General features: G+C 35.9%; 1 protein-coding gene across 1 annotated transcript; it reads right to left on the bottom strand.

Moving 5' to 3' along the window:
* Nucleotides 1–31947: 31947 nt before the first annotated feature.
* On the bottom strand, nt 31948–57636 carry LOC105223032 (uncharacterized). Its single transcript, XM_049448416.1, has 4 exons — nt 57472–57636; nt 50096–50222; nt 49442–49785; nt 31948–32247 (listed from the first exon to the last, which is right to left on the bottom strand). Exons 1-4 carry the CDS (start codon nt 57564–57566, stop codon nt 32046–32048), a joined length of 768 nt encoding a protein of 255 aa, XP_049304373.1. The 5' UTR covers nt 57567–57636; the 3' UTR covers nt 31948–32045.
* Nucleotides 57637–72089: the final 14453 nt, after the last annotated feature.

Here is a 72089-nt window from a genome sequence, read left to right as displayed (position 1 = left end):
TACTCCAAGTTTTAAATCCCGTCCAATTAGTTGGTCCGAAAATCACATTCGCTGTGCACCGAAACGGTGAAATGCACATATTGCGACAAATAATTTTCAAAAAATGAGTGTCAAACTTTAGAAGACGATTAGGGTTAACGATGACACCGGGGCTGACATCACTTCATCTATCAACTACCTTAGGGGTTGGATCCCTTAGTTTAAAACGATTGTGGCGATTCTTGTCATTCTCAGGTTTTCAACATGTACAGACGAGACGATTATGTGAGGACAACCTTGGAAATTATTTTGGACAAATCAAAAGGGGCGGTGGCAAAATCATGGGGGTTGCGTTACGCCAACTTGGTAACCGGAAACTGCGAACCGACAACTCCCAACGAAAGGTTTTCTCCTAACATTTCCAATGGAATAATATAAAGTGTGTATAATGACTGTTTAATGCAGGACTTATCGTGGCAAGAGTTCCAAGGACTTCCACGACCTGAACATTCGTTCAATAGGCTAAGATTAGATAGCAATTTCGAGGTAGATGATGTTGACGTAGATTTTTTTAAAGACAATGCATTTGCATATTTTAGTGGCTATTTTTATGTAAAAATATTTAGGACACACACTTGCTTTCAACCCTTACCCTACTTAGGAGTTTCGTTTTCAGTCGAATACCTCTTTGCGCAGGAAACGCATATTGGCAGGTGCAATTTAATTAAGCCGCCTCAGGGATTTTTAGATTACTTAAAAGAAATTGAAATAATTTTTGTTAGTGAATTTGATTGCACTTGTCACAGGATAGGCGTAGGGCAGTTATTTTTCGATAAGATGAAGCATGTCAGCCCTTATAAATGTTGTAGTAAAGCGAGAGTAATGCTAATCTAACATTATATATTAGGATTCGTATATTTTCACCCTTAAATTTTTCAATAGTACACCTCACTTTAAAACAAAAATATTACTTATGTAGGATTTTTAGAAAAAAATAGCTTCAAAATGGGCACATAAATATAATATTTTCGAGATAATTTTAAATCCTAATTTTTCTTCGTCTTCTTGTTTCGTCTTTTTTATTATCTTTTGTTATTTAAAACTCGGTTCTGGGAAACTTTGGCATCGTGTATATGTGTATGCAGTGGACCAATAAAGTTTACATACACCTAGTTCTATTAAATTACGACACGTTTATTTGTTATAAAATGAACACATTTTTAGTTTTTTTTTAACCATTTCAAAAGATGTATATTTAACATTAAATATAGCATATCAAAATATTTTCTTGTTTATACAAAAAAAGAAAATTAATCCATATTATTTTAAGTTATATTAATAAAGTATATATATGTATTAAATAAATATACCTATCTTAAATTTGTGATATTTTGTTATGTTTTTCTGTTTTTTTATACTCTCGCAACAAAGTTGCTAAGGAGAGTATTATGTATAGTTTTGTTCACATAACGGTTGTTTGTAAGTCCTAAAACTAAAAGAGTCAGATATAGGGTTATATATACCAAAGTGATCAGGGTGACGAGTAGAGTTGAAATCCGGTTTCTGTCTGTCCGTCCGTCCGTGAAAGCTATAACTTGAGGTATCATAATGATGGTGAAAACCGGAAACCTATAAAGTGTTATAACTAAGCCATAAATAAAGATATTAAAGTGAAATTTGGCACAAAGGATTGCATTAAGGAGGGACATATTTGGGCGTAATTTCTTTGGAAAAGTAGGCGTGGCCCCGCCCCCTACTATTTTTTGTACATATCTCGGAAACTACTATAGCTATGTCAACCAAACTCTATAGAGTCGTTTCCTTCAGGCATTTCCATATACAGTTCAAAAATGGAAGAAATCGGATAATAACCACGCCCACCTCCCATACAAAGATTATGTTGAAAATCACTAAACGTGCGTTAACCGAATAACAAAAAACGTCAGAAACACTAAATTTTACGGAAGAAATGGCAGAAGGAAGCTGCACCCAGGTTTTTTTTTTTAATTGAAAATCTAATCTAATTAATTTTACAGCAAAATAAAAAAATATGTAAATGACGGATAATGAAATCTCGATTATCACTTTATCATGCGAGAGTATAAAATGTTCGGTGACACCCGAACTTAGCCCTTCCTTACTTGTTATTACATTATTGTGTTACATTATGAATTGTTTTGGTTTTGTGTTCATTTATTATTTTAAATTGTTACATTAGTTATAAGAAATGTATTTATTTATCTACGTACATACATATTATTACTAGCATACAAATTGTTATATTTTTTATGAATTGTTGTGGTTTCTGATGTTTTTATATTCTTTTAATTTGTTAACTACGTATTTATTTTTAATATGTACATATATGATATACATATTTTTTTTTATGTTGTATAGGGGTGATATAGGCCTACTGGGGAACCGAGCACACAAAAATAATATCGGTAACGCGCTATTTGCATACCTCAGTGGTAGTGTGGAAATTGCAAAATGCCCAAAAATTATTTATAAAATGGCCAATCTAATATTTTTCAGCAGTGTCATCATTGGCAAATGTTATAAAAAATGTGACTTTTGACAGCTCTCTCTCGAATCAAAGAGTCTCCTATCATATTATCCATGGCATGGTCGTGGTACTAAGAGAAATATGTACTGCAGGAAATTTAGAATTATTACACGTGTTAACACAAAATTTGACTATAACTTTAAAGCAGTAAATTTCCATGTTTTAGGTCGTAATTAGACGAAAAAAAAATATATGCCATGAAAAAGTTTGCTTTTTTTATTTAAGAAACCGCTTTAACGTTAGAACAATTGAATATAGTTATTATATAGTATTATTACTTTAGCTTTTACAAAAGCAAACTTTATACGAAAAAAAGGTATTTTCTTATCGTTTTTGTTCATAATTAATCAGAAAATCATAAGATCAACTTTAGGACAAAGAACGAAAATTTGTTCGTTAAGTCGTGATATGAATGCTTTATGGAGTTATGGAACAGTGTTAGCAATGAGCACAAAACTAAAATTGGGAACTACACTTTGAGAATCTTTCGTGTATAAAGTATAAAAATTCTGTGTTTTTTTTTAAATGTATTGCCATTAAAAAATTAATTTTGGACCCTAAAGACCTTAACTTTATAAAATTTAAATAACCTAAAACTCCAAATGCTATTAATAACGTCATAATGTATTCAAAATCAAAGACAAAAGCATGCGCGTTGTTATTTCGTCGATGTATCATCATCAGAAGATACAGTAATTGCCGTCCCCAAATAAAAACGGCAAATGACTATCAAAAATTCCTCATGGATATAGATTTTATATGGCGCATATCTAAATAAGTTTTTTTGGACCGGTAAGGTCCAATCAGTTTTTTGAAGGTGAGCTTTAATCTGTCACACAAAACGCTCCATAGAATCTTATGTGCGATGTTGAGGAGGCTTATCTCCCTTTTTGTGGATTGGGCAAAGCACACTTCAACTCCAATCGTTGGTCATGCTTTCGTCCGACCATATTTTACAAAGAAGCTGTTGCATGCTCCTTATCAGTTCTTTGAGTAGCATGGGAGTTACATATTGTATTATTCACAGTATTATTTATGGTCATCACTTTTGTACTTATTCACTACTCATAAGTTACATATTATACTATTCACCCTATTATTCATGGACATTACTTTCGTACTTATTCAGCACATCATATTCTCACACATTCGTTATTCTTATTTCGTTCTTGAAAGCAAGTGGACTTATATTGTAAACGGTATCAACCAAATTTTGTAAATTCTATATTATAAATAAATTAATATTATAAATTTCGTGTTTGATCAATTAATAAAGTTATAACTGGCGCAGTCTTTAAACAAAAGTACCTACTTGAATTTAAAGTAAATTAACTAAATTTAAATTGAAAAAAAAGCCATCGTACAGTTTGCGGCAAAAGTTTATATATGTATATGAGAGTTAAGCTAACTTCTTCTTCTTAATTGGCGTAGACAACGCTTATGCGATTATAGCCGAGTCAACAACAGCGCGCCAGTCGTTTCTTCTTTTCGCTACGTGGCGCCAATTGGATATTCCAAGCGAGGCCAGGTCCTTCTCCACTTGGTCCTTCCAACGGAGTGGAGGTCTTCCTCTTCCTCTGCTTCCCGCGGCGGGTACTGCGTCGAATACTTTCAGAGCTGGAGTGTTTTCGTCCATCCGGACAACATGACCTAGCCAGCGTAGCCGCTGTCTTTTAATTCGCTGAACTATGTCAATGTCGTCGTATATCTCGTACAGCTCATCGTTCCATCGAATGCGATATTTGCCGTGGCCAACGCGCAAAGGACCATAAATCTTTCGCAGAACTTTTCTCTCGAAAACTCGCAACGTCGACTCATCTGTTGTTGACATCGTCCAGGCCTCTGCACCATATAGCAGGACGGGAATTATGAGTGACTTATAGAGTTTGGTTTTTGTTTGTCGAGAGAGGACTTTGCTTCTCAATTGCCTACTTAGTCCGAAGTAGCACCTGTTGGCAAGAGTTATCCTGCGTTGGATTTCTAGGCTGACATTGTTGGTGGTGTTTACGCTGGTTCTAAGATAGACGAAATTATCTACAACTTCAAAGTTATGACTGTCAACAGTGACGTGAGTGCCAAGTCGCGAGTGCGACGACTGTTTGTTTGATGACAGGAGATATTTCGTCTTGCCCTCGTTCACTGCCAGACCCATTTCTTTTGCTTCCTTGTCCAGTCTGGAGAAAGCAGAAGTAACGGCGCGGGTGTTGAGACCGAGGATATCAATATCATCGGCATACGCCAGCAGTTGCACACTCTTATAGAAGATGGTACCTTCTCTGTTGAGTTCTGCAGCTCGAACTATTTTCTCCAGAAGCAGGTTGAAAAAGTCGCACGATAGGGAATCACCTTGTCTGAAACCTCGTTTGGTATCGAACGGCTCGGAGAGGTCCTTCCCGATCCTGACGAAGCTTTTCGTGTTGCTCAACGTCAGTTTACACAGCCGTATTAGTTTTGCAGGGATATCAAATTCAGACATCGCGGCATAAAGGCAGCTCCTTTTCGTGCTAGGTGGTGAGTGTCGATTCTCCTTTCACGGGTCTTTTCCAAGATTTGGCGCATGGTGAATATCTGGTCGGTTGTTAATTTACCAGGTCTGAAGCCACACTGATAAGGTCCAATCAGTTTGTTGACGGTGGGCTTTAATCTTTCACACAATATGCTCGTCAGAACCTTATATGCGATGTTGAGGAGGCTTATCCCACTGTAGTTGGCGCAGATTGTGGGGTCTCCTTTTTTATGGATTGGGCATAGCACACTTAGATTCCAATCGTTGGGCATGCTTTCGTCCGACCATATTTTACAAAGAAGTTGATGCATGCTCCTTATCAGTTCTTCGCCGCCGTGTTTGAATAGCTCGGCCGGCAATCCGTCGGCCCCTGCCGCTTTGTTGTTTTTCAGGCGGGCAATTGCTATTCGAACTTCTTCATGATCGGGCAATGGAACGTCTGCTCCATCGTCATCGATTGGGGAATCGGGTTCGCCTTCTACCGGTGTTGTGCTATCACTGCCATTCAGCAGGTTGGAGAAGTGTTCCCTCCATAATTTAAGTATGCTATGGGCATCGGTAACTAGATCACATTGGGGGGTTCTACAGGAGTATGCTCCGGTCTTGAAACCTTCTGTAAGCCGCCGCATCTTTTCGTAGGATTTTCGTGAATTACCCCTGTCGGCCAGCTTATCGAGCTGTTCGTACTCACGCATTTCGGCCGCTTTCTTCTTCTGTCTGCAAATGCGTCTCGCTTCCCTCTTCAACTCTCGAGGAGGATGGAGTCATGTGTAGAAGTTCACGCAAGTGAGGAAAGTTCTGTGATTGCCATTCACTTGGGAGTGGCCAGAAACGATTCTTTTACATGTGACTCAAGCAGCAGTGAAACACACTTTAAACGAATAGAATTTTATGGAAATAGAACAGTGACGATTGAAGAAAAAAAAGAAGAAGAGATTGAAGAAAGAAACGGTGACAGAGACAGCAGCTAGAGTGAGAAAAAGGTGATTGCGAAAAGAAGAAAACAAAAACAGAAACAACGAACACACAAAATAAAAATTGACATTTCGGCAAAGACGTTGCCAGTGTTAATGAAGGGCAGCGTAAAATATAAGAAACACAATTAATTTAAAAGTAGTGTTATAAAGTTTCGATTAAATATAATTCATTCAAAGAAAAACACACTTTATAAAAAAATAAAATCGTAAAAGTGTATTGAATAAAATTTTGAATATTGGAAAATTCATCAAATCTAAAGTAGTAATTAAAACAGAAAGTGGGTCCTCTCACACAGTTGTATCACGTAAAAAACGAACTTGGAACGTAAAGCAAACGGGAAACATTAAAAATCTGGGTACAGCAGCCAGATTCGGTGTGTATATTTTCAGTGGTGTTGTACAAAGCAAGACAAATAGTTGTGTGCCGGTTTTTGTGTTATTCGCATTTTGAACGTATCAGCAGCAGAGGCAACAGTACAAAACAGCATAGGCACAATAGCGGCAACGGTAGCAGCGCAGCCACAGCAACATTGTGCACAAGTGTATCAACGACGACAACGACGACTGCTGTTCCAGAGATTCAAACGTACACGAACACAATTATTAGCGCAACGACGTTTATTTAGCGAACTGGTTGGAAAAGCAGCAAATATTGGAATTACCAGTGCATCATGGCATTTCAGCTAACTGCGAGCGACATCATCAAAGATGCACTATCAATCGTCATATTTAAAGGCGACAATACATATGCGTTATCATCATTCATAAGAGAAGTGGAGTCAATACAAACTCTAGTGAGAGAGCAACCTACTCTCCAAATGTATATATACCCAGCGGGATAATGGTTCACTGCTTACATTTTTCTTTGAAGAATGCTTCGAAGAAAATTCTATGTACAATTCTTCGATACCAGGTAATGCATAAAAGTAAGCTGTGCGGAATAATGGTTCCCCGCTTACATTTTTCTTTGAAGAATACTTCGAAGAAAATTCTATGTAGAATTCTTCGATACCAGGTAATGCATAAAAGTAAGCTATGCGGCTAAATTCTACTGTGTTCATATTTACAAGTCAAGTAAGTACGTGAAAAACGACAAATACAAATTGATGGAATAAAATTTATAAGTAAATGTTTTCATTATTTCGTCAAATCATCAAGCAAAAAGTTGGTCGTGATCAGGTGTGAGAACTTGACACAGAATTGGAAGGAAACAAGGAAAAATATGTGAGTTTATTTAAAAATACTACACTTTAGTGTCACATTTTAATTCAAAAATCAATTTTTTTTTATTGCAGATGCCTATAATACAGGACCTGCTAGGTCACAATGCAATCGAAAAATCACTGCATAAAATTTATAGCAGTTGAATTTTTGCTGGAATACAATTACTTTGGTATGAAGCGTAAAAATCTTTGAAGGAATTTACGCACCTTAATGCGTTACTATTTGGTAAGTATTTCGTGTTTTTAACATTGAAGGACATAGCTTCAAATTTATAAACATACTCTTTCAACTTTTTTGTAGAATGTGTGAAAGTTGAAGGCTTCACCGAATCGGAGTATATTCACCAAATTCAAAAAGTTATCAAACTCGTTAAACGCAGTTTCTTCAAGTCTCGTTGCTTGAAAAAAAACGGCAAGAGACTCAGCCACAAAATTAGAAGAAAACCATAATGGCTAAATGAGTAGCGACCAACATCTCCGCTTTGGCAGCATCCCGGTTCTTTCCGCTAGTTACCCGTCTGTATATATGTATATTTAACGTTTTTAAAACTGTTTTCAACCTTTGATCATTTTATATATACATACATACATATACATATAATATGTATTTAACGTTTTTAAACTATTTAAATTTGTAATAATTCGGTTCATTTAAACACATTTTGTTATAACAATTTGTAAGTGCATTTCGCATAAAATAAAACCTTTATAACGATTGTATTGAATCTAGTGCATTTTTCTTTTTAACAAAAAGTGTGAGTGGCCTATAAGGTGAGTTTTTGTACACATAATACTTATTTTCATACGAATATGCAATTTTTCCTATTGACCTTGGCATCAAAGAATTCTTCGTGAACTATGGCATCGAAAAATGAAGAAATGGGTCTGGCAGTGAACGAGGGCAAGACGAAATATCTCCTGTCATCAAACAAACAGTCGTCGCACTCGCGACTTGGCACTCACGTCACTGTTGACAGTCATAACTTTGAAGTTGTAGATAATTTCGTCTATCTTAGAACCAGCGTAAACACCACCAACAATGTCAGCCTAGAAATTCAACACAGGATAACTCTTGCCAACAGGTGCTACTTCGGACTAAGTAGGCAATTGAGAAGCAAAGTCCTCTCTCGACAAACAAAAACCAAACTCTATAAGTCACTCATAATTCCCGTCCTGCTATATGGTGCAGAGGCCTGGACGATGTCAACAACAGATGAGTCGACGTTGCGAGTTTTCGAGAGAAGAAGAGGAAGAGGAAGACCTCCACTCCGTTGGAAGGACCAACTTGAGAAGGACTTGGCTTCGCTTGGAATCTCCAATTGGCGCCACGTAGCGAAAAGAAGAAACGACTGGCGCGCGGTTGTTAAGTCGGCTATACTCACGTAACCGGTGTCTACGCCAGTAAAGAAGAAGAAAGGAATGTGAACTCAAAAAGGTTTTGCTAACCAAACATAGAAAACGTAACCGATTCGGAGACCGTTAGTCTACTGATAAATTTTGTAAAATAAAATGAACCATTATTCCGCATAGCTTACTTTTATGCATTACCTTGTATCGAAGAATTCTACATAGAATTTTCTTCAAAGCATTCTTCAAAGAAAAATGTAAGCAGTGAACCATTATCCCGCTGGGTATGAACGTGTAATTCTTAATAAATTACAAGGTTCCGCTCTTCACATTTTACGAACGCTGGGTGGATCGCCAACATGGGAGTGTGTGAAACGAGCGCTAATAAAAAACTTTGGTGTGAAGGGGACATACGACGAACTATTCAAACGTGCACATACAACTATCAATAAGAATATTGTTAGTTATTATATACAGCTTTGTAATATTTGTAGCAAAATCAACGAAAAATTTGTGTAATTATATGTTAATTTCCACGCACTCACCGCTCTGGATTTTATCAAAATGGAGAAAACACAAGAATTCCGCAAGAATTTCACAATCGGTTTTTATTGAAAAAAGAAGGTGTTCCGATATCTTTATCACCACCTTGGAGTTTAGAAGTTTAAGATATGTACATAAGTGTTAAAAAAAGAACTGGATATTCGCAAAAATTGGTAAACGTTGAAAAGAACTGGATATTCGCACAAATTTGTAAACGTTGGAGCTCGGATTGTATCGCACGGCTATATCAGCGGATCGCAAAAAAGGAAGTGAAGACGAACTTGTTTCTCCGCCCCTTTTGCTCCCTTTTGGTTGAGGTGAAAAATGTAGTGATAATGTCGTTATGTGTGATGTGGATTGTAGGTGGTGTAGAGATGAGTGTGGTGAAAGAAGCGTGCTAGTGACGTATGTATATTTGAATGCGGGATTATTGTTGTGGTTAGGTGTTCGGTGTTGGTTATGTGTTGTGTGGGGCAGGAGACGCTCATTTAGCCAATTTGAATTTGACATTGAAAAGCCAATGGAGTATGAACCACAACGTATTGATAAATTTATTTTGTGTATTTTTTTAAATAATATTGATGTAAACCGAGCTTCGGTTATAATTAATTCTAAAGTTACTAATATTAGGGATGGTTTTCAGATATTAGAAGAAAATGATTTGATTCGTACTGAAAGTAAAACTAATTTAAGAAATCCTGATAAGTTTAATACTCATCAGTGTAATCAAAATTTGCAATATCCTAATTCAATGTTTCCTAGCAATTTTGCAACACAAAATCAAGTTTTTATAAACAACCTTCTCAAACATTTAATAATCAAAATTCGAATAGGTATAAACATTTTCGAAGATTTTCCAACTCTCACAACAATAATGTTTTTTTAAACCAACCTTTTCAAACGAGAAATAATGGTAATTTCCTGAATAATAATGCACAAACCCACTCCGCTCAATTTCGTAACAGAAATAATGATGCGAATAACATGTCACCTATGGAAGTAGATCATTTACAAGCAGATGCAGGATCTTGGGCTTCCGACTATGATGACAATTTGAATTTTTTTACAACTGCCTCAAGAAATCATTACTGTTAGTAGAATTAACTATTGACAATGAAAAAATTTTAGCATTGATAGATACGGGTGCAACAACATCGCTACTTGATACAAATAAGTTAGTAAAATATAAAAGAATACAACTTATACAAAATATTTGCCTTAATTCATTGAATAATAGTACTTATATTACAGAAGAAATAATCACAAATCTTCCTTTTGAATTTAATGAAAATGCAACTGTGACCTGGAAACTAGTGGACTTTAAGGGTAAATATTTCAATGCAATTATTGGACAGAATATACTGACTCCAATGCGTAGTGTTTTTGATATGTACAATCGAACCGTTACATTTAATGGTAATAAAATAAAATTTTTTCAACCATTAATGTTTAGTGAAATTCATATCTTAGAAGAAATCAATGTGGATAAGCAAGTCAAGGGACAATTTATTTCGCGGCTCACACAAACAAGAAAAATCAGTTTTAAAAAAAATCCTTAATAAGTATAAAGACCTAATTTACATAGAAGGACAGACTCTAACAAATACTAATATAATAAATCATGAAATTAAAAGTGTATCAGACAGGCCGGTATATTCGAAAATATACCGTTATCCTCAGATACAGAAACAAGAAATATGTAGGCAAATCGATGACATGCTTAAACAAGGTATAATCCGCGAAAGTAATTCACCATACAATAGTCCCTTATGGGTTGTTCCGAAGAAATTAGACAACTCAGGTGAAAAGAAATGGAGGCTTGTTGTCGACTATAGGGCATTAAACAATATTACAATCGACGATAAATTCCCCATACCAAATATTGAAAATATTTTGGATAAATTGGGTTGAGCGCAATATTTTACTACAATTGATTTGGCAAAAGGGTTTCACCAAATTCTTGTTAAACAAGAAGACCGGTCGAAAACTGCCTTTTCCACTCCATATGGACATTTCGAGTTCAACCGAATGCCATTTGGACTAAAAAATGCGCCTGCCACATTTCAAAGATTCATCAACAAACTACTGAAGGATTTTATTAATAAAATATGTGTAGTCTATTTGGACGATATTTTGATATTCTCCACAAGTCTTCAAGAGCACTTCAATGATATAAACCGAGTTCTAACGAAACTTCGTGAGGAAAATTTAAAGATCCAACTAAATAAATGCAAGTTCTTTTCAAAAGAAACTTTGTACTTAGGTCATATATTAACCCCTGAAGGAGTTAGACCAAATCCTAGTAAAATCGATCAAATTTTGAAATTGGGATTGCCAAAATCTGTGAAACAGATTAAGTCGTTTCTTAGTGTTACTGGTTATTACCGAAAATTTATAAAAGATTTTTCAAAAGTAGCTTACCCAATGATTAGATACTTGAAAAAAGGCGTTAAATTAAATGTAAATGACCCAAATTATATTAATTCATTTGAAAAGCTTAAGAGAGTAATAACGGAGTCCCCGGTACTTAAGTACCCAAATTTTGAAAAACAGTTTCAGCTCGTCACAGATGCAAGTTCAGATGCTCTTGGTGCTGTTTACAACAGGATAATCATCCACTATGTTATGCGAGTAGAACGTTAAACGATCACGAAAAAAATTATTCAGCTACTGAACGAGAACTGCTTGCTATTGTTTGGGCCACTAATTATTTTAGGCCATACTTGTATGGTGTCAAATTTGATATTCTATCAGATCATCAGCCCTTAAAATGGCTTTTCATTAAATCGCAGGGGAAAATGAGTCCAAGGTTACATCGTTGGTTAATCAAGTTAAGTGAATTCAACATAAATATTTCCTACATTGAAGGTAAAGACAACTCAGTAGCGGACTTTCTTAGTGGAATTAATGCAGACACTAACGAAATTAACATGATAAATGCATCTACTGGTTCTCTATATAATAATGTATCTGACGATTTAGATACCGTTCACTCACAGTCTGAAGATTTTCACGACCACATTCCAATTTTGGAAACCGTCGTAAATAGATTTAAAACTCAAATTATTTTAACACAACATAAAACTAAGGATATAGAATTAAAACATAAAAATAAAAAGATTTATATTAACCCTTTCGATTTAGAAAATAATTTAGAATCAATTTTAAAAAAACATTTAACAAAAGGAAAAGTTGGAATATATACAGAGTTAGATGACAATCCTTATAATATTTTACAAAATAAGTTAATAGAATTATTTTCAGGATTTAGAAATATCAGATTCGTTTGTTGTTCATATCATGCAAAAGATGTTGAAACAGAAGAAGAAGCTTTTAAACTATTCAATAATTTCCATAAAAATGAAACTGGTCATACCGGTATTGACGAAAATTACTTTGGTCTAAAAAAGATAATTTATATTCCTAATTTGAAATTTTTAATCCAAAAATACATTAATAATTGCTCCACTTGTACCAAATCAATTAAAGCCAAATTCCATTTAACTGAAACTTCAACAGACATAAAACAAATAATACATATGGATGTATACACAAATACAAAATCAAATTTTCTGACATTTATTGATCGTTTTTCAAAATTTGCTGTTGTTTATTATCTTGAAGACAGAACTAATCAAACAATAATAGAAAAACTTAGATTTTATAAATCTCAAAAGGGACATTTTAATAAATTAATTTGCGATAATGAATTCAAAAGTGTAAACATTAAAGATTATTTAAAAACCGAAAATATAAGTCTACATCTAGTGAAGCCTAATAACCACACTGGCAATGCCGATATTGAGAGATTGCATAACACTATTTCTGAAAAAATTCGAGTTTTAATGATTGAACAAAAATCTCTTAGTATAAAAGAAAAAATTAGTAAAGCAATAGAATATTATAAGAATTCCTACCATTTAGTTACAAAAGAAAAACCAATAAACATTGAACAAGGAAATTGTAATAAAAGAAAAATGTATGAAAACATTTTAATAAGAAAAAATAAATGTATAAATAAAATAAATGAAAAGAGAAAATTTTACAAAGAACAAAGGTGTAATGGATACATAAAAAATTTTAAATCTTTAAGACATAAAGAAAAACCGAAATATAAATATTCTAATTTAGAAAATATTCATAGCTCTAATATTAAGAGAAAACTGAAATTCGAAAATTCTCTTAGAATTTAAGATATATCTTCAATTCTAGCGATGGAGAAGTTACATATTGTATTATTCACAGTATTATTTAAGGTCATCACTTTTTGTACTTATTCACTACTCATAAGTTACATATTGTACTATTCACCCTACTATTCATGGGCATTACTTTCGTACTTATTCAGCACATCATATTCTCACACATTCGTTATTCTTATTTCGTTCTTGAAAGCAAGTGGACTTATATTGTAAACGGTATCAACCAAATTTTGTAAATTCTATATTATAAATAAATTAATATTATAAATTGCGTGTTTGATCAATTAATAAAGTTATAACTTGGGCGGCAATTCATCGGCTTTGTTATACTTCAGGCGAGTAATTGCTATTCAGACTTCTTCATGGTCGGGCAGTAGAAGATTTGTTTCATCTTATCGATTGGGGTATCGGGTTCGCCCTCTCCTGATTCTTTGCTTTCACTACCATTCAATATTCCGGAGAAGTGTTCCCTCCATAGTTTTAGTATGCTTTAAGCATCAGTCACTAGATCACCTCTGGGGGTTATACAAGAGTATCCGGTATCCGGTCTAGAAACCTTCTGTTAGTCGCCGCATGTTTTCGTTTCGAGCATTACTCTTATTGGCCGGCTTGTAAAGTACGAAATTCACGTATTCGGTCTCTCTCTTTTTTTGTCCGCAAATGTCTCTCGCTTCCCTCTTCAACTTGCAATCATGCCAAAGATACCTTTTTGAACACCTTGGCGTTAAAGTCGCCAACATGATTTGACATCGTGGAGCAGCTTTCATAGGGTACGTTCCAAACGCTCAAAGAAGGCATCTTTGGTCACATCGTCCTTTTCTTCCATCGGAGCGTGGGCGCATCGGATTGTGGCTAGACGTTCATCGACCGAAGTCTCTCTCCCACTGCGAATCCCAACCGAATCTGCGTTCCTTTATATGGCCGCTGTAGTAAGTGCCACAAGGACCTACTCATATCAGTTCTTGTCCGGTCTATCGCATTTATTGGACGGCGGTGATGTCAGCCTTTTTTTCCCGAGGACATCAACCAGCTGGGCCAAAAATTAAGGGACCAAACGATTAAGATGCATGCCCCTAAATCGTTATCCTTAATGTGTTGGTCATGGTCGCCATCAAAAAAGGGGTTTCTATTCTGAGCCTGTTATTTTGTTTTTATTGGGGGTGTTTTTTACGTGGCGTGTCCTAAACTCAGCGCTCAACCGTGGGGAGGGATAGTGCCTTCTCATTTTAGCTTGCCTTGAAACGGATGTTTTTTGGCTACCCAGGGGATACTTTGTCTATGACCGGAAGGACCGGTGAACTTCTACACATGACTCCATAGAAATAATTATTTTAAATAAAACAATCAAAATTATATTAAAACAAGTAAGAAAGGTAACCGAAAATTTTATACTCTTGCAACTTGCAAGCCAAGGGAAAACCTCACGATGTAAAACGTCAACCAAAGGATCGTAATATAAACAATTTTATACATACATACACCATATATAACTTATACACTGACCTACATACATACATATATATTCGGCATAAGATTTGTTAGAAAAACTAAAATCTTACACAAAATCAGCCGGATGTTTGAAAATTTTGGTAATGGATATATTTCGGTTGGATTTGAACAATTATTTGTCATAAGAAGGCATATACTAAGGGCAAAATCGGTTGGTCGGGTCCCGCGATATGGGATTTCACTAAAAAGTGGGCGGTGCCACGCCCATTGTCCAATTTTTGACCCGTCCCCTATAAAGCTTTGTCGTTTCTGGCATATTCGTTCCGGGTGAATTTGGTTGTTGTAGCTTAAGTAGTTTAAGATATATTCACATTAAACATATTAGGGGGTGGCCACGCCCATATTTTAAAAAATGTTTATCCACAGGTGCCCCTTGTTATTTAAATTCCCTGTGCCAAATTACGGTTTTATATCTTAATTTCGTCCTTAGTTATGGTTAATGGCAATTTGTGGGTCTGGCAGTGGTTCGATTGCGCCCATCTATAGGGTGATTTTTTAAGAGCTTGATAACTTTTTTTGAAAAAAAAAACGCATAAAATTTGCAAAATCTCATCGGTTCTTTATTTGAAACGTTAGATTGGTTCATGACATTTACTTTTTGAAGATAATTTCATTTAAATGTTGACCGCGGCTGCGTCTTAGGTGGTCCATTCGGAAAGTCCAATTTTGGGCAACTTTTTCGAGCATTTCGGCCGGAATAGCCCGAATTTCTTCGGAAATGTTGTCTTCCAAAGCTGGAATAGTTGCTGGCTTATTTCTGTAGACTTTAGACTTGACGTAGCCCCACAAAAAATAGTCTAAAGGCGTTAAATCGCATGATCTTGGTGGCCAACTTACGGGTCCATTTCTTGAGATGAATTGTTGTCCGAAGTTTTCCCTCAAAATGGCCATAGAATCGCGAGCTGTGTGGCATGTAGCGCCATCTTGTTGAAACCACATGTCAACCAAGTTCAGTTCTTCCATTTTTGGCAACAAAAAGTTTGTTAGCATCGAACGATAGCGATCGCCATTCACCGTAACGTTGCGTCCAACAGCATCTTTGAAAAAATACGGTCCAATGATTCCACCAGCGTACAAACCACACCAAACAGTGCATTTTTCGGGATGCATGGGCAGTTCTTGAACGGCTTCTGGTTGCTCTTCACCCCAAATGCGGCAATTTTGCTGATTTACGTAGCCATTCAACCAGAAATGAGCCTCATCGCTGAACAAAACACGCGCGCGAAACACATTTCGAACCGAACACTGATTTTGGTAATAAAATTCAATGATTTGCAAGCGTTGCTCGTTAGTAAGTCTATTCATGATGAAATGTCAAAGCATACTGAGCATCTTTCTCTTTGACACCATGTCTGAAATCCCACGTGATCTGTCAAATACTAATGCATGAAAATCCTAACCTCAAAAAATCACCCGTTACGAACTCGTAATTTTTTTTTGTACTAAGGAACCGGTATATATACCAAGTTTCATGAAGATATCTCAACTTTTACTCAAGTTAAAGCTTTCACGGACAGACAGTCAACTGGATTTCAATTTTTCTCGTCATCCTGATCGTTTATATATACGAGTATATACGCTATATTTATCTCGATTAGTTTTAGGTGATACATACAACCGTTATGTGAACGAAACTACAATACTCTGTAGCAACTGGTTGCAAGAGTATAAAAACAGTTTATAAGGTAAGATATATGAATATATACGTATTCTAATTGCATCCAAAATTTTAATAAGTTTGTGTTTGTCGAAGAATGTTGAAATCTTGTGTTTGCATTTAACAAATACCGATCGGAAAATAATAAATAAAAATTATTTTTGGCCCAGATACGAGTATGTATTATCCACAGACAGCCTTTCTAGTAATACAGCTATCCACTTTTTAGGGATAAATTATAAATTACTCAAAGTGAATTATTTTGTTAAAATTTAAAAGAATTTCTGCATTTTTTATTATCTTACAACATGCTGCTACATAGTTAATAGTTTTGTTTACCTAATATTTGCGACAGACATGTAGTAACAATGTAATAATGTACTACTACAAACGAGTACCAGATATGTCTCACCAAATATTAGCACCTTACTACTTGTATGTGAGCAATATCATCGTTTTTATATTGGTATTTCACTGAACACAGCTATAAATTGGTAAGAAATCTGGGTGAGAGCTTTTATACTAATTCTTTTCAAAATATGTAGACAAAATAGCTGCCAAAAAATTCATAAGAAAATTAAAAATACTTTTACATTTGAGACATAGATAAAAAGTTGACAACAAGGCTTGCAACGTTCAGCGTGGGTATCCTCCTCATCATTTCTATTTTGAAAGTGCTCCAAAAATTAAAAGAAAAGATACGTACATCTTCCCTAAATATTATAGCTAGCTCACCAAGGTGCACACTTTTTCCAATCAAAATTTTTGTTCCCAAAGTAACTATCGATAATTGCGATTTAATACAATTTGTTACTTTATTTAAGAATAATATATTATACTATATATACAAGTATTAAATGAAGTATTCTTTAATTGTCTACAACTCTTTATTCTCCTTTCAATTATAAACTCATTCTCCACACACTTATGACGTTAGTGGTTGAAAAGTTTCCAGCCTACCATAGTAAAACACACTTTTAGATTTTTTAAATTTTGCTTTAAAAATTGCTGTCTCAAAACCGGTTTTTGACCCATAGTATCTTAGCCAAAGTTGGTCCGAATAATCTGTAGAATATTTCCTGCTTTCGCGAATTTTTAGAAAAAAATTAACTCGTTCTAATGTACATAATTTTTACGTGTTTACAACCTGCTGCCAGGGACTATAATAGTTTTGTTCACTTTACGTTTGTACATATAATCTAAAACTAAGCGAAATACATAAAGGGTTACATATACATACTATGTATATAAATGATCAGGTGACTGTCATAAAAATTGAGATATCTTGACGAAACTTGGTGTACGGGTTTCTTAGCACAAAAAAAATACGAGTTCGTAGATGGGCGTAATCGGACCATTGCCACGCCCACAAAATACATTTATTTTTAAGTGGGTGTGGTCTCCGCCTCTATAAGTTGAATGTACGTAACTCCTAACTCAGTAAAGCTACAGCAACGAAATTCACCCACTACAAATATTATAAGAACCCTTACCAACAGCGTGGAAATGGATGAAATCGGAAAATAACACCACTCTTTCCTCATAAAATGGTACTGGTTAAAAATTAAAATCGCAATAAGTAAATACGCCAGAGACATTAAATTTTACCTCCGAGACGGTAAAAGTGGCCTCTATCGGAGCCCGTATGAAAATTGGACAACAGGCGTGGCACCGCCTACTTTTTGAGGAAATCTCATATTTCGGAACTCAACGGACCGATTTCGACTAAATTTAGTACGTGACATTCCTCACATAGTGTGAATATGGGCAAACCACGCCTACTTTTCATATAACACAATTTTAAATTACATTTCCCTCTCTAATACACAAATCAGGAAGCAATTGATATAACCGCCTAAAAATTTTCACAAATAATTCCTTAAAATATGCAAACTTATGACCAAACATTGTCAAAACCAACCAAAACTGTTCAAGCCTCTAGGTACCGCAAGTGTGTTTTCGAATATCCGGCTGATTTTACTCCATATGATTTGTGTTTGTGTGTGAGATACCTCAATGAAATCGATTTAACATTATTTTAGTATGTGGCATGTTAATAGTTAATAGATAAAATCGGGTCGATACTAATCCAACTCCCATTTACTACGTATAATGATTTTCGTTTTCTGACCAATCTTATGTGGAATTGGTCGGTCAGTATAAGAGTTATATATTGTATATGTGTATATAAAATTCCTAAGATTCCGAACCTCGGTTGACATTTTACATCTTAAAGCATTTCCCCGGCATTGGTTCTTGCAAGTTGCAAGAGTACAAATATAAAATGTTTGGTTGCACCCGAACTTATCCCTTTCTTACTTGTTTTTTGGTTTTTAATTTCAACCGAAGATGATAATAATAAGCACCCAGTGTAATTATTTCATTTACAATATATATACATATACTTGTATAACTGAAACCATCCAGGTTAACATATGCATTAATTTATTAATGTAAAGGGTGATTTTTTAAGAGCTTGATAACTTTTTTAAAAAAAAAAACGCATAAAATTTGCAAAATCTCATCGGTTCTTTATTTGAAACGTTAGATTGGTTCATGACATTTACTTTTTGAAGATAATTTCATTTAAATGTTGACCACGGCTGCGTCTTAGGTGGTCCATTCGGAAAGTCCAATTTTGGGCAACTTTTTCGAGCATTTCGGCCGGAATAGCCCGAATTTCTTCGGAAATGTTGTCTTCCAAAGCTGGAATAGTTGCTGGCTTATTTCTGTAGACTTTAGACTTGACGTAGCCCCACAAAAAATAGTCTAAAGGCGTTAAATCGCATGATCTTGGTGGCCAACTTACGGGTCCATTTCTTGAGATGAATTGTTGTCCGAAGTTTTCCCTCAAAATGGCCATAGAATCGCGAGCTGTGTGGCATGTAGCGCCATCTTGTTGAAACCACATGTCAACCAAGTTCAGTTCTTCCATTTTTGGCAACAAAAAGTTTGTTAGCATCGAACGATAGCGATCGCCATTCACCGTAACGTTGCGTCCAACAGCATCTTTGAAAAAATACGGTCCAATGATTCGCTCTTCACCCCAAATGCGGCAATTTTGCTTATTTACGTAGCCATTCAACCAGAAATGAGCCTCATCGCTGAACAAAATTTGTCGATAAAAAAGCGGATTTTCTGCCAACTTTTCTAGGGCCCATTCACTGAAAATTCGACGTTGTGGCAGATCGTTCGGCTTCAGTTCTTGCACGAGCTGTATTTTATACGGTTTTACACCAAGATCTTTGCGTAAAATCTTCCATGTGGTCGAATAACACAAACCCAATTGCTGCGAACGGCGACGAATCGACATTTCACGGTCTTCAGCCACACTCTCAGAAACAGACGCAATATTCTCTTCTGTACGCACTGTACGCATTCGTGTGGTTGGTTTAATGTCCAATAAAGTAAACTGAGTGCGAAACTTGGTCACAATCGCATTAATTGTTTGCTCACTTGGTCGATTATGTAGACCATAAATCGGACGTAAAGCGCGAAACACATTTCGAACCGAACACTGATTTTGGTAATAAAATTCAATGATTTGCAAGCGTTGCTCGTTAGTAAGTCTATTCATGATGAAATGTCAAAGCATACTGAGCATCTTTCTCTTTGACACCATGTCTGAAATCCCACGTGATCTGTCAAATACTAATGCATGAAAATCCTAACCTCAAAAAAATCACCCGTTATATACCATATAGTATGTGCATATTAACAAATTAATACATGTGTTGACGTAGATGGTTTCAGTTATATATGTACGAGTATATACATATATTGTAAATGAAATAATTACACTGGGTGCTTATTATTATCATCTTCGGTTGAACTTAAAAACCAAACACGGTACCGGTACAAGTATATACACGTATTAAATACATATTCTTAGACATCTCTAAGAAAGTCTCTCCAAGTAGGAGGTCTATATTGTAACGGGAAGTTCTTATGCCTTGCAATTATTTATTGCTTTGTTATTATTATCTGGCAGAAATATCAATTCTCGCTTCCAACTTCTTTAACAATTTTTGTAACAAATTTTTTGTTATTATTTTAAGGCAACATTTTTTAATAATCAATTTTATAATTCAATTGTACATATTACAATACATAAAATATGTGTACCAAAACTAGTCCGGTCAATTTAGACATAGAAATACTGATCAAAGAAAGAAAATTCCGGTTAAGCTGAATTTTTGTAGAGACCTTAAGTTTACAATAAAAAATAAAGTGTCAAAAGTCCTCATCGATCCCATGTGTGCTAAAGAATTTATTCGAGGTTAAAGGTCAAAATTTTAGGTTTTTTGGTTTTTTCTCAAAAAACGGTTACAACAAAGTGGAACAAAGTGTAGATCTTAAAATTCTCTATAAAAATAGTCACCATGATTTTTTTTTAAGACCCACTATTTCCCAGATATTGCGCTTGTAAGAATCACCTTCTACATAACGTGCACCCACTCCAAACACCCCCTGTGAGGTAGTGTACTCGGCGCGTTTTTTTAAGGGGGTATACTAGTCTAGAAATGCTATTTAACGGCATTTTTTAAAGTCCAATAAAAAAAAAAAACTAAGAACATTTTTACTATCCAATTTTCTATCAGATATTTATTGATATTTTAAGAATGCAAAAAAAAAAATTGGGGTTAATTTGATTAATTGCGGCGTGGTGGCGTGGCGGGGGTTGAAAATAAGGGGGCGCCCTTCCTGACACGATTCCAACACTTTGGGCGATCCGAAAAAAAAAATAAAAAAAATTTTTAATCAGTACAAATGCCGCTATCGTCTGAACTAGGATAAATAAAAAAAAAAAATTGTCAGTAAATGGCGACTGTTTGAATTTTTTCCCCGTTTTTTGGAAAAGATCAAAATTTTTTAAAAATAGTAAAAGTGAAAATTTTTTAATAATCCTTGTTCCAACCATAGAGAGATACAGTGGGGAGCAAAACCGTCAACATGTTTACTGAATGCGACTAAAGATCCTTATAACTTTTTTTTTACTAGCAGTATCGGCAACATTCATACACCAAAATGAAGATAATAATTCAATTTATTAAAAATAGAAAACAGAACACCTTTTATTTATTCTTGAACGAAAATGTACGATAAATTCCTTTTACAAGTCATTTTGACAGTTTTGCACTTGTACACTTAGACCCAAGTTCTTTACAGGGCTTAGTACTTTGTCCATAGATATAAAGAAGGTCCACACCAAATTTCAAGTTAATCGGTTCATTAGAACTTGAAAAATCATGTCAGAAGTGTTGAAAATAGTAGTTTCGAGAAAAACGCGATTAAAGTTTTACGTTATACGATATTCGCTTAACCGTTGTACGATATTCGCTCACTAAAATGGCTATAACTTTAAAAATAATTTGAGTTTTGAAAAATCCTTTTAGGGAGATATTTTTGAATATCAAAACTATCGAAATATGAAAAAAAATTCGATGTTTTCAAATTTCTAGACTAGAATACCCCCTTAACGTGATTTCCCCGATAGACCTAATCCACGAACCTTTTTGACGTTATTTTCAGGAACAATACTTATTTAAGAGTATTAAACTTATTGATATTGTTTATTGAGTTTAACTGTCGTCATAATTTCTTTTTGTTTCTTTAATCTGACCCATATTCTTCATAATCAACTTCAACAATCATGCTTTCTTCTTCTTTTTCTACCTGTTGCTCAATATTCAGAAATTGTTGAAATGAAGATGAGTCATTGTCTCTTCATCAAAATCACATGAATCTTCCTCTTGTGTATTTAATTGAATATTCGAGCAAGACAGACCTTGGCAATTGGTACAAGTTGAAGAACACTGAAACCAAACCGCAGTCATTATGCTATGACTAATATTTGTGCAGACTAACTTGAAATGATCCAAATTGTGGCGCTTGTTTTTAAGAATTACTTGTTCCAAAAAAAAAAGATAATGATTCGGGAATATCGTTATTTATATCTTCAAACATTCTACCCGGTGGCGTGTACATAGTACAATATTATCAAACACACAGCTTTGGACATCTTCTCGAATAATTTCTGCTGCAGCTTTCAAAGTTTTTAACTGTTTTTCCTTGTCGTTTAAGTTTTTGTTATCAGACCAGGCTTGACTTAAAATGTCTTGATAATTGTCTACAAAATAAATAAATGTTAACTTTACAGGCTTCTCTGTAATAATAATCCTACTTCTATATTTTAGTTTCAATCGTATTTTGATAATCCTGTTTTCTAAAGCTACATTTTGACATATATTCTTCAATTCATCCAACGAAAACTGACAATCATCACTACTTTCAATGAAATTAAAAATTTCCTACATTGCAGAATTTATAACCTCACTTTGAGGACGGCCAATTTTACCGCCATTATTAGGTCTCAGGAAGGATTTGTAACAATTGTCATTGTATTTTGGGTAAGCAGCGACTATATCAAACTCAAAATTAATACGTGCAAAGACAGCTTTTGATACCTCATCAGAACAATCTTTAGCTAATTTTAAAATCGAGTCTTTGAATGTAAGAGTAGAAACTTTATGAATTTTTCGGCGATGCTTAAGCGCTTTCTTCTTCTCTGCTCCGCTCATCCGCTTCATCGCCACAAAATAAGCAGTATTCTTTTAACCCATTCAAGCCCACGGCGAACCGGATGGGTTAGGAGCGCGAAATTTAAGAAAGTTTTTTCAATTGAGATTAAAAACAAGGGAAAATAAAAATTGTGTTCATAGTTTATCTGGCTTCCGCTGTGGAAGGTGTTACATATATGTAACAGTGGGCAGTACCTTATAGTTTCTGACTTCATCCTTTTTCACGTAAAATACAATTTTCATAATTTGTTTTATTAAAATTAATGCTCAGTACTTTATTCTAGCGAAAATCGAGATAACATTGGCACAATAAAGCAATTCAGATTGAAAGAATAATTAACACTTATACTCTTATTACATTGTTGTTCATACTTATATTTTATTATTTTCAAAATAATGATATTTTTCAAAGCATTTTGCGCACAAGCCCACATCACGTTTTTTGCACATAGAAGATGGATGGGATTTACAGTTAAGATCAGCGCAACGACGCCTTTTTTGCCGGGTATTTCGACCGCAAAATGATTTAGTCCATCAAAACGGCTGGAGTATTTCACTTCATCACTGGCTACTCGGCGATAACTCTGAGAAGGCTTTGTAACTCCAAAATTTTTGCAGTATCTGGAGGCAATAGCTCTGCGGAAATCCAATTGGGTTACGCTTTCCCCACCTTTACGATGCAAAAGTCAAGCATTTTGAACCGACACGTCTATAAGCCATGTGAACATCGAGTACCACCATTTCCTTCCACGAGCACCATTCCTATATGCATTGACGTTCCGATCCATTCTATCAGTTCCACCCATGAATTTGTTGTATTGCAAAATGGAATGTGGCAAAGGAACCATTACCCTTTGTCTTTCGGCCCGCGAATATCTTCCGATGGTAGTCAATGGTAATTTGCCATGTATGGTTGAAGCAACACTTACGACTGCACTGTCAACCCATTTGGTCACTTTTATGCCTGTATCTTTCATTATTGCACTTTCCACATGGCCCCGCTCTCGTTTTTTCAATTCCTCTCTTGAATTTGGAGGGCATGATTTTGGAATCATATTTTCTCGAATGGTGCCTGTTCCTTGGTAACCCCGTTCTTTCAGTCCAACTAGCGCCGAGGTAGTAGTGAATAAGTTGTCGAAGTGGAGGGAAAACTCCACTTTATGGTTTCATCGAATTCATCCAACAAGCAAAACAACGGCGTTATGTTTATGCCATATTTATGATATTCTGTTTTCATACGAGGATTTGTTCCCTGATACATTACAAAATTTATTAAATATCCAAGAGGGGTATTCAAACTCCACATTTTGTACCCGAATCTTAATGGTTTGCCTCTTTTGAATTGTTTACAACCATGACGTCCATAATACTCTATCATCGATTCATCGTAGGACAGGTTCCTCTCGGGATGAAAGTGCTTCTGGAAATGCTGTTTCAAGGCATCAGTATATGGTCGTAGCTTCCATATTTTACCATTTATCTGCTGCTTTGCATTATCTATGAAATGTATGCTGCGGAAAATTGTATCAAAACGGTTTCTGCGCATAGCATCGCTAATCATCACATTCAGAAAATCTGTTTCATTTGACCAATACCCTCTTCTTACAGGAAGAAAGGAGTAACCAGTGACTATAAGTATTCCAATGAAAACACGCATTTCTTGTGTTGTTATTTGTGGGTTCACCTGACCACAGTATACGACATAGCTATTGCTTTCCGTACAAAGCATTTCAATCAATTCGTCATCAAAAAATTTTTCAAATTGCTCATGAGGCGATAGGTTAACGCAGTCAAGATAGCTTGGCTCTGGAAAAATTTGTTGGTACCTTGTATTATTATCCTCAACCCACTGAATTATAGGATCTCTTCTTTGTTTAGCTCGTTTTGTTGGTCCTGGCTTCTTTTTCTTTTGCTTTGGCAATTTTTCTGAGCAGCAGTCGGTTTTAAGGTTGGTGGTCGTTTACTCCGTTTTTTGGTTTCAGAGGGTAATAAGTTTTTACAAACAATCTTACTCGGTGTTTTTTCCAAAATCAAACTGGAAGTTGACGACTCAAATGTTGGTAAAGTGGCATCTAAGACATCAACATCCAAATTGTGGGACGAATAGTTCAAGACATCCCTTAGCGCTTCATCCAAGAAATCTTCCTCAGCAGTATTCCGCATGATAACTTGGCAGGATTGCGTTAACTGTGCTTTAGGCAAATTATCTGGTCGTCCACTGCCATCCTCATCGCCAGAATCTTCATCTGTTTCAATATATTTACCTCTCGGAGGTTCAATAACTATTTTTTCAATAATCTCATCCCCATCATCATCTGACATCAATTCTTCAAAGATATTTGTTGCTTTCTCCAATGTCAAACAAGTATATCTGAACATAAATATAAACTTTTATGACACACACATAAAAATAAAGTTATAATATTCTTGTGTAGTTATGCACACGGATATAAAAACACTGAGATAAGTTCCCTGTTGCTAATACCTAACATAACCAGCAAAAAGTACGGGGGATGCCCACTGTTACATATGTATGTGTAACGCTTTCATTATCGGCTCTTCAGGGAGCACTCCTCACAGGAAATATTTTTTCTCACATTTTTATAACTTTCTTTGCATATTTATCATTAACTTTTAATAAACAATATTCTTCTTATCAGACATATAAATATATAATATCTATATTTACCTTCGACGTGATGTCATTTCTCCGCTTTTACCACTTCTAAAAAACTTCACTTCGCGCACAAGTAACTGCGTTGAAATTGAAAAGAGAACTGACTTGATTTTCCAAACGAATCGCTTGCAGTGCTGTATTCTAATAAATGGTAGACTTAAATTCTGATTCGTAGAAGTATGCTGCTCTCAGCTAGCGCTTAAAGTTTGAATGCGGTGCGTTACATATACTTATGTAACAGTGGGCTTGAATGGGTTAAGCAAAAGCCGGACTCACTTACTCGTGTTCTAGTACAAGGTGGACTTACTTTTAAATTACTGGCCTGTTCTTCCTCACGTTGTCTTTTAGCTGCAGAGATTGAAGTTTTCCGGGTGTACGATTTTCTACAATCCACGTGGATTGACTCTTGACTTTTCAAATAATCAGTAAATCACTTCTCGCGGTACTTGCATCCATTAAAGTTAGCATTCCACGACTGACAACAACAGTTTCATCTTCAGTCAAGATTTTATTACAAATAAAGCAAAATTTTGACATTTTTTTGATCAGCACAAACTATAATGGTAAACGCTTGTAATAAATACGTATATTCACTTGAACTGCAGGTTTAACACTAAGAGAAGCAGGTAGGTGAACAACACCACACGCACAACGGGATATCCAGATGTTATTCAAGGCCATACAAGGAGAGAGGATTCTGTTAGAGACTAGTGGTCTTTTGAGAGTATATTTTCTTAGAACAGTGTATATAATATATACATATATAAAAGGGACACAAGTAGGCATTTTTGTTTGCTTCACTACCTGAATATGTATATGTGTGCTCATTATGTAGAAGGTGATTCTTACAAGCGCGATATCTGGGAAATGGTGGGCCTTAGGAAAAAAATCATAGGGACCATTTTTATAGAGAATTTTAAGATCTACACTTTGTTCCACTGTGTTCTGGGGTATTTTTTCGATAAAACTAACCGGTTTTGAGAAAAAACCAAAAAACCTAAAATTTTGACCTTTGACCTCGAATAAGTTCTTTAGCACACAATGAAATTCTAAACATTATTGAATACAATGGAAAAAAATTGCAAATCATGATATATTAGAAATGACCAAAACGACACTTAAAAATCATATCATCCCTATTGGAAAAGCCGGCATAAATATTTTTTTTAAAAGATACCAATCATCCATTTAAGGTTCGCTTTTACATCAAACATTTTAAAATAGAGTCCAAATATTTAAAAATTAATAGTTTTACTTTCCTGTCATGTCCCGTGGAAGTTTCTCTTATTTACCCCCAAAATATCGGGACTATATAATGCTTTCAGTAAACTGCCCTGATGTTGTTCCTTTAAATTTACCCAAATAGGAATGGATCATATGCATCTTTACAGCCGATGATGGGGAAATCATGTCAGTGATACACTTGTCATAATTGCCAGCCTTATATTTTTTCCTCATTGCTAAGTAACTTCTGGAAAATATCACAATATATAATTTTTTTTATTTGAGATATCCTACAAAAATGTCAGCTTTTATTTTCGCCTCTGAAATCATTGGAAAAGAACTTCAAATATTTGAAAGCTTCGAACTTTTGATTAAGAGCCTTTATAAATTGTTTAATAAGGTCCAACTTCAAATGTATTAAAGGGGGGCATTATAATAGTTTTAGGATCCACATTTGCTTATAATTTCACAATGCGCTTTGCCACTTTTTTGGCGGTAGAGAGCAACATTATTCCTCTTATCCCAAAGGCAAAGATAACAAGAGTATTTAGTATACCCATCTTGCATTCCAGCCAAAAATACTGCATCTTTAAGTATTGAATAACTTTCAATTGAATTTCACATATTTAATTGCCGTTAATAGCATTCTAGAGGTATGATAAGCCATTCAGTTGAATTACAAGTACTTAGCCTTTCATTTCTTCTCTTTTATTGGCGTAGAAACCGCTTACGCAGTTATAGGCGAGTAAACTACAGCGCGCCAGTCGTTTCTTCTTTTCGCACGGTGGCGCCAATCGGAGATTCCAAGGGAAACCAGGTCCTTCTCCACCTGGTTTTTCCAACGAAGTGGAGGTCCTCCTCTTCTTCCGCCGGCGGGTACTGCGTCGAAAGGAGAGTTTTCGTCCATTCGGTCGACATGACCTACCCAGCGTAGTCGCTGTCTTTTAATTCGCTGAACTATCGTCGACAGCTTGGAGAAGTCCTTCCTGATCGTGACGGAATTTCGGTGTTGCTCAACGTCAGTTTACACAGCCGTATTAGTTTTGGGGGATACCAAATTCAGACAGGGTGGTATAAAGGTACCTATTTTTCGTGCTGTCAGCTAGCTTTGAAACCTCTTTTCACGGGTTTTTTCCAAGATTCGGTGAGTTGTTGATTTTCTAGGCCTAAAGCAACACTAATAAGGCCCAATCTCTTTGTTGACAGTGGGACTTAATCTTTCACAAATGATGCTCAATAGAACCTCATGCGATGTTGAGAAAACTTATCCACAGTAGTTGGCGCAGGTTGTGGAGTCACCATATCTGTGGATTTGGACCTAAAAAACAGGTGATGCAAGATCCATATCAGTTCTTCACCGCCGTATTTGAATAGCTCGGGCGGCAATCCATCGGCCCACGATTGTTGTTTAGCCTTCCCATCCGGAGACACCCGGGCAACTTGATAAATTTTCTTATGCTGGAATATAGTACCACAGATGACCATTTTTCGGGCCACGGCGAAGTCGATCAGCCTCAATCCAATTGGGTATAATTTATCGCGAAGGCTGAATATATCGACCGTTTAGCCCAAGGCACCTTATTTTCCCACCGCGCTTCTAGAAGGTATTTTTGGTCACATCGTCCTCTCTACGGAGTATGGCCAGCCTTTCGTCCACTGGTGTGAATGTCAGTATACGGTGAAGGAGCCTCTCCCCCACAACGAAGGCCACACCAAATTTGCGCTCCCTTATCGTCTCAGTCCTTGTCTAGTCCATCGCACTTCTTGGACGGCGGTGATTTCACTCCGGTGGATGAACGTCTAGCTACAATCCGAATCAAAGCGAAATTCTTCAACATATTGCTGATTTGCGCCCTATGAGAGCTGCCCCCGCTACGATATCAAAATAACCTATTTCTGATGTTATCCAGTGAATTTGTTCTATTGTTGAATGCTTATTTCTAAAACCGAACTGATGCGATGGGATTAACTGCTTTTCGTCGATTACAGATTTTAATCTTAGATAAATTAATTTTTCAAAAAGTTTTGAGATTTGTGAAATTGGTCCATTTGACGAGACTTCGGCAACTTTCTAAAGGCGTGAAAAAGGTGTCAGGCGAATTGCTGTATTGAAAAGGTAGGTGAGCTTCCGTAAACATTTGTATTGTAACTGCTTTAACACTTCAGCTGTAATTAAGTTGAAGCCAGCTGCTTTCTTAACTTTAAGCTTTTTAAGTTCACTAATGGTGATTGCTGGGATTTTTGCGTGATCCTGTTGAATACTACTGAGGAACGCGATTTCACTATCCTCGTTTGGACGAAAAGTTTCAGCTAGGTGTTTTGTAAATGCATTAGCTTTATCACAATCACTTCTAGCCCATGTATTGGAAGCAACTTTTAGTGATGCAACGTGACTTGTTGAACGTTTCAGATACTTTGTACTTTTCCTGAGTGAGTAATGATCTTTTTTCTCAAGGGATAGTTGAGATAAATATTTATCAATTGACTCATTCTTAACATGAGAGATTTCTCGTTTTAATTCAGCTGTTTCCTCATTGAGGTTTGTTTTGTCGAGTGGTGAGCGGGTTTGTTGTCATTTCCGTCGTAACTTTCTTTTTTTAATTAGGAGGATTTTTTATTACTTTAGGGTAATTTGAACCTATAATTTCCGCTTTTTCTCCGGAGTATTATCCCCAGCTGCTGTTGAATTTCTTTCGTAAATGTATTAACTTCTGACTCAAGTTGTTCAATTGTTTTGATTCTCGGACATTTTATTTTAGTCTGAACTATTTGTTTGAACGAAGTCCAGTCTGTATTTGTGTTGTATAGCTTCAGACTAAGATCTCTTTTAATGACTGCTTCACTTAGTGTTAAATATAATGGGGAGTGATCAGAGCTTAGATCTAACCCACCTTCTATTTCTATGAAATTTCGAGATATCTTCCTGGTTATAAAGAAGTTTATTACATCTGGTATTTTGTTGGCGTCCGTTGGCCAGTAAGTTGGTTTTCCGGCCGATAAAAACTCACACCCGGTTTCTTGAGCTTTATCACAATAAAGAATAAGTCGCGCCATTTAGCTGTCGTTAGGCGCGATCCCTCATAATGTTTAATGCTGTTTTTAACAATAACAGCAGTGCCTCCCCTCGAAAAATTACTAAGGTGGATTGTATGATAGATATCGTAGTTTTTGAAAGCTATGTAGCTCTTTCTCGTAAAATGAGTTTCGGATATTAGACATACATCTATTTTGTTGAAGTTCTTATTGGTGCTTGAATAGTCCATTTGCATTTCATTTCATAACTCGGAGAGCACCATTCATGCCTTAGATTTTGTTTTATTTTTATTTTTTTCGAGGTTATCTAAACGGCTGCTTAGATTGATATTGAATTTTTCTTGTTTATTTAACATCTCAGGAATTTGAGTTAGTAGATCTTCGGTCATCTTTGTGGTTTTTTTTTTCGTTCACCACGTTTGAGTTTGTTTTCAGTACTTCAGAAGAAGTGAGCTTACTCGTCTGTACACGATTCTGCTTGTTGACAGTTTTTTTATTTCCAATAGGTGGATTATTTGATATACTGGGCAAACTATATATACATATATACAGGTTAAAAGCAAAAAAAAGAGTTAACATTGTTTGAGAAAAACCTTGAGTAAAATTGTAGATCGATATATCAAAAACTGTTCGAGTATATACTGGCGGACACGCAGGTAGGCAGGCATGGTTAATTTAATACTCATATTAATCCCCTGGCTTCATCTTTATGGCCTTTAAATACAATATAATACTTGGTATGCAAGTTGGTTTGTACGGTTTTGAGACCATTGAGTTTAAAGAAAGACTGGGAATTATACATACAAAAGATGTTTGTAGCATTTAGCAATGTTAATGCTTACATAAGATGTTTATGTATGTATAATTGCCAGGCCAGTAATCAAGTGGAATTTAAAATTGTGTTATACGGGAAGTAGGCGTTCTTGTAGTCCGATTTAGTCCAGATTCACATTGTGACATAGGAATATGAGAAGCATTCTATGCACCAAATTTAGTCGAAATCAATCTCTCGGGTCCCGAAACCAAAAAGTTGGCTCCCAAAAAGCTTTCTTATAGCATCTAGAAGATAAAATTTAATGTCCCTGGCATTAGTACTTTTTAACAGTACCGCTATATGGAGAGTGAGCGGGGCTATCTTCCAATTCACACTGTCAGTTGGAGTTCATTAAACTCCCACTTCAAAATTTTTTCCCGCAAGTGCTCCTTGCTATTGCAATCCTCTGTACCAAATTACAGTTTTATATCTTAAATTAGTGCTTATTTATAAGTTTTCGGTTAATGGCGATTTGTGGGCGTGGCAGTGGCATCATTTGTGTAAACTCTATATCTATTTTGTTTAGTGTTTGTTGATATGTTTAACCGATAGGTGAACAATACTAACATAATATATTCCGTAGCAAAAGATTGCAGAAGTATAAAAATTAGAAAACAAAACTAAAACAACGACACCATACCACTGATATTAAAATATCATTTCATAATAATCTTTTCGAAAACAAATATTTCGCATTTATAACAAAGAAAAGTAAAAAATCTGTAGTTAGACCTACTCTGTGTTGTTCCGTGAGATTTCGTTTCGCACTGATTTTGAAGGCTAAGTTATCGCAATGAAACCTAGCACAAACAACACTCTCAAGGTGGTCCATCGCTTGTTTGAAACTTGACGAAATCGGAGAATAAGTTTTGAATCCCCAATATACCGAATTTCGAGGCATCTGTGCATATGGTTGATTTTTATTTCCCGAAAATAACGAACAATTTTTGAGATATATTATTGGATACAGAAACCATATTTTTTGTTTGGAAGCATGAGAACTAAGCCATATCAGATTTGTTTCTTAAAACGTTTTGCAGAAACGAAAAGGAATCCGAACCAAGTCCTGTCTTAATTACTTTGTTTTTAAATAAATAATAATGCCGTCATACAAAAGAACATTCTCTTTATTGTATACATCTAAAATGAATTTGAAAATTAAGATTTCTTTCTCGAGTGTCGATGTATAAAATGAAACCAATAAAAGTTAGATGTTTAACCATTGTGATCTCAATAAATTTGAAGAGTGTTTGGTCGGCAGGAATTTCGTTAACAGATTAGCAGCCGTTTTATTGTCCAATGGGCAAGATGTGTATACCTGTTCACAAGGCTTTTCGTTAACTCTCTTTCCCGATTCTAAAGCCTCTTTAATTGCTGTACCATCTAAAAGATAACCAACGAGGGGATTTCTGGAAGATAAAAATTTAATCTTGAAACATATTTACCCAGATATTAAATTAAAAAAAATAATAATAATATTATACATATGTTATTAGGTCTACAACTTTGCTTCCACCGTTTTCCAATAGATGTCTCTAGGGTCAAGCACTGGTCGATAAAATCGTTTTATATCGATCTTGGACATTTATGTCAACATTAACCCAAAAAAATGGATCATAAAGCATTTCGTGTGTTAATTAAGCATTGTTTTTTGAAGGAATAAGGGAAAACACTTTTGGACCGTTTTTATACAATAAAGCCTTAAAAAAAAGCGGAAGCAAAGTTGTAGATCAATATATTTATTTTAAATAAATAAATAATTGTATACGACTACATACTTTTAAAACTCTCGAAATATGTTACAGAAGTGTATAACATTTTTGCTCACATAACCTTGATTGACTACTTATAGAAAACAATAGTCAATACTTTTTTTTTAATTACCCATAAATAGATAAAATCAAGTCTAGTGCCTAGTTTTCATATGCCGAATATGAGAATTTAAAACTTCTGCTTTTATGCCGAATATGGTAAATATATCGGTCAATATATTGTTATAATACATTAGCAAAATTAATCTGACATATAAAATTAACAATATACTACTATAGTTCAACGCCGAAATAGTGTAAAACTGGTCGAGTACTGGTATCCACTTACGAGATCATCCCTCCCCAAGATGTCAGAATCGGCCTTGGCGACTTATACACCAGGGTGAGCAATGAAATAATCTTTAAAACAACGGTCGGTAAATTCAGCTTCCACCATGAAACATCCCCAAATGGGGATGGTTGATCGCCTTCGCCTGGGCCCAAAATATAAGCAGTTATCTGTAATACTAGATTCCAGCATAGGAAAATTCATACAAGGAAGGTTTGACGGCAAAAATCTGCAATCACAACAGCCTAACGTTTCTCTACCCGACTAGCACTCCTGCTTTCTGACTACTTACATACAGCTGCAAACGAAACCACTGAATTTCGGAAAAAGCAAAAGAACCTGGTACGATGATGACCGCCGTGTCGCAGTGAGGAGTAAACAGACTGCCTACCTCGCAACAAACGCGATGGGATAGATAACGAGAGCTGAGGAGGGAAGCCAGCCGCATTTGCAGACAAAACAAGAGAGAGGCGGAAATGCGTGAGCATGAACAGCATTAGAAGTTGGACGATAGGGGTGTTGCTCGAAAATTCTTCGAGAAGATGCGGCGACTGACAGAAGATTTCAAGACTGGAGCATATTGTTTTAGAACCCTCAGGGATGATTTAGTGACTGATGTCCAGAGCATACTAACACTATTGACGGAAAACTTCTCCAGCCTTCTAAATTGCAGTGAAAGCATGAACCGAGGAGATGGCACACCCGATTCCCCAATCGATGACGATGGAGCAGAGGTTCAGTTGCGTAAGCATGCAGAAGTTCGAATAGCAATTAACCGCCTGAAGAACAAAAAAGAGGAGGAGGCCGATGAATTGACGGTCAAGCTATTTAAACACGGCGGCGAGGAACTGATAAGGTTCTATTCAGCATATTATGTGAAAAATTAAAGCCCACCGTGTTTGGGCCTTATAAGTGTGGCTTAAGACCTGGAAAATCAACAAATGACCAGCCATGGTATGCCAAATCTTTTAAAAGACTCATGAATAGCCCCATATGCCAAATCTTTTAAAAGTCTCATGAATAGAGGATCGACACCCATCACCACTTCATTGATTTCAAAGCTGCTTTCGAAATCCGCCTTTGTTCGGCTAAGTCTGAATCTGGTATCCCCACAAAACTAATACGGCTGTGTAAACTGACTTTGAGCAACACCAATAGCTCTGTCAGGATCGGGAAGGTCGATACAAACCGAAGTTTCCGACAAAACAACTACCTATCATGCGCCTTCTTCAACCTTCTTTTGGAGAAAATAATTCGAGCTACTGAACTTAATCGAGCAGGTACAAATTGATATAAGACTGTACAACTCCTGGCGAACGCCGATTATATTGATATCATTGGCCTCAGCATTCGCGCCGTTAGTTCCGCTTTCTCCAGATTGGATAAGAAAATGGGTCTGGTAGTGAACAAGACGAATTATCATCAAAGAAACTGTCGTCGCACTCAGGACCCTCACTGATGACAGTGATAACTTCGAAATCGTAGATAATTTCGTCTATCGTGGAACCAGTATTATCACCAACAACAATGTCATCCTTGAAATCCAACATAGAACAACTCTTGCCAACAGGTGCTACTGTGGACTGAGTAGGCAATTGTCGAGTATAGTCCCATGCCGACGAACAAATACCAAACTCTATAAGTCAATCATTATTCCCGTCTTGCTATCTGTTGCAGAAGCATAGACGATGACAAGATTTAATGAGTCAACGTTACGAGTTGTCGAGAGAAAGGTTTATGGTCCTTTGCGCATAGGCAAAGGCGGATATCGCATTCGATGGAACAATGAGCTGTATTAGTTATACGACGACATTGAGATACATAGTTCAGTGAATTAAGAGACAGCGACTAAGCTTGTTGTCCGAATGGATGAAAACGCTCCAGCTTTGAAAATATTCGATGCAGTAATTGCCGGGGGAATTAGAGAAAGACCTCCACTCTGTTTGAAAGACCAGGTGGAGAACCAATAGGCGTCTAACTGCTTTAAGGAATAACCGTTGACGGTTTGTTGTAAACTCGGTTACAACCGAGTCTACGCTGAAAGAAGAAGAAGCCTGCAAATTAGAAGACAAAACATAAAAATGATGCAGTGGATCGTAGCAGGACTGAACATTTTCAAAAAGCTGACAATAGTACCAAACGTGTCGATAAAACTTACTAATGACAAATATTTTTGGGACATCCTCCTTCTAAAATTGGTGAAACCGGAAGATAAATACGTCCACTCCCAGTATAACGGTTTTGTTAAAAACTACTAAAAACGGGATATCTCACTAAGTAAATGTAAAAAACTTTAAATATTACAGCTAAGAAGGCACTTAAGGGTGTAAAGAGAATCATTGTAAAATTAGACGGTGGACATAGTGCCACCTACCCTTAGGAGAAATCCCTTATCATAGCAACCGCCTTATCAGTTTCAACCAAATTAGGTGCGTAAAAAATATTTCATTATGTAAAATGTGTCATTATGTCACTGTGCAAAAATAAGCTAAATTGGTTGTAGTCCACGCCTACTATCTATATTATTGTTTCACTTTACATTACATAATAATGACTCTGTATAAAATAACGCTATCAAAAAAGTTTGTGTTCTCTTTTTGGCTGTGCTGCCGTTGACATATAATCCTATGTTCAGACCGAAAATTTCAAAGATTAGATTACACTTAAGCATTTCATAATCCAACAGTGTTCTCACTGCCATTAGAAAGATGAAAAAACAGCTGTTATTGTCATTCAAGAATTCACATCGCTTAATATTTATCAAAAGAAAAGATTGTCATATAGCATTTTGAAATAAAAGCCGTCTTTTTTTTTAATATTTTCCATATAATAGAAAGAATGGATGCATTTTTTCATTTGTTTGGTCGATTTTCGGGTGAAATTAGATTCATTGCTTTAAAAAGAAATTTGTTTGTTTACATGTTTTTCCCTTTGCAGTGTCTAAATCAGCTGTGACAATGTAACAGATTTCCAGTACAGACTAGTATTTTTCCAGTGCTGACAAGTAGATTGCGCAAAATCAGAGTCGCACGGACAGATTTAGCGTGGAAATGATTTGAAACTGTCATTTTTGTATGGCGAAATCTTGATAAATTTTTAAGATTAGTGGGATAATCCATTCAACGGCCGAAATCGTGTGATTAAGTGTCGGTCTGAACATACTAGTATAAGGATAAATTAATTGAATTTACAGTTGAAAAAACGCGGACGTTACTTTGCAAATATGCCAAAGGGAACAATGATAAAAATGCAAAAATTTAATGACTACAATAACTACAAGCGCGATGGAGCGTTGTAATTTGATTCCCTTACGAGTCACACTTAAAACAGTCGTATACGGTATGCACTACATTTCGTCGCTGTTCTGTGTAAGTTAAAAATACATACATATATCGGATAAATGTATGTATATCGTTTGCGGCGGATTTGTGGTTGCGATTTTTTCCACTTTTAATTGACTTTTGACTTTACGTGTTTCAAAACTGAACTCTGTTACTATTACATTTTTAACGCAAATTAAATTCAAGAATTGTTTCTAAAAAAAAAACATTGAGGTGGAAATAACCTTTGATATTATTCGTATTATTTTAGTAATGAAATTTTTTGATTAATTTCAAGTGCATTGCGTGACAATAAATTTTTTGAAAATGTTTTTCCATGGTCAATTTTATGTAGTTAGTTCAACCGACAATATCAGCATCAACGAAATAGGAGGTGATTGATTCGCACGCAGTTCATTTGTTTTTTCTTTACAAAAATTGACATGTCAACGTTCATTTTATTTTTGTGAGATAGAAGTTTAGTAATTTAGAAGTAGGTAAATTTCAAAGCATCGTTAGCGACAGTGAAATTTTTTACCATTTTTTTCTAACGTTAAAGTATTGGTTGTATTCTTCTTTACTGGCCTAGACACCGCTTACAGTCGTTTCGTCTTTTCGCTATTTGGAGCCAATTCAAGATACCAAGTGCAGCCAGGTCCATATCCACCTGAATAATGAAGGACTTATAGAGTTTGGTCTTTGTTTATCGAAAGAGGACTCACTTCTCAATTGCGTACGGCTGTTGAGGACAATGATATCAATATCAGCGGCGTACACCATCAGCTGTACACTCTTATCGAAGATTGTAGATTCTCTTCCTTTACTATGTGATGTCATAAGGGTATAGTCGATATTCCGCTTTTAACGCAAAATGATTTCTTTAATTAATAATATGACGGCCTCATATCAAATAATAGAAATATTGGGTTGTCAAAAAAGTCTTGCGGTATTTTTATTAAATCAATTCGTGTGGCACCCATACATCGAGCTTCTTTGTGACTCCAAGCTTCTTCAAATGGTTTATAACGGTTTGATGACTACTATGCCGGTCTCTTTCGACCTTCTTCTTCTTAATTGGCGTAGACACCGCTTATGCGATTGTAGCCGAGTTAATAACCGCGCGCCAGTCGTTTCTTCTTTTCGCAACGTGGCGCCAATTGGATATTCCAAGCGAGGCCAGGTCCTTCTCCACTTGGTCCTTCCAACGGAGTGGAGGTCTTCCTCTTCCTCTGCTTCCCGCGGCGGGTACTGCGTCGAATACTTTCAGAGCTGGAGTGTTTTCGTCCATCCGGACAACATGACCTAGCCAGCGTAGCCGCTGTCTTTTAATTCGCTGAACTATGTCAATGTCGTCGTATATCTCGTACAGCTCATCGTTCCATCGTATGCGATATTCGCCGTGGCCAACGCGCAAAGGACCATAAATCTTTCGCAGAACTTTTCTCTCGAAAACTCGCAACGTCGACTCATCTGTTGTTGACATCGTCCAGGCCTCTGCACCATAAAGCAGGACGGGAATTATGAGTGACTTATAGAGTTTGGTTTTTGTTTGTCGGGAGAGGACTTTGCTTCTCAATTGCCTACTTAGTCCGAAGTAGCACCTGTTGGCAAGAGTTATCCTGCGTTGGATTTCTAGGCTGACATTGTTGGTGGTGTTTACGCTGGTTCCAAGATAGACGAAATTATCTACAACTTCAAAGTTATGACTGTCAACAGTGACGTGAGTGCCAAGTCGCGAGTGCGACGACTGTTTGTTTGATGACAGGAGATATTTCGTCTTGTCCTCGTTCACTGCCAGACCCATTTCTTTTGCTTCCTTGTCCAGTCTGGAGAAAGCAGAACTAACGGCGCGGGTGTTAAGGCCGATGATATCAATATCATATGCATACATATTTACGCACGTTGGACGGCGAAGCTGTTACAGCGGCAAGGGAAGCGGTAACAATCGGCGATCGTTTGTTAGTTTCTTTCGCGTCTCGTCGCGTCAATGCTTCGACAGATTGATGTGCTGAACACATAGAACGCGACAGACTGCAAGCGCCATCTGAATCTGATATTGAAATACACACATTCTTAAGGACACAGTTATTTAGGCAGCTGCACAACTACATAACTGTGTCCATAAGAACGTGTGTATTTTAATATTTGACAGATGTCGCTTTCAGCCTGCCCCGCTCCATGTGTTCCGGGCGTGACTCTTTGAGTTTCGGCCATTGATTGTCCGTGACAACGGAGATGCGAAAGATGCGTGCGACACTTGTTATTATGAATGTATGTACATATGTACATATGTATGTGGCTCGCATTTGTTTTCGTAACATACAGACAAATGTGCCAAAGAAATAATATAAATATGTATGTATGTATATGTCATAGAAATTCTATTGGTACAAATATGGAAATGATAACGAAATAATGCGAATATGCACATTTCATGAAGGTCATCAATTTTCTCTGAAGAAATGAAGTTCATTTTGCACATCTTCACTTTGTAATAGTGGAAATAAATATAATTTATTTGAAATATTACTTTATTTAAATAAAAATAAAGAGAAATAAAATTGAAATAATTTTTCCTAATTTTTCCCGTGTTTTGGACGATGGAACAAACATCATAATGGTAGTTGTTTACATGTCGCCCAATAACACAGTTAATAATATCATAAAGTTTATATACAGAAGACTTATGATTTATAGTTAGTAGGTTCTTAAGAAGGTTTTAGTAGGTTCTGAAGAACTAGGAGAAAACTACCATACGTTGCCACTAATCTTAGCAGGAGATTTCAATATCAATTTCGCATCCGAAAATGGACAACTCTTGATAAACTTTCTACGAGATGAATTAGAATTACAAATGAATAATGACCGTAATGAGCCAACTACAAGACATGGAACAACAATCGATGCAGTTTTTTCTAGATTTCTGTCTAATTTTAATTCTAAAATATATGTATCGTATTTCTCGTATCATAAGCCTATTGTCTCGGTTTTACAATCAACCACAGTAATTACTGATGTACCCAATAATGAAAATAACGAATAAAACAATGCAAAAAAAAAGATCTATGCAAAAGTATTAATTTACTAATGAAAATATAAAATAAATTTAAATATTTGTAGGAAATAAATATATGTATATGTGCGTACATGTATATATTGCACACACACATTCATATATATACATTAGAGCTCCCACTCCCGGAGTGTTTTCGAATTCCCGGGATTTCGGGATATCGAAATTTCATTTCCCGGGATTCCCGGGAAAACGGGAGAAAATAAAAATTGTTAATTATTGCTTATAAATTTAAAAAAATTAAATTAATTTTTTATTTCCAATCAGTTACATAGATTCAATTAAGTATGCCCATGTTCTTGGGTTCTTTATAATAAAAAAATTATTATTTAATAATAATTATTATTTCTTATAAATTGAAAAAAATATATAATTCAAATTGAAAAAAATATATAATTGGTATTATATATATATTATTTTGTCAAAAAACAAATAATAAAAATCACAGATCGATTTCTGTAGGAACTAATTTTAAATGGTATCTTAAAAATACAATCGCATCCATTGTTTCATCGTTTAAACTAGATCTGATTTTAGTGCAAATGCGGCCAGACACTGAAAAACAACGCTCGCATTCGACACTAGTTGGTGGTATTGTCTTTAAAAAATTACAAGCAACCTCCAGATTGCTGCCAAGCCCGCCTTTTCCTTTGGTATCGCTTCCTCTACTGATAATGAGACATCTCTTTTTAAAACGCGAGATTCTTTGACAGTTTCTTGCAACCTTTCCTTCAACGTTTTTTCCTTTTCATTTTCGATTATTTTTAAATCGATATCGCGATTCTCAACATCATTAGTATTGTACTTTTTGACAATTTCTACAATAAGCACGAGTGTAAGTTTGTAAAATGCAGTGCGGTTGATCGTATGCTTGGCACATGCTACAGCTTGCCAATTAACAGCTGATCAAACCAGTGCTGTAACTTTGATCAAACAGTGTTGTAAAGTACTAAATTCTTACTAAATTCTTACTAATTGTTTTTTTAATAATTAACTGTGTTTAAAAAAAAAAGGACAAAAATCCCGAATATCCCGGGAAATTAATTTTAAATCCCGGGAGGAGTTTTAAGTCCGGGATCCCGGGATTTCGGGAGCCCGGGAGCCCGGGAGTGGGAGCTCTAATATACATATAGATAGAGAGAAAGAAGTTTTACTTCAGTCGTGCGGTCATAGGCACACTCTCTTGTTTTTGTGCTGCTTTTTAGTTAAATTCGGCTTTCTAACACTGGAAATAAGCAAACAACCACATAGTCTGTAAACAAGGACCTAGGTTGGTCAAATTTGGTTATTTTGTCATACCGCATTTTGCGGTTGTTTACTTAATCACATAACCACATAACCCGATAACCACCTTATCGTGAACAGCCTATATTATTTTTTTTTTTTTTACAAACTTATTTTATTTATTGGATCTGCTTTTTCTTAAAGCCTAACAATAAGTTATAAAATCTTAAATCTATTTAAAAACTGGACAGGCTCATGCAAGTGATTGAGCTCTTTTGGCGGTACGTCGCTCTATAATACGCAGGCATATCTCCTCTTTTAAGTCGTCTTTGATCGCAAGAATGTACCAAAGCATTAGCCAAAGGGTTTGGGTGATCTCGGAGTTTAGATATATATTTAATTCTGCTGTCTTCTACTTCTTTCTTTACCATAGGGGTACCAAGGTCTTTATTTTCGTTACGCATGTACCATGATGAACACGTGATTGTTCTAAGCATTTTTGATTGAAACCTTTGTAATATATTAGGTTGTCAAAAAAGTCTTGCGGTATTTTTATTGAATCAATTCGTGTGGCACCCATACATCGAGCTTCTTAGTGACTCTAAGCTTCTTCAAATGGTTTATAACGCTTTGATGACTACTATGCCGGTCTCTTTCGACTAATTCAGCGATTTTATCGCAATTTTCGACGGCAGGCCTTCCGGAGCGTGGCGCATCTTCGACCACCTCGACACCAGAACGAAAACGATGAAACCGCCGTTGTGTGGTGGAAATGGAAACTGTATCGGCTCCATAAACTGCACAAACTTTATTGGCGGCTTGAGATGCATTTTTGCCTTTATCGTAGTAATACTGTAAAATATGCCGTATTTTCTCTTTATTTTGCTCCATGTTTGCGACGCTATAACTCACGAACGACTTAAAAGAAACGACAATCAATCACGTGTTAGCGCGCGAAATGAGCTTTCCAAAAAGGTATAGCATGATCCGATGCGACGAATAAAACTAGAACTACGCGCTTTCAGCGCCAACTAGCGAAAATACCAGCCTATGCTATGTACAGTTCGGAAGCTAATATTTCTGACACAGTTTTAAGAGAAATTTACCATTTAAAATTTTCGGCATATTTTATCACAAAGATGCGAGAGTAATCAAATAAAATGTGCGACGCTTTAGGCGTTCATTTCTTACAATGAAGAAACATTGTGATGCGACATAACTCTAATGGTAAAATGGATTTGAAATATAGTTGAAATAAGGGTTCAATACAGCATTTTGCTTAAATCCCAAAAGCTATTTTTTCAGTACATTGTTTATATAGTATATATGTGAGAATAGAAACGGTGTAAAAATTGGACGGTATGTTTGGCATCGGTTTTGAGTAAAATCTCATATAATATCTGAGGACCTGATCTACCGATTTCAACCACATTCGGTATGTAGCATTCTTTTGTAAAGAGCGAAAACGAGCGAAATCGGACTCTTTCCTTTCCAGTGTACACATCAGAAGCAATTAATACAACGGGAAAAACTTTACACGAATAATGCCTTTAGCATAGGTCACCTTTGACTCCCTGCCTCTTGCAAATTTTTATACTCTCGCAACACAGTTGCTAAGGAAAGTATTATAGTTTTGTTCACATAACGGTTGTTTGTAAGTCCTAAAACTAAAAGAGTCAGAAATAGGGTTATATATACCAAAGTGATCAGGGTGACGAGTAGAGTTGAAATCCGGATGTCTGTCTGTCTGTCCGTCCGTGCAAGCTGTAACTTGAGTAAAAATTGAGACATCATGATGAAACTTGGTACACGTATCTCTTGGCTCTATAAGAAGGTTAAGTTCGAAGATGGGGAAAATCGGCCCACTGCCACGCCCACAAAGTGGCGAAAACCGAAAACCTATAAAGTGCCATAACTAAGCCATAAATAAAGAAATTAAATTGAAATTTGGCACAAAGGATCGCATTAGAGAGGGGCATATTTGGGCGTAATTTCTTTGGAAAAGTGGACGTGGCCCCGCCCCCTACTAAGTTTTTTGTACATATCTCGGAAACTACTATAGCTATGTCAACCAAACTCAATAGAGTCGTTTCCTTCAGGCATTTCCATATACAGTTCAAAAATGGAAGAAATCGGATAATAACACCCCCACCTCCCATACAAAGGTTATGTTGGAAATCACTTAAAGTGCGTTAACCGATTAACAAAAAACGTCAGAAACACTAAATTTTATGGAAGAAATGGTAGAAGGAAGCTGCACCCAGGTTTTGTTTCTTTTAAATTGAAAATAGGCGTGGCGTCGCCTACTCATGGACCTAAAACCATATCTCAGGAACTACTAATCTAATTAATTTTACAGCAAAATAAAAAAATATGTAAATGACGGATAATGAAATCTCGATTACACTGGGGAACAATGTGAAACAAAATTTTTGTTGCTTTCGATTTTACAGCTGTTTTAGAGTTATTTAGGCATGTTAAATTCAAATCCGAAGTCAGTTTTCTTCTATCACGTCAAGTTTTTTTGCTACAGCTTATAGTAATGAGATCACTCCCTGCAGTGTGCTGCTTAGATCATAAAACGGGGTACGCTCTTCTATGGACGGAAGTTTAATTTTTTTTATTTGGAATAAGTGAATATCGCTGTAGGAGAATAGCAGCAGGTTCATGCTTGTGACGACAGTCGTCTAGACGGTAGTTGGGATATGTATGAACTTGTCGTTGGTGACGGACGGCGTCATTCTCTTCTTCCCATACGAGCAAGTTCAGTTTCGCGTGAGATTGTTTGGTGAGACGTTGTTTGTGCTCATACGTTACGTTCGGTTTTTCAAACAAGGATTTTTTTACATTTATTTCTGAGAACAACTTCTCTTTCCTTTAGATCATGTCTGTCTCTGGCATTTCACGTCGAAGGTGTATAAACAGTGCTGATTCGTTTTCCTATATTTGTGGCAGTTTTACTATTCCAAGTCAAAGGAGAAACATTAGTCCATTTGTCAGGCAAGCCTATTTAGCGTATTTTAAAATGAAAACCAGTGATCAGGCTAAAGCTTGGGCCCCTCACAAGGTGTACAAGCAGTGTGTCGAGTGTTTACGAATGTGGACTAAGGGAACACGTGATAAAATGCCATTTGGTATACCAATGAGTTGGCAAGAGCCCAGAGATCATTTAAGTGACTGTTACTTCTGTATGGTGAAAACGTCAGGTTATAACAAAAAAAATAAATGTAAGTTAGAGTATCCTAGTTTACTATCGGCTATACGCCCAGTGCCTCATTCAGCTGAAATCCCAGTGCCAGTTTTCGAAGAACTACCCCTCTCAGAAATACAAGAGAGCGTGTGTGATGATGATTCAAGTGACTCAAACGATCAAGACGACTCTGCTCGAAAGGGATTTGATCAGAATGAGTTGAATGATATGACACGAGATTTGGGACTATTCAAAAAAGCTTCAGAGCTGATGGCATCCAGACTGTATGAGAAGAACTTCCTTGAAAAAGGAGCTACGGTATCCTACTTACGATCCAGAGAAAGTGAATTTCTGCCTTACTTTCGAAATGACTCAGGATTTGTGTATTGCTGTAACGTACAAGGTTTGATGAATTGTTGGGAATTCCAACATATAAAGCAAATGAATGGAGACTTTTCATAGACAGCTCAAAGAGGAGCTTGAAGTGTGTACTATTGCTCAATGGAAATGTCTTTGGTGCAATTCCAATCGGCCATTCTGTTCGTTTACAAGAAGCATATGAAGACATAAAGAGAGTAATTGATTTGCTGCAATATGACATGCATAAGTGGATCATCTGTGTTGGCCTCAAAATGGTCTGCTTCCTTCTTGGTCAGCAACGACGATACACAAAGTATCTCTGTTTTTTGTGTATGTGGGACAGCAGAGCTCGTGAGAAGCATTGGGTGCAGTCGAATTGGCCGCCAAGATCTGAGCTAAAACCTGGTGATCCGAACATTCTACATCAACCACTTGTCGACAGGAAGAACATTGTATTCCCACCTCTACATATGTATAAAGCTTGGACTCATGAAACAGTTTGTTAAAACTTTGTCCTCTGTTTCAAGTATTTAATTTTGGCATTTCCTGGACTGTCTTTTTAAAAGATAAAGGCTGGTGTATTTAATGGTCCACAGATTCGGCAACTCGTTAAAGATGAAGATTTCATCGAAACAATGACAGAACTCCAAAAGAACGCTTGGTTGGCATTCAAAACCATTATCAAAGATTTTCTTGGAAATACTAGAGCAGAGAACTACACTGGCATTGTCAACTAACTCTTGGAGAGTTTCAAAAGGCTAGGTTGCAATATGAGCATCAAATTGCATTTTCTACGTAGTCATCTCGCCAATTTCCCCACAAACCTTGGTGCAGTCAGTGATGAGCAGGGAGAGTGTTTCCACCAGGACCTGCAAACCATGGAGGCTCGGTATCAAGGAAGATGGGATGAGCACATGATGGCTGACTATTGTTGGAGCATCAAGCGAGATTGTCCACAAACTGAACATTCCAGAAAGAGTTATAAGAGAAAATTTTTACCGTAGATGTCGGGTTTGAGAAAACCTTGTTATCCCTTCTACAATCACAATTTCACTTTACAAAAAATGTAATTTAATAGCATTTGTTCAAATTAAATTACAATTTGTGAACAGTATATTCAGTATAATTTTTCATCTTTACTTTGTTTCGTAAGGATATTTTATATGACTATTGGGAGAAATAGGGTATTCTGCAGCTTAAAAAGTTGATGGGCTAGACAAAAAAACGAGGTTATTTTTGGATTCAGAGGCCAAAAGTGACTCAAAAACAATTCATGCGAGAGTATAAAATGTTCGGTGACACCCGAACTCAGCCCTTCCTTACTTGTTTACATCAAATATCGGTCAATATGGTGTCCCAAAAATGGGTTAATTCAATATTTAAGTTACTGTTCAATTCTACTTAGCTAACAGTAATGAAAGAGCTACAAACTGTCAAATATTCAGTGTTACCGTACTAACATATTTTTATAAACTAACAAAAATACAAAAGTTTTACGCGAAAAAAAAACTTGAAACATTCCGGTGTTGGACGGACCAGGATTATTTTTTTGAAAGACGGCTGAAGGCCAACGCAAAAAGAAGTTTTACGCAAAAAAAAAAAAACTTGACACACCCCATTGGCAGGTAATAAAAAGATTTTTTGCGATAGACAACTGCAAAAATTCTTTTTCCGGTATAATCAATTTTCTTTACTTCTTGTAGTTCATTTACAAAAGATGACGATAAGGTAATAATGATTATTTGACAGACTGTTACCATTTACTTGTTGTCAAATAAATATATTTGAGCAATAAGTTTAATATTAATATAAAACAAATTTTGCACTATGTAATGTAAATTAAATGTGAAGAAACGAATAAGAAAAATATAAGTGTAAAATTAAATTTAAATGGTAAAAATACATAATTCAAACAGTGATAAATTTCAACTTTAAACGCAAATATCTCGAAAGCGATAAGTTTACTTGATCTTGAGAACCTCCTCTATCCGATCTTACCCATTTTATTCCCGAAGTCCTGAATACTAAAGTTTTCCCAAATATTGTCGTAAAAGACAATGAGAAGAAGATAAAATTATTAATATTTCATTTAAGATTGCTTTTGTTGCATGTTAAAGGGCCAAAATCATATTAAGATGTTCCTACAAACAATAGAATTGTTTATAGCGCATTTATCGAAGTATGCCATGCTAGGGCGAATGTGTTAAACGATAATGAGTGGAGAGTGTGTCTGAATGATTGATTTCTACAATTTCCTTTGGATTTTGTTCCAATTCTTCAATAGAATTTAAATACTATAAACATTGTTAATAAATTGAATATTAAATTGGTCGAATTCCGATTAAAGCCATGGAAGTACTTTCAGGTTCATAAGGTTTCTTAGTAAGACGATAGGTTTCATTCATTCTAAGTACAAATATGCCCTGTTATAAGAAAGGCACGCTCTCTCAATTTAATTAAGATCACTCTTATTTTGGCCGATATATGCGGCCCATTTGTAATACTCAGAGATATTACTTACAGGAAATTATTCTCTCCACATTTGAATTATATATCACACACCTTGGTCAATATTTTCTGTAAAAAATCAACTATAGGCACTGAGGTCCAAATATTCAGTACCTAGAAGACTGAACAGTTTTAATGGATTTGAACTATTTTTGGTCATAAGGCGGCATGCTATAAAAGAATTAGTCGTGCAAAGGTTAATCTCGTTTACTAATTGCTTGTAGATTTGTACTTTCGAAAGGAACGAATCAGCCGGAAGTTTAAGCTTTGTTATATGGGAAGTAGTCGTGTCTGTAGTCCGACTTCGCCCATTTTCATACTATAACATATGTAAGGGTCATGTTATATATCAAACGATATGTTACGGTCAAGCGGGTCTCGAGATATGTGGTTTCACTTAAAGTTGGGGGTTGCCACACCCATCGTCTTATTTTGACCCCGGATCCATAAAAACTACATTATACCATTTAAATTTAATGCCTCTGTCGTAGTACTTTTTAGCAATACTGTTATAAGGGTAAAAAGCGGGGTTACGATCCGATTTGATTCATTTTCCCTGAATAAAATATGTTCTGCAAATTTCATTGATATTACTCAAATATTGGCGGATATACCCAACATATAGTGAGCTAAAAGTTTGAAAATCTTTATATTAGGTATATGGAGGCTTAGGGAAGTATGGATCCGAGTTAGCCCATTTTGATGCAAAGAAATACTATGGTCAGAAAAGGATTCTGTGTGAATTTCAATTTCGTATCTCACACACTGAATGATATTTTCTGTCACATATTCTGTACATCCACATATTCTGTATATAGAGGCTTGAACAGTTTTGTTTGGATTTGGACAAGTTTTGGTCAAAAGGTGGCATACTTTAAGGCAATTATTACCGCATAATTGTATTCCGTTACATTTGGGGTACTCACAACCTGTCGTAAAGCATCGTAAAATTATAAATTTTTTACACTTGTTTAAAAAACTTGTTGTTGGATTTCATACAAAAATGGGTTTACACATTTACAATTCTCAATGCTATGTTTTCAAATCGTTATAACTTACAACTTTATGAGACTTGTGAATTGCACAATTAATTAATTCTTTATTTGTGTACTGGAAAGTGAAATAATCAAATGGAATTTTAAATTGTGTTATATGGCAAGTAGACGTGATTGTACGCCGATTTCGCTCATTTTCACTCTGTGACATAGAATTATTAAAGTAATATCACATACTTAATTTAGTCGAAATCGGTCTGTCTTCCGGTTCCGAGATATGGGATTTCACAAAAAAGTGGGCGGTGCCACGCCCATGGTCCAATTTTCACACCGGCTCCAATAGAGCCCCCTTATACCATCTATATATCACCCGTCTAAATAATTTAGCAGAATTTCAACGTGTTTTTTTAAAGCAGGAGAAAGGTGGGGAAAAAGTTTAAGTTTATATACGAGTATTATTTGAGTAGAAACTATAACAAAAACACTAATTTGTAAAAAATTAAAAAAATGTTTTTTTCGTTTTTTTGATATTTCACTGTTTTCCCAAAAAAACAAACAAAATAATACATTAACTAAATTAATCTTGAAAACATTAAAATTAAATACATATCATGTCCAGAATCCATAACAAATATTTTCCAGAATTCACTTCACCCATACAAAACACCAGTTGCAATTTCCAGAATAATAGAGAGTATCGAGAATAAGGACGTGCGTACAGAACGAAGCCTAGGTTCCGACTACTTGTGTGGCGTTATAGGGGGCTGAAGGTCAATCATTTAATCGGTTTATTCTAGTACGGTTAATTGGTACTAAAAAAATCAATTTTTAGTAGCATCGCTGTAGTTTGTAATTCTCACTTTTGCCCGGGTTTTGAAGGAATATGCTCCTATGTGCGTCGGTAGAGATAGTAGTGTTTATCTTGAGCGAATTTGATCATTTGTATATTGTATACATAACTCTATAACTATCTGGATAAGTCTTAGGTGATACATATAACCGTTAACAAACCAAATGAAGTTTCGACTAATAACACAATATTAGTTAATAAGATACATATTTTGACAAGTATTTTGATTGTTTTTATTCCCTAAAAGATGTATTTGCTAAAGCACCAATTAAAATTTATTAATAACTCTGATGCTTAAAGCTGGCATGAAATACACTTGGATTTTTGTTCAAAAAAGGCTTATGTTTGTTTTCACTTCATATTCTGGCATTGCATTTCGCTTCCACCTACTGAAAAACAGTCGGTTTTTGGACTTTATAGAAACTTGAATGCTCTTAAAAAAATATCTGAAACGTATTTCTCGTAAACCTAACCGTCTAAAAGATATTTGAAAAATAAGAAAAAAAATTATTTGGTAACAGAATGAAACGTTTTGTAGGAAATTTGCTGCTCTATTTTTTTTTAGTTATTTCGTTGAATTTTGGTGGTGAATATTTCTTAAAAGCTTGACTTAATCAAGAAATTATACAGACCATTTTTACAAAGCAAACTTTTCTAAAATGATTATTTTTTCATTGATTTATAAAATTAAAAAAAAAAAACAAATTTGCCTTAGATTTCAACCGTTAATATATTTACAATAAAACAGCCTTTTGATGCCATTTTATAGAGCATTCAATTTGCTATAAAACCTTTGAAACGAAATATTTTTTCAAATAGTTGCAAGCGAGATAAAAATTTTACAATTAAAAGCTCATACTTGGAAAGCCGTTCTTGGAGGTGTCTATCAACCAATATTTCAGAGTACCAAGCGAAAAAAGAATCGTTTTTTACCCACGCTAATGTCCATATGTTTAAACTTATAAAAGAGGTGAGATACTTACTCCGAAAGTGTATGAATGAATTCATCTATTTGGTCTGGAACACCTGTCTTTAAATTGAACTCAATTGACCGTACATAACTGCATACAGCACGTTGCATGCAACCTGTTGAGTCTATATTGTTTTGAGTAAGTATATCATCAATTCTATTAATCATATTTGAAAACGATAATAAATCGTTGTCATTTTCACTTCGGCCATATCCAGCATATCCTCCATGGAAAGCACCCAACAACTTTGGAATTATTAAAATAGCGCCAATACCAACCAACGTTCCTAGTACAACTCCTCCCAGGTCCAATTTAATTGGATTGTAAGCAGAAATGCCTGTACTTCCCGGATATCCCTAAAAATTATTTAAAATAAAAATTAACTCAGCAATCAATATTAAAGGTATGTTGTGCATACGTGTGATCGTTTGTTTCCAAAAGAAATATATATAACGAGGTATAATATATTAGAGAAATTGACTAAAATTTATTAATAAATATTTAAAGTTTATCTAATATTGAATTCAAGAAATCAATGATTTATTTTAATTCTAGCACATAGAATTTATACATATTTTGTAAAAATTTTCACAAGTTCATGAAAAAGCCTTGTACAATTTTACCATATTTGTATACCGATTCTTCAAATATAATTACAAGTCTTACATTTATTGTTCCATATCCAGTTGTGTAACCCAAACGCTGTAATCGATCTTTAGTCGTTTGTGTGTTTGGCTCATAGATGGACTGGCTTTCGTTGAATTGGCCATCACTATTTCCCACAAAATGCGATCTAGTTAAAAATTTTCAAATAAAAAAGGAGTATTAGCTTAGTTTATTTATATGTTATAATTATTTATCAGGGCATGTGATAATATGTCTAAACAGTTGGTTATTTTTTTTATTTCGTGAAACAAAGCAAAGGTCAAATTAGTTAGAATATTCCATTATAACTTTTGTGTAGATTATATTTTATTTTATTTATTTAGAAGAGAAATAAATATAAATACATAGTTATTCCACAAAGTCTTGCGGTATTTTCGCTAGTTGGCGCTGAAAGCGCGTAGTTCTAGTTGAATTCGTCGCATCGGATCATGCTATACCTTTTTGGAAAGCTCATTTCACGCGCTAACACGTGATTGATTGTCGTTTCTTTTAAGTCGTTCGTGAGTTATAGCGTCGTAAACATGGAGCAAAATAAAGAGAAAATACGGCATATTTTACAGTACTACTACGATAAAGGTAAAAGTGCATCTCAAACCGCCAATAAAATTTGTGCAGTTTATGGACCCGATACAGTTTCCATTTCCACCACACAACGATGGTTTCAACGTTTTTGTTCTGGTGTAGAGGTGGTCGAAGATGCGCCATGCTCCGGAAGGCCTGTCGTCGAAAATTGCGATAAAATCGCTGAATTGGTCGAAAGAGACCGGCATAGAGCAGCCGTACCATCGGTCAAGAGCTGGGCATGAGTGATCAAAAATTCATTTCAATTTCAATAAAAAAAAATCAATAAAAATACCGCAAGACTTTTTTGACAACCCAATATACATAAGTAAAGCACTGGCTGCTAGGGCCTTCGGCGTGATTAATATTTACAGATTAAGTTATTACATTTTTATTATTTAAGACTAAAGCAAAGTAAATATTAGTTTGTACTTCAGTTACTTATATATTAAATAATTAATTTACATATTTGCATATATTTTACAAAAATATTAATGTTATTGTCATCAGTCCGATCGAGTAAGTCAGATGGTTTGTTGTTACCAAAAATCAAGACTCTTTGTTGTTGTAAGTGTGCGCAGTGATCGAGGATATGAAGTATTGTGAAATCTTCCGAACCACATAAAGAGCATATGGGTTTGCTTGTACCATTCAACAGGTGTCCATGTGTCGCAAGTGTATGTCCAATCCTTATGCGTGTGTATGTTTTTATATTTTTACATGTGGTTGTATTGGAATAATGTGGTTTTTGGCCTAATGGATTAGCAAGTTTATAATAGTGGTTATAGTGTCTCCAATCGTTTAGACAGCAGACCGATATATGTTGTTTAACGTATTTCTTAATACCCTTTGTGGTGAAGTATGCTGACGTTTGCAAAGGTTCTTTGTTTGTTTCTTTCGCTCGTTTGTCAGCCATTTCGTTTTCTTGAATCCCTATGTGTCCAGGTATCCACATAATTTTGATTATGTTATTGTGTTGAAAAATAAGATTTTTTATTTTTGTAATCAGGTAGGAATCGTTTGATTGGTTAAAAATGGCATCTATGGCGGATTTACTGCCGCTGCAAATGATCGTTTTCTTTCCATCACTAGCGGCAAAACGAACCGCCTTCAATATTGCAGCTGTTTCAGCTGTAAATACCGAGCAGTACGAAGGCAAAACAAAAGCAGCTGTGGTGACACCGTTCTTGCTTGTCAAAGCAAATGAGGTGGGGGTATCACTTTTAGATCCGTCTGTAAATATAAACTCCCAATCATCTCTATAAGGTTGAATAGTTTCTTTATATAGTGAACATATTCCGTGCTGCTGGTAAATTGCTTGCGATATTGTTGTGTAACGCTGATCAACTTGGAGATAATGTCATGGAAGGCGGAATTATTGAAGGTTCAACCACTGTAGGGCTCGTAATTATCCCGAGTTGGTTGGAAATGGTTAGACAACGCATTATGGTTGTGGGTTTGTTGTATCTGCGTGGACATTGGAGAGTGCTATTTACATTCATGATTATTAACTCGTTTCTGCATAGAAGCAACTTTGGAATGAGTAGCAGTGTGTTATGGTGTGGTCTTTTGCTGAATATCTGGTAACCCGGATTCTTTTAAAATAGCTTTGATTGGTGATGTTGGGAAAGCACGTAAGGTGCATTTAAGAGTTTGATATGAGTTTTGGCACAGTATTCGTATATTGCAAGTCCTGAGTCAATTTTTGATAACAGTAATGCTCTTGTCATATTAATGAAAGTGTTTGGGTGACACAAACAATTTTTTGATGATAAGTACTTTATAATGTTTAGTCTTAAAAATAAGTGTGATCGAATATATTTACAATGTTCTTTATAAGAAAGAGTTTTGTCAAATATTAAGTCTATGAGTATGGGGAGTTTCTGTATTTAAAAAGGATAAGGTGGGAAATGAGCAATTATATTTTCTACAAATATGAAATGTGGATCTTTTGTTTAATGATATTTTTACACTTGAAATTTCGGACCATTTGTGGACATCATTTAAAATTTTTATAAATGCATGTTTAACTTGTCTTAAGTCTTTAATTTTAGTAAAGATCACGACGTCATCTGCGTAGATAAGTGGGTTAGTACTAATTATGGAGCTGCCTTTATTAAACGCAATGATGAAGAGAGTTGCCGAGAGTGGTGAACCCTGGGGTATACCATTGTTCAACTTGAAAACCTGTGATTGGCATTTATTGGCACATACGATAAATTTTCGTCGATATAAGAAAGATTTTATAATGTTAAACATTTTGTTTCCAATTTTCCATTGCTTAAGTTCACTGAGTACCATGTGAGCTCCAACCCTGTTGAAGGCTTTTTCTAAATCCAGGCTTAGAACTGAAACGTGATTACGGGATGTCAAGTTAGTGGAAGCGAAGTGTTCAAAATGTAACAGGGGGTCTATTACTCCTAATCCTTTTTAAAATCCGAATTGGTGCGGACTTATGAGTCGTTTTACTTTTGCATACCACATCAGTCTCAAGGAAATTATTTTTTCTAATGCCTTGGACATACGGGGTAAAAGGGAAATGGGTATGTAATTCTCAATGCAGGAAGAAGGTTTATTAGGTTTAAGGATGGGAATGACTATGGAAACTTTCCATTGTTGAGGATATATACCAGAGTTTAATATTTTATTATAGAGGTTCACAAGTCTTTCTTTAAGCGAGTATGGGAGATTTTTTAAGATGGGATAGGATATTTTGTCTGAACCGGGTGTTTTTCCTTTTAAGGTCGAAAGTGTCGTATCGGATTCGTTAAATGTAATATCAACTTCAATGTTAAGTGCATTTGGAGAAGGTGGCGAGTTAGAGTAGGGTTCGTTCTCTATCCGTTTTTTAATTGCGTTGAATGTAGGAGGAAAGTTTGTTTCAGAGGAATATGATGACCATGTTTCTGCAAATTTTTCCGCGATTTCTTGGGGTGTGTAAATAGGTCCTGAAAGCGTGTTAATGTGGGATATACTGAATCCGTGTGTGGATTCTGTTAGCATTTTTATATCGGACCATATTTGTTTCGGCTTTGTAGTTGGGTTTATACTGGCTGTTAATTTTTCTAATGATTGCCTTTTAGCCAACCTTAACTCATCGTCAGTTCTGTTGTGTTTGAATCTTGTCCACAAAGACTTTTTCCTATTTCTGAGGATAATAGATTAGACCAATATGGTAGTTTTGCTGAAAACTTTTGGGCGTTATTTTGGGGAATGGTTAAATGAGCTGCTGAACGAATAATAGTAGAAGCTTTAGCTTTTACGTTTTCTCTAGAGCTCCTAATATTGAATAAACTTGCTGAAATATTAATGAATTTTTCCCAGTCTGCCTTTTCGGCTAGAAATTTGGATCTTGGTTTAATATTGTACGATTTAGGGATGGAGAGAGATGTGACAATGGGAAAGTGATCGCTGCTGTGGAGGTCATCGATTGTATGAGAAGAGAGTTTGGGTGCTATTGTGGATGACACCAGGATAATGTCGGGATGTGTAAAGGTGTTATGTGTAGAGAAGTGAGTTGCTTTACTATCGTTTAGCACGATAAGATCATTTGAAATGACTAAATCTTCGATGATTTCGCCTCTTTTATTCACTTTCGATGATCTCCACAATGGACTCCACGCAATGAAGTCTCCCATTATGATAATTGGAGTAGTAAATTGATTTATGATATTGGCTAGTTCTCAATAAGTAAAATTTTGATGAGGTGGTACGTAGCAATTAATAATTATAAATTTAAATCCAATTTTTATTTCAATAGCTAAGCAAGAAGTATTGCTGACGATTGAAATTTGCTTATGATTTACAGATTTCTTGACGAAAACTGCAATTCCTTGTTTGGCGTATAAGTTTTGTGAACTATTGTGGAAATAGCTATGATATTTTTTAGTAGGGTATACCTTTTTATTGTAAGGGGTGTGGGTTTCTTGGAGTGAAATAATTTCCGGACAAAATTCATTTATAAGGAAATTTAAAGCAGGGTAATTATTAGGTAAGCCATTTACATTCCACTGTAAAATTCGCATTGCTTACTCTATCATTTCATTATCTGTTGTCAGAGAGGGGAATATTGTAGGTTGTTGGTGTTGTTAGTATAGGAGCTGTAAGGTGAGTAAGCAATGATGAGATCATTGCGTCGGTTTGAGAGTCATCGACTGATATTGTTGTTGTTGTATTTGTTATATTTTCTGTGGTGTAATTGTTTTCGTTTATTTCTTTTTCTTGTGTTTCGTTATACATATTGTTGGTAGGTGTGTTGTTTGTAATAACGGGTGATTTTTTTGAGGTTAGGATTTTCATGCATTAGTATTTGACAGATCACGTGGGATTTCAGACATGGTGTCAAAGAGAAAGATGCTCAGTATGCTTTGACATTTCATCATGAATAGACTTACTAACGAGCAACGCTTGCAAATCATTGAATTTTATTACCAAAATCAGTGTTCGGTTCGAAATGTGTTTCGCGCGCGTGTTTTGTTCAGCGATGAGGCTCATTTCTGGTTGAATGGCTACGTAAATAAGCAAAATTGCCGCATTTGGGGTGAAGAGCAACCAGAAGCCGTTCAAGAACTGCCCATGCATCCCGAAAAATGCACTGTTTGGTGTGGTTTGTACGCTGGTGGAATCATTGGACCGTATTTTTTCAAAGATGCTGTTGGACGCAACGTTACGGTGAATGGCGATCGCTATCGTTCGATGCTAACAAACTTTTTGTTGCCAAAAATGGAAGAACTGAACTTGGTTGACATGTGGTTTCAACAAGATGGCGCTACATGCCACACAGCTCGCGATTCTATGGCCATTTTGAGGGAAAACTTCGGACAACAATTCATCTCAAGAAATGGACCCGTAAGTTGGCCACCAAGATCATGCGATTTAACGCCTTTAGACTATTTTTTGTGGGGCTACGTCAAGTCTAAAGTCTACAGAAATAAGCCAGCAACTATTCCAGCTTTGGAAGACAACATTTCCGAAGAAATTCGGGCTATTCCGGCCGAAATGCTCGAAAAAGTTGCCCAAAATTGGACTTTCCGAATGGACCACCTAAGACGCAGCCGCGGTCAACATTTAAATGAAATTATCTTCAAAAAGTAAATGTCATGAACCAATCTAACGTTTCAAATAAAGAACCGATGAGATTTTGCAAATTTCATGCGTTTTTTTTTTTTTTAAAGTTATTAAGCTCTTAAAAAATCACCCTTAGAAGGAATATTTTCTGTAGAAGAGATTTGGGAGAATTTGTTATTTTCTTTTAAGTTGTTGGTATTATTTTTAGCTATACTAGCGAAAGTAGCAGAATTTTCACTGAGTGCAGGAGTAAACTGGGTTTTTTGTATTTTTATTGCTCCTCGTGTTTCATTTGTATAAATTTGGGGCATATTTTGTCAGAAGATGCGTGATTACCTGAACAGTTTATGCAAAAGGAATGAGTATAAGGAGATGGTTGGTGAGAGGGGAGAGCGTACTTGTCGCAAACAGCGGCTTTAGTACACCGCTTTGCTGTATGACTTAAAAGTTGGAAGTTTTTGCACCTCATAGGGTTTGGATAGTATGGCCTTACCTTAGTTGTATACCATGACACTTCAATTTTTCAGGTAGGTGATATTTATAAAAGGTCAAGAGACTCCACTAGGTACTGGCTTTTGATTAATGTATTTAGGGAATTTGAAGATAGATACAACTCCCTGTGCTTTTAAGTGTTCGATGATTTCATCGTGTGAGATTTTTTTGAGGCAAGGTGCGTAAATTGTTCCTTTTATGTAGTTAAGGTTGTTGTGGAGTTTTATGTAGAAATAATATGCCATATAAAGTCTTCGTTGATATAAATTTTTGAGATATGTTGTTGTTTTTTGGTAGTAATAAAAGTTTTCCGTCTCTAAGTTCTGGTATGTTTATTATTTCGGTGCTTATATTTTTTACCGCTTTGTGCACAGCAAAACACGAATATTTATGGGTTTTTGAGAGTTCGTTGCACTTAGCTATAAATATCTTGGGTTATCTTTTGTTGTTGGAGGAAGGCTTGGGAAATCGTTATTGAGAAATGCTTGAATTTTTTTCACTATACTATACTGAAATATATGCATTCTTTAACGCCTGCTTTAAATGAAAGTTCTTGAAGTTAGAATGCACTTACGAAAAAGGTGTGAGAGAATAGCAAAAAACCACCAATAGCACAAAAACACAACCGTTCGCTTTGAGTATCAGTCGATGGCGATTTATATTTGAAAATCTATTTTTTTTGGGGCGATCGCACTCTTGTCTTGAATAATAGTTTGAATTTTGACATAATAATTGCAACTTTACCCTTACCCAATGTTGATGGTTTTTTATAACGCTTATTCTTAATATTCTCCCACATTCTCACTTATTCTCAGATATTGCAATGAAAACCAAATAGTCAATGTAGTTATTTGATTATTTTGCAACTTTACCCTTACATCACGTTGACTGTTTTGTTTTTAATGCAATTTCTTAATATTCTTACATATTATATATTATATTTATGCTTCTTAAAATTACAACACATGTGAAATGTACATAAATACTTTTACATTTATATCTATTTTTTCTATTTGCTTTACAGTTCGTTTATAATTGAATAAATATTTTTGATAGTGGCGATGATCGATTTTAGTCTTGAGGTTATATTGAGTTGCCGTTTGAAATACGAAGAAGAATAAGAATCGGGTGTAAGGAAACGCGAATGAAAATTATTGACTTGATTTGAAAACAGAAGACTTTAATATAATCACTTAATACTTCTAACACATTTTTTTTCAAAGGAGTTTTAGATATATGTATGTATATTAACTCACTCTGAATTGTTAGCATATTTAGGCAATGCTTCGCATTTTTGTGCCAATACCGAAGAGAGTAGTATGCAAATCCACAAAATATATGATTTTTTCATCGTTGTTCTTTTCGGGTTATATAACTTTTTTATGTAATATGTTTAGGATCTCATAAACTGCAATGACAAACTGAGTCTATACAATAGATGGATCGCTCTTTTATAGACACACGGAAAGTAAATTGCATGCAGTGGAGTACTTACCACATGGGTGCACATACATAATTGTAACAATTTGCAATAATTTTGGGTATGTACTCATGGTTGGAGCCACAATGACATTCACATGTAATGTATTTCACAAACTGTGGAAATATTACCACTTTACTAGTGAATGCACCATAACTGTCGTCATAACTATTACAATATTTCTACTGCGCGTTAGAGAAAGTCATTCTACCAAAACCAGCAATTATTTACCAAAAATGCGGTAATGTTTTAATAGCTTAACCAATAAATGTGCATAGAGATATTACTGAAGATTTGGTAAATAATTGTTGGTTTTGGTAGAATCACTTTCTCTAAGGGCGCGTGGAAATAAACTCTTACATAAGCTTAATAATTGTAGATTCCTATTCCTATCGTCATACCTTTTACAATTATACTGCAGCACAGTGAATGAACAGTGATAAATACTTAAAAAAATTCAGTATTTTATTGAGCGCTTAGTTAATATCGATATGTGACACAAATAAATGTTATATTATCCATAACCAATATTTTTCAACTAAAATTGTAAATATTTCATTTTGTCCATGCACTACTAAAACAGGTATTATAATTTTTAAAGCATTAACGTTGTAAATGTATGAAAACTAAATCAAAGTGTGATCGTGGAAACTTTTTGTTCAGACCTAGCGATATTTGATGGAAAACTGAATTGGCATGTAAAGGTTGGACGGATTACTTTATAAGGTCACAAATTTGATAGATTATTCTAATGAATACAAGTATATAAAGTAATTTTCTGTATTTTAAACAAATATTATAAGGGGTGTGTACACAGAACAAATTCAAATTCGGTTTTGCGGTTACAAAAAAACTTCAAACATTTTCATATTTTTTTTCATTATATTAATTTTTTGATTAGCTCCAAATTGGGTTTTTATACTCTTGCAGCCAGTTGCTACAGAGTATTATAGGTTTTTCTCCTAACGATTGTACGTATCACCAAAAACTAACAATTTTAAATTGTACTTGATTCGTTCAATTTCCAGAACACAAATCAAGAAGCTAACTATTTGGAATAGTAGAATAGAACTACAACCAAATACGCAGTGTAAGCTTTCGTCTCTTTAGGGCGTCATTGTCCTCGGTGCTCATTTTGCACGGTGGATTTCCCTGGTGCAGAGCCCAAATTCAAAAGTATTTTCCCCCCAAAAGCAATGCTTTATTAACACACGAAGTGCGTTATGATCCTTTTTTTTTTGTAAACTAACACAAGTTGCTTCACAAAAATGCCATATCTCATTAACTAATACAAGTAGTTATAATCTAACTAATAAAAATCATACAGATGGTACTAGTAGTATTATCAATATGGCAGTAACAGTAAAGCGCGGACGGGTCCTCTAGTATTACAAATGTATATAAAAAATACTAAAGCTAGCTAAAGCTAAAAGTAATTGGCGTTATTGTCTCGTATCATCTCAAATAAGCATTTATTTATTAACAAAACGTCTTCCAACCTCTTTTATCTAATTTCATGTAATAAAATGTATGTATGTTACTTTTTCAACAGCGGCTCTTGCCTCTCATCTTACACATTCTCTGTTTGCCGATGTCGTTTCACGCAGCCGTTCTACTACCCCAGTTTAAAATTGCGTCATATAAAATCCATATGCCCATGAATTCTATCCATCTAGCTTTTGAAATTTTTAATAAGCTGGTGCGTCCATTTCCCGTTGGTTGTTTTTCTTCCATTCGTTTTTCTATAGTTAACGACCTGCCGAAAATTTTGCTGATATCGCATATTCTTTTAAGCTCAAAGGCAATTTATATGGCGGTATTACATATACTGGAAAAAGCTATGACCCACCTACGTTGGGCATAATTCGCGATAAGCTCGCGCAGATTTTTTTTTTTGTAAGGCAACTATGTGTTCAATGTTTTTCGATGTGCATCTGTATTAATTGTATACCAGCAATGTTTAAACAAATGGCCTCTAGTTTTTTCCTGCTCGTGATCAAACTACTACTGTTTTCTGCCCCGCTAGCTGAAGTTTTGAGACAGTTAGCCAGATGTTAATTTTCTTTGTTAGATACACAAGCGCTTTGAATTTGCCGTAACTCTTCGGCTACTATTGTCACAGCAATGTCGTCAGCATATTCGCGTCTTTTAGCCTCTTTTGGTAGAGTGAGCCTTAATATACCGTCATATAACATATTCCATAACATTGAGTTCAAAACGGACCCTTGTGGTACCCTTCCAGTTACAGTATATCTTTTGATCCCTTTGTCAGTGTCGTAAAACAGATCAGATCAGACCTGTCGGACAGATAGCTTTTTATACTCCGCAATAAATATGCCGGTCACTGCGCTAAGTTGAATGCATTTTTCACAGCAAATGTGATTATTGCGCAATAAATTTGGGTGCCAAGCATCCACCTAGTACCTTCAATAATAAAATCTGCTATTCTTGTCAGCTTTTTGATTGCGTTGACAGTCGACCGCTTTCTGCGGAAATCATATTGGTTGCTAGATAATCCATGTGCAGCACAAAGGTAGATACGCACTCGCATATCCAACTGTTTTGTATGGTTTCTGTAACAAGACCACACGCTGTTGTTTCCATGTTTTAGGACAAATACCAACAGTTGCGCACTTTGTATATAATTTTTTAAAGTATTTCCGAAGCGTGCAGAAGCATTTATAAACTCCATGTCGGTAACTACGGCAAAGCTAGAGGCACTAATTTTTCGAGGAAACCCCTATCTTCCTTCTTCGTGTCCTGCATTGGAAAAGTGTTTCCACAAGATTTTTTTGAAAGAACTGGGTAGGCCAGCATTTGCCAACTGGGACCTTGAACTTCGGACAAAACCAGCTTATATGCTACACTCCAAGTATTTTTACCGAGTTTATTACAAACCTTTTTAAAGCACGTACATACAAGTATCTTTGCTATTTTTATAGATTTTTTTAGTCTCTATAGACTTTTTTTTTGAAATTTCTGCCTAGACCCTCATGTCCTACCTGCTCCTCTCTTGTACTGGCGCTTCGCTTTATTACACATTTTTCGCAATTACTGAATCTCATTCTTATTCTTATTCTAGAATGCCGGCTTTCGTATGCGGTGTTTTTATGTTGAACTAAAAACTTTAATATCTGATTCGTGAATATCTTCATTCAACACGAATAAATCTTCATAAATTTTGTCTATCCTCTATCCTCTAGCTTGCACTTTAACAACATGCGCAAATCTTCTTTGTCTTACGGGGAGGCTGAAATCTAAAATAATTTCGAAATGGTAACTCTGTGTGTACGTGTCACACAACTGCCACTCTACTGTTTGAGCCAAAGATGCTAGTAAACGATATCTAAATAAAGAAAAGCAAATGTGTTCTTTCAACCTGTGTTTAGCAGCACAATAACAAAAATTTGAGACGAGTAGGTCCTTGTGGCATTTACTACAGTAGCCATATAAAGGAACGCCAGTTTGGTGTGGGACTCGTGGTGGGAGAGAGACTCCGTCACCGAGTACTATCAGTCACTCCGATGAATGAACGTCTAGCCTTAATCCGCATCAAAGCAATAATAATGAAGGAAAAATTCCTGCATTATTGTGAAAATAGCGTGGAATGCTCGATATATGAAAAATATGTCACAAAGCACCCCACGCTTTTCTCACAATAATGCAGGAGTTTTTCCTTCATTATTATTGTTAGTTTATACAAAGAATTATTTTTTACACTTTTTAGTTTGATATGCTTTAAAAGCGTGTTTTTTAGTTTTTTTAAACTATATTTATTTTTAATTTTTTAGTTTTTCTTCTATGAGATTTGCCAATATTGTGAAATATAAACGAATATAACTTAAATCGTTTTCTCCGCCATTAGATTCGGTGACAATTTTTAAAAAGCTCACATCGACGTGACAGCCAAAGTTAAAAAAAGGAGTTTTCTACTACAGTTGCTTCTCGGAGGCATTTTGAAAACTAGTATCTGAATTTTTTTTACTACAAAAATTTTATTATAAGTATTAATTTTTTTATTACCTAAAAGTCACATGTTTTGCATTATTAATTTGATATTATTTCTTCTGGTGCGCGGTTATACTTATATATGTACATACATATGTAAGTATATGTATCTATTTAAAGTATACTTTCTTTAAGGATATACATATGTATATTTCAGTATATACATATGCTACTCAAATGTCGCCAAAACTAGTTTTATATAGATGTTGCATATTTTTGGTGAGCTGCTTAAACTTACTGTCGCCTTCCTACAGTGTCTCTCAAATATTCTACGTTTCAGTACCACTTAAAAAACATACATACATACATACATACATACATACATACATACAAGTGAAGCTAATAAAAGCGTATTAAAAAAGGGAAAGCTTGTAAAGGCTACCATGTTGAAAACACAGCACGCCTGTACTAATGGTAGATACACAGAGGCTGCACTTCACTCGCTAATTCTAAATATAGAAGGAGCACTAAAGCATAAGGAATATGCTCTGTGTTCTTGATATAAGAGGATAATTCAACTATGTCTCTAATAACGCAACCGTCTGCCAGTCTGGTAACAGCTCGAGAAAAGCCTGCGGTTATGGCATGTATAAAAGCTCTTCTGAGGTGCAGGAAGGTTATTACGGAATAAAACGAAGCCTAATTGTTCAGATTACCACTTACCGTATGTTGTCTCCACTCCTATGGTCACTTGCAGCTAGTGAGCTTTTGGAAAATTGTAAAGGAAAGTAAGCAAACTAATAGTACATAGCAGTACTAGTGCTAGGAAAATTTCTTGATACGTTCAGTAATTTAATAGCTAAAACTCTAGAGGTCATACACCGACGGTAATATGGTACGGCATTGTTTAGAAGGAGGTACAAAATTCCGCCATGAATCCTCCCGAGACTAAATGGAATTACCTGGGAGTAATTTTGAACAGCAAGCTGATGTGGAAACACAATGTTGAGGATAGAGCGGAAAAGATAAGTAGTATCCTATACGCATGCAATAAAATGCTACTTTTCACTTGGGGTCCATCACTTGGCTTCATGCATTAGTGTAACATAGCGGTAGTCAAGCCAACTAGTGCTCCCGTTCCAACGACCACCACATTACAGTGGAAAGCTCTGCCGCAAAATCAAGATTGTCGGCATTAGGTGAATTCTCTATATGAACCTTCGTCCATAGCTCAACAACCAGAGGAAGGGTGGAAAAATTAGACCATATACCCACACGTGTAAACATCTATACAAAAGGAATCAAAATGACTAATAGAATGGGAGCCGGAATCTATTGCTCGGAACTCGATCGCAGGTGATCCTTCAAGCTTGCGGAATACGGCAGAATCTTCCAGATGGAACCCTTTACGGTTGGAAGGGCCACAATATCAAGTTCGCAATATATGCTAATACTTCAGGAATGACAGAAAATCAAAACATTTCACATGACGCACTTGGATGATGATTTATTTCCTAGGGCTCTAAGAGTTATTTCTTTTAAGCTCAAATTCATTCAAAGGCTCAAAGAAAAAAATTAAAGGCCACTAAGTATCAGGAAGGAGGATAAAGTCCTGTCATGCAAGTGAGGAAAGCTCTGATCGCCATTCACTTGGGAGTGGCCAGAAATTATTCTTTCTTCCCTCTGACCATGGCAAACACACAAACTTCCTTAGTTGGCGATATGCCGCTGCCCAACTGGTTGATGTGCTCTATAGAGTGAAGGCTGGCATCACCGCCGTCCAAGAAATGGTCAAGGACTGAGGCGAGTAGGTCCTTGTGGTATTTACCAAAACCATGTGAACAAAAATGCCTTCTTTGAGCGCTTGGAGCGCACCTATGAAAGCTGCCCCGCCACGATAGCAAAATCGTGCTTGGCGACTTTAACACCAGGATGGACAAAGAAAGGATCTTTGGCACTATGTACGATAAATTCACCCTCCATTACGAAACATCCCCTAAATGGGTTAAAGCTCATCGACTTCACCGGAGCCTGAAATATGGTTATCTGTAGTACTAGCTTCCAGCACAAGAAAATATATCAAGCTACCTGGTTGTCTCCGGATGAAAAAGCCACCACCCAGATCGATCATGTTGTAATAGTCGGAAGACACGTCTCCAGTGTTTTGGATGTGTGTACAATCCGAAGTCTTAATATCGACTCGGGCCACTTCCTTGTTCCAGCCAAGATTTTCACCCATCTCTGTGCAGCAAAAAACGCACGTCAATACTCGTAAACACAAGGAGGTTCGACGTCGAGAAGCTGCAATCACTTGCACTTGCACTCCTGCTCTCTGAGAGTACTCGTCAGCAATTCGGTATAAGGGAACTGTGGGACGGCATTTCAAACTCCTTAAAAACAGCTGCAACCGAAACCATTGGTTTTCGGAAAAACCGAAAGAACAGCTGGTACGACGAGGAGTGCCGTGTCGCAGCGGAGAGAAAACAGGCTGCCTACCTCGCAACGTTACGATCGACCACAACACGTGCGGGATGGGATAGATACCGAGAGTTGAAGAGGGAAGCGAGACGCATTTATAGACAGAAAAAGAAAGAGGGCGAAATGCGTGAGTACGAAGAGCTTGATAAGCTGGTCGACAGGGGTAATGATCGAATATTCTACGAAAAAATGCGACGGCTAACAGAAGGTTTCAAGACCGCAGCATACTCTTGTAGAACCCCAAAGGTAATCTAGTGACCGATGGTAACGCCAGGAGAAGGCGAACCCGATTCCCCAGTCGATGACGATGGAGCAGATGTCCCATGATGTAGCTGCCTTAATGCCGCGATGTCTAAATTTGGTATCCCCGCAAAACTTATACGGCTGTGTGAACTGACGTTGAGCAACACCAAATGCTCCGTCAAGAACGGGAAAGACCTCCCGAGCCGTTCGACCTCAACACCCGCACCGTTAGTTCTGCTTTCTTCTTTTCTTCTGACTGGACAAGGAAGCAAAATAAATGGGTCTGGCAGCATATGAAGGCAAGAAAAAATATCTTCTGTCATCAAACAAACAGTCGTCGCACTCGCGACTTAGCTCTCACGTTACTGTTGACAGTCACAACTTTGAAGTCGTAGATAATTTCGTCTATCTTGGAACCAGCATTAATACCACCAACAATGTCAGCCTGGAAAATCAAAGCAGGATAACTCTTTCCAACAGGTGCTACTTCGGACTGAGTAGGCAATTGAGAATTAAAGTCCTCTCTCAACGATCAGAAACAAAACTCTATAAGTCACTCGTTATTCCCGTCCTGCTATATGGTTCAGAGGCTTGGACGATGACAACAACTGATGAGCCGACGTTGCGAGTTTTTGAGAGAAGAAGAGGAAGAGGAAGACCTCCACTCCGTTGGAAGGACCAACTTGAGAAGGACTTGGCTTCTCCAATTGGTGCCACGTTGACTCGGCTATAATCGCGTAAGCGGTGTCTACGTCAGTAAAGAAGAATGAAGGTACGATGTACCGGGAAGTACATTCAGGTACATAAGGCCAATTATTTATATGGAGTCCATGTCGAGTTTTCTCCCGATTTTATTCATTATAAGTACACACTCACTATTAAGATATCTGAATATTGCCCGATATTTTCAGATGAAAAACACTCGGAAGTTAGAAAATCTTTATCTATATATATAAAAGAAAGTTGATGTTAGTTACACCATTTATAACTCAAGAACTGCTGAACCGATTTGGCTGAAAATTGGTGGAGAGGTAGCTTAGAACCAGGGTAAGGACATAGGATACCTTTTATCTCTTTAATTCAAAATTTAATACAACTCATAAATACAAAAATTATATTTTAAATCATAAGCATTTTTTCAAAATTTATCTTCGTAGGAATCATTTGAATATATACGTACAATATTAAACAGAGTCTTCTCAAAAATAATACAATTGCTAAATATTGGGAATAGAAGAAAAGAACTGCAACCAAATACGCAGTGAAATAGATTATAACTGGCTCAGTAATTAGTCGTTGAGTATGTATTATACCACGTGCACCACGAAAGACTGATGTCATAACCTTTCCCGTCGCCTTTTTCGTTTTTCCACGCCTGAGAACCGGTTCATTAGGTTCATCATGTGCAGTCCACTACAATGACTGTCAATTGGACTCCAGTGGGAAATGATGGAGCTGTGTTTCTATCACTGACGAAAAATTTCGGCTTTATTCCGTTTAGAGAGCACTAATACACTTGTCAGAATCAGTTATTCGTTGTTTTTGTTGGATTATGAACTTGCGAGAAACCTAATTTGCTCATTTCGCCTGTTTTCAGCTTAGCAAATATCTTTTCAACGGTGGATTTCCCTAAGCCCAAATTCAACAGTGTTTTCCCCAAAAAGCCGAATGATTTATTAACACACAAAATGCTTTCTGATCCATTTTTTGTAAACTAACACAAGTTGCTTCACAAAATATTATATCCCATTAACTAATAGTTATAATCCAAATAATAGAAATCATATAGATGGTAGTAGTATTATCTATGTATCAGCCACAGTGAAGCGTGGACGGGTCCTCTAGTATAAAATATATGGAGGCTAAGGGAAGTATAAACTCTATTCAACGCATTTGTAACATACAGACGTACTACTTTCTGCAAAGGATTCTCACCGAATTTCTATTATGACACATTGACCAATATTTTCGCCATAGATACTGAGGTCGGTACCTAGGGTCTTGAACAGAGTTTTGTTGAAAGTTGACAGTTTTTGGTCATAAGGTGGCATTCTCCAAGAATATTATTCTTGCAAAGTTTCCTCTCGTTAAATTAGTTATTTCTTGATTTGTACATTTGAAGGACACATAGGTAACATAAGAATGTAAAAAGAATGTCACATAATAAGTTTCAAATCGGTAGGGAGGGTCCATCATGGACATCTCATCATCTAAAAGTGGGGGGTGTCATGTCAGGTGTTTCATCATTCCGGGGTAAAATTTAAAGTTGCTAGCATATTTAGTTATCGATTTATCGCACTTTACGTAGTTTGTAACAATACCGTTATAAATGGGCAGTGAGCTGGTTCACCATCCGATTTCATCCATTTACACAACCGAACATTTTGTACTCTTGCAACGTTCAAGAATCAAAGCCAGGGAAATACTTTAAGGTGAAAAACCGATCTTATAGAGTAAAGTCAACCGGGTGTTCGAAAATCCTTATATTAGTTATATAAAGGCTAAACAAAGTGTGCTCTCAAATTTATCTATTTTAGGCACAAAGACACACTGTTATGAGTAAAACACGCTCTCTTATTTTCATTGGGATAACTCACATCGTGGCCGATATATGCGGTACTTTCATCCAAAAGTTCGAAAATCTTTATATTAAGTATATGGGGGATAAGGCAAGAATTGGTCCGATTCAACACATTTTTAACATACAGATATACCTTTATAAGAGAAGGATTATCCCTTAATTTTAGTTATATACATATGTATATTAAACAGTGACCGACATTTTCTATCAAAAGTCAACTAAAGGTACTGGAATCGAAATACTTAAATACTGAAAAATTTAGAAAAATCACAATATTATTAAACAAAATTAAAAACTATTATATAAAGAAGGAGAAAAATTAACAAGTACTACAGAAAGTCATCATGAAATAAAAAGCACAACAGCGGACACATCAACACGAAAAGGAAGTTAGAAAACAAATCAAAGAAATGGTGGACCAGGGAAAGAAAAAGTAATTCTAGATACTCCTTTAATGGTAATTCAAAAGAAATGGAAAAATTGGTTTTCGCCCTAAAACTTGTATTTTCGTCCATGTTAAATCTGTCAAACGAAAACACATTGAAAACCAGTTTTCGCTGAAAACTACTTGGAAACTTATATTCCACTCATTAAAATCGGTGCCTGCGATATTATTGGAACACATATTTTGCCGGCCCTAAATACTCACTGTATATTTGTTTACATTCTACATACAAATACAGTTTTCACTAGATATTGTCAGATGAAAAAGCAAAAATATAAAAAAAGAAATTTGTGGAGTGATAGGGGAGAAGCCCAACTCATTGAATTGTGGCAAAACATAATTAGTGCTTGGCTAAATGAGTCTCGGACCCCCCACACAATATTACACTTCCACACCACACACATTACATTCACCACATCATCATTCCACACCACATCTTCATTTCACACCACATCATCATCACATTCCACATCACACGCACACAATACCAACATCACGAATTTAACACATATGAGGACACTGCACAAAAAAGATCAAAAGGGACCGACGGACAAGGCACTAGCCTCTTTTTGGTTTCGACCGCGACCAGTCATCGTACGTTCTTCCGTGCCCCCTTTTTACATTCGTTGCGCACCTTTTTTCATACTGTGAGGTAAGTGCCGCGAAATTCTTAAAAAACTCTAAAATTATCTATGGTACTTCGACGGCGTACCGGACGGCACCAGTGGTCAAAGTGACAACAATTAAAAGTGAACATATTGTGAAAAAAAATATTATAATATAAATAAACAAATATATATATATATATATTAAATAAAAATTAAACCCGCGGTGAAAAAAGAAAAAAAATTAAAATTGAACACAGTGTGAGTGAGAAAAAACATAAATTATATTATAATTAAACAAATATATAATAAATATAAAATTATACGTTGTGGAAAAAAATAAAATTGCACATATATTAATACAATACATAAAAGTGCACAAAAAAAAGCGGCTGTGAGACGTAAGGTGGCACATCATACATCATACAGTGAAGTGAATATATAAGGGTAAAAGGTGCAGTGCAGTGACAACAAAACCAAACAAAAAAGGAAAAAAAGTGGTGAGCTTAAGCTAAACCAATAGAGTAAAGAGTGGAGTTGCGGTACTGAAAAATACATACATACATACATATATGCTCAGCAACCAACAAACGGGCGCGATAACAAAAAACAAAAATTAAGAATACATAACCAAGCCGATCGCGATAAACGGAAAACGGGCGCAAAATTAAACCAACTAAGTAAAACAACAAAAATATCAACACGCCTGGGCTGGAAACGCACTCACAACACCAACAAAGGAGACTGGCACAGAGGAACAAAGAAAAAAAAGGGAGCAGCTGACCAAAAAGACCCTTGATGCGAGTTAATGTAAGTGTATCGTTTCCATTGTTTACACCATATATGTATGTTTGTACTGGTATACCCCGTTTAAACAGGTTCAAAAAACGGGTATCATAACGTTAACGAAACGCAAGCACAAAAACAAAAACTATCGGTATTCTCATTTCTCCTACGTCTCAACGGCAAAAAAAACCGATATTCAGAACAAAATACAAACATACATATATTATATTTCCAATTGCGTTTACTTATATACTCGTAGAAGTACATATTTAATACATATATATTAAACAAAAAAAAAAAATATATATATATATATATGCGCTTTTTTGGATCTCGAGTTAGGAATATTGCGAATACGCATATTCATATATACGTATATATATACATACGTGCATACGGCACACGATTAGTCTATGTTATTTCAGAGAAGCGGGTGAATTACTGCTAAAGCAAAACGACCAAAAATTACGCGGTTTAATACATTAATTCACCACACTTACGATACATAAATATCGCTTTAAAGTCCGCATTGGCATACATCTCGCAATACCCCTTGTTCTTTGGCCGACAAAAACAAGCAGGATTGCATATAAAAACGATATACTTAGGTATATGTACATACCTATATGTATATGTGACACAAAAAAATATAAAAAATACATATGTGACCTGGTCTACGAAAAGGGAGCTAACGTGCGAAAACTAGTTTTCTGAGAAACAGCTGTTAAAAATAAACAACTCGTTTCGTCAGTTTCTCGTTATCTCATTAATTGTTCTCCTTTCCAGAGGCTTCAAGGACGTCCAGTAAGTGTTGTTTTTGGTCGGAATATTATTATAGTTCATAGTGTAAGTTGCTAGTGTGGAACGTTTAAAAAAGTAACACGGAAGAAGTGACGTTTACTCTAATACCGCGCAGCTGCTGTTGTCTTGTTTTCATTCGTCTCTCTTTCCGGATATTCTGTTATCACATTTGTGTAAGTGTTTCTGTTGATTATCGTCTTCGCATTTCGCATGAAATGAAACATGAGTGTTGATGAGGAGTTCAGTGCCACATACGGACAATATTTCCATGAAAAGGATGATGAAAACAATGAAGAGAGCGATTATGATGAAGAAGTATGTGTATCTCAGGCAGAAGATGATACCGAACAAACTTTTGTTAAGATTGACCTGTCTGTTGTTGAAGTAAAGGAGGAGGAGCTGGTAACAAAATTTCTGTCAAAAGATTGTTGTAATAATAAATGTCATACACTGATACCACGGGAAATGATCGAGAGTACGCGGAACAATTGTTTAGAGATGTCGAAAAATGAACTAGATTTAGTGATACTAAGTCACATCGAAGCTGGAATTATGAGTAACGAAAAGCTAGAAAGTGTATGCGCAAAGCTTGCTGGGCGGAAGAAATATGGACAGAGACAGGATACAGAAGTTATAAGGCATAAAATTACATTTACCTTCTACAGAGTACCTGTTTTTCGTTCGTTTTTACTTTTTGTACATGCGTGTGGGAAGAAGCGTTACGAACATTTAGTACGTCATTTTGCCGCACAGGGTGAAACAGTGCGCCAACACGGACTGGCAAATAAACCGAGTACACATCCAAAGTCATTTAAACCGGCTGACATCGAAAAAGCTGTTAAATTCATCTAGTCTATAGCCGATTTAATGGCTCTTCCACTGCCCGGACGACTCCCAAAATTTTAGGATTTTCGGATAATGAAACTGCCATCCAGCGAGACGAAGTCCTCAATTTATCGAAAATACATTTCTTCAGTCAGTGATGACGAATTGAAGATGAGTAATCGCAGTTTTCGACGGATATGGTCCAAATACATACCCTAGGTTACAGTTATGAATCCAGCGGATGATCTCTGCGATGTCTGCCGTGGTAAGTAGCTCATTATTTGCTCATTTTATAGTTGTATCAAACGTTGAGATTAAATTCAGTATTTTTTCTTTTAATAGGAAACGCAATATCGATTGCGCAAGCCAAAGGTGTTACTGACATTGAACGCGAACAGAAGCTTAATCAATTTCTTGATCACCTCCACCCGAAATCAACGAGAATATTATCAAAGTTGGTGTATAAATACTGACCCTACAGCAGTCGTTCTGTCATTTGATTTTGCCCAAACCGTTCACTACCCTGGCAGCCCACAACAACCTGATACAGCATACTTCAAAGCAACCAAGTGGTGCGGAGTCTTCGGAATTACAGACGAAAAACAAAAAGTTCAGGTTAGAATTTCAAACTGAATCATAGGAACTCAAATTGCTCGCCTTTACAGGATCTTACTTATAATTTTTTTTTTTTATAGTACAATTACATGCTAGACGAAAAAGATGACGTTGGTAAAGGACCGAACTGTGCTGTGAGCATCCTGCATTATCACCTGGAAACCTACTATAAAGACATTGAAACACTCGTTCTTTTCTGTGACAATTGTGTTGGGCAGAATAAGAATAACACTGTGCTATCATATCTGCAATGGCGTTTGGCTCGGGGTCCTAACAAAACTATTTTATTCAATTTTCTACTTACAGGACACACTAAGTTCGCGCCTGATCGTTACTTCGGTATTTTCAAAAGTAAGTATGCTGTCAGTAACATCGCCACGTATGCAGATTTACTGCAGTGTGTCGAGGCATCATCACCTGGGGGTTATAATAAAGCTGTATCGCCTGAAAAAGTCGTCTGGTATGAATGGGACAGCTATTTTAAACCACTGTGCAAGTCACTTGTTGGAATAACGCAATTCCATCATTTCATAATCTCTACAGATTGTGTAAAAACAAAGAAATTCGCAGACAGTAAAGAAGTGCAGTCCTTTAAGCTTCTGTTAAAACCTATCGATCCTAAAATGCCGAAAGTTATACAACCAGCCGGTTTATCTTTGGAACGTCAGTGGTACATCTATCACAATCATCGCAGCTTAGTTTCGGATATATCTAAAGTAGATATTGTGGCTCCATTGCCGAAAGATTTGCCATCGAAGAAACGGAAGGCAAAACTAGTGAAGATGTTCTCAAACCAGACGAGGAACCAGGTCCATCTTCCTCAGGATCAACACGTAAAAAGATCTCAAAGAAAACGACAACAAAGAAAAATACAATCCGAATCAACTTAAAAGTGAAAATTGATTTTTTGACACCTAAGCCCCCTTTCCGTAGACCAGGTCACATATATGTACATACATAAATAAAAACCGTTGAAAAATTTACCGGCATATATTAGATATAACATAAAATATTATTTAACATACTTAAATTTTTACATACGTGTATTGTCACGTATGTAGATACGC

The sequence above is a fragment of the Bactrocera dorsalis genome, chromosome 2 (genome assembly GCF_023373825.1).
Source record: "Bactrocera dorsalis isolate Fly_Bdor chromosome 2, ASM2337382v1, whole genome shotgun sequence".
Lineage (NCBI taxonomy): Eukaryota > Metazoa > Arthropoda > Insecta > Diptera > Tephritidae > Bactrocera > Bactrocera dorsalis.
This window is presented reverse-complemented; position numbering and strand designations above follow the sequence as displayed.

Excerpts from the sequence above, each read along its gene's own strand:
- LOC105223032 (XM_049448416.1), bottom strand. The coding sequence starts at position 57,566 with ATGAAAAAATCATATATTTTGTGGATTTGCATACTACTCTCTTCGGTA. Across the intron at positions 49,786-50,095 it reads CTGGATATGGAACAATAAAT|GGATATCCGGGAAGTACAGG; the intron begins GTAAGACTTGTA and ends AATAATTTTTAG. Across the intron at positions 32,248-49,441 it reads TTCATTCATACACTTTCGGA|AAATCCCCTCGTTGGTTATC; the intron begins GTAAGTATCTCA and ends TTTATCTTCCAG.